Source organism: Spea bombifrons, chromosome 6 (assembly GCF_027358695.1).
Source record: "Spea bombifrons isolate aSpeBom1 chromosome 6, aSpeBom1.2.pri, whole genome shotgun sequence".
Taxonomy (NCBI): domain Eukaryota; kingdom Metazoa; phylum Chordata; class Amphibia; order Anura; family Pelobatidae; genus Spea; species Spea bombifrons.
In genome coordinates this window covers 21,125,730-21,197,818 of record NC_071092.1, presented here as the reverse complement: position 1 = coordinate 21,197,818, position 72,089 = coordinate 21,125,730, and the positions used below count along the sequence as shown (strand labels likewise).

The 72,089-nt window shown below is 40.8% G+C and overlaps 1 protein-coding gene and 1 pseudogene across 1 annotated transcript; both read right to left on the bottom strand.

The window, feature by feature from the left end:
- Positions 1–29,105: 29,105 nt before the first annotated feature.
- RASD2 (RASD family member 2) lies at positions 29,106–42,265 on the bottom strand. The gene is made up of 3 exons (XM_053469097.1): positions 41,726–42,265; positions 33,835–34,114; positions 29,106–30,126 (listed from the first exon to the last, which is right to left on the bottom strand). Exons 2-3 carry the CDS (start codon positions 34,103–34,105, stop codon positions 29,597–29,599), a joined length of 801 nt encoding a protein of 266 aa, XP_053325072.1. The 5' UTR covers positions 34,106–34,114; positions 41,726–42,265; the 3' UTR covers positions 29,106–29,596.
- Positions 30,494–30,872, bottom strand: LOC128500083 (60S acidic ribosomal protein P2-like; annotated as a pseudogene).
- Positions 42,266–72,089: the final 29,824 nt, after the last annotated feature.

Sequence of the window (72,089 nt, the reverse complement as noted above, 5' to 3'; positions counted from 1 at the left end):
AGAGGGTTAAAAGGCATATCATGGGGCACAGTGGCATATAGGGGGTATAAGGCACTTCTGGGGCAGATGTGCATAACTGGGGGGCAGGTTGAAAAATAGAAGGAAATAAAACCAAAATATTTTTCTCAAGCATACCTTTTATTAAAAAAAGTGTTTAAATGAATTAACATTTACTGGTAAAACTTTTTTCCTATAGGGTCGTCTTATATTCAGGCTTTTTCTTTTTTTCCTAAATTAATATTAAGATTTGGGTGGTCGTCTTATAATCAGGGTCGTCTTATAATCGAGCAAATACGGTATATATATATATATATATATATATATATATATATATATATATGTAAGCATGAATGTGTACTTGTGTGTCTGTGTGTGAGAGCACGGATGTGTACTTTTGTCTGTGAGCATGGATGTATAATAGTGTTAGTGTGTATGTGTGAGCATGGGTGGGTGATTTTGTGTATGCGAGCATGGATGTGTACTTGTGTGTGTCTGTGTGTGAGCATGGATGTGTAAGTGGGGTGAGATGGAGTGTGTGTTAGTGAGGATGAGTAAGTGTGTGTAATTTGTGTGTTTACATGTTTTATGTTGGAAGGAGGGGTGCAAGGGGCAAAGAAGGCACAGACTAGCTGTTAAAGTTGGGGAGCCTGCGGTGAATTTTCACATCAGGGCTCAGTGGTTTCTGTGTTAGTGAGCCAGGGGCGTACCTAGAGTATTTGGCACACTGGGTGGATCCCGTATGTGGCACCCCACCCCCATTTTAAAATGTAAAGACATTTGGCAAGAATCTGAAAAAAAGTAAATGATTAACTTACCAATAAATTAAATAAATTTAAATAAACTGCCTTTTATTGGTTGGTGGCAGAAGAGCCCCTCTGCAGACGACCAATAGAGTCTCTTTTTTACAGACATTTAAAATCCTGGCGCCAAAGCTGCTGCGTACTGTTACCACTTTAACCCCATATTAACCTCTGCTAAAAAAAAGTCAAAAAACAAAGAAAAAAAATGAACTTGAATAACAAACACTACTATTCACCCGAAAAGAACACGGGAACAGGCAAATATTATGGAATACAAATGTTTTTTTTTCCACAAAGATGAACACGAGGACAAACACAAAGACGAACACTTGGCCTGCACCCAAGTCTAGTATTTACTAGGATTCATATAGCTGGTATAGATCACAGGGCACCCACTCCAAAGGCCAGCCCTGGCACCCAGATTGCACAAATAGGATTTACCCCAGTACCCAGATTGCAGCCACAGGACTTGTCCCAGCACCCAATTTGTATCCACAGGATTACCCAGTAACCAGATGGCAGACAAAGGATTTGCCCCAGCACCCAGATTTCATTAACAGGACTTGCCCCAGCACCCAGATTGCACTCATGGGGCTTGCCCCAGCACCCAGATTGCACAAAAGGGACTTGCCCTAGCACCCAGATTGCACCCAGAGGACTTGCATACGGGATCTGCCCAGCGTGCCAAATACTCTAGGCACGCCCCTGGCTCACTAACACAATTACCCAACCCAAAACACACAGAAGTAAATTTAAGAGATGAATATAATTCAGGGGTAAAACAAGGGAAACAAGTTCCCATGGCCCAGACCCCATTGGAGCTGCAGCTAAAAATTGCCCAGAAGAAATCATACCATGTTGATAGTTCCTTTATCAGAATATATTAAATAAATAAATAAATAAAAATGGAAAGAAAAAAAAAATAGAAAAATGTATTAATATACAACAGGCCAATAGCGGAGTCAGAGATCCCGCTCACGCACATGATAAACATGATAAAACCTTCCTTGCAGGTCACAGCCACTACCTGGACTGATACAAAAAAGGTATTGTGAAAAAATGTCAGGAACCATGGCCCCCTATGGGGCTGTGCCAGAGGCTGATAAGCTAAATCCGCCCTCACTGCAACAATACCAGGGGCTGGAATCACAGTAATTGCTAAATGGTGGTGAATCTCCTCATTCAACCAGGGGACCGCATTGCTCAAATGTTATCATGTCCATAAGTGGGGGGAAAGTAATAAAATGACAAACCCCAAACTGCCACCAAATGTTATATGAGGAATAACTCATTATAGTCTCAGATACCCTGGATATTACAATCAGGTGTATGTGTTGTGGATTTACTTGTGCAAAGCTATCACCTACTTTGCAATCTACTTGCTTGATCTCTGGGGGTCACTGACGTTATGCGAAGGCAATTACCGTATTTGCTCGATTATAAGACGACCCTGATTATAAGACGACCCCCCAAAATCTGAATATTAACTTAGGAAAAAAAGAAAAAGCCTGAATATAAGACGACCCCAAAGGAAAAAAGTTTTACCAGTACATGTTAATTCATGTAAACTATTTTTTTTAATAAAAGCTATGATTGAGAAAAAGATTTTTTTTGTTTTTATTTCTTGTATTTTCCAACCTGTCCCCCAGTTACGCACATCTGCCCCCGGCTTGCCACTCCAATATGGCACTGTGGCCCATGATATGCCTTTTAACCCTCTATATGCCACTGTGCCCCATGGTATGCCTTTTGACCCCCTATGTGCCACTCTGCCTCCAGAAATGCCTTATACCCCTATATCCCATTCTGGCATTTAGGGGGTTAAAATGCATATTATGGGGCAGAGTGGCATATAGGGAGGTATAAGGCATTTCAGGAGGCAGAGTGGCATTAAGGGAGTTAAAAGGCATTGTATAGAGCACTCTGCCTCCAGAAATGCCTTATACCCCTATATGCCACTCTGGCATTTAGGGGGTTAAAAGGCATATTATGGGGCAGAGTGGCATATAGGGAGGTATAAGGCATTTCAGGAGGCATAGTGCTCTATTAAATGCCCTCTTAACGCCACTCCAGAAATGCCCTATGCCCCCATTTAACACACACACACCCTATACCCCCATTTAACTAACACACACACACACACACCCTCTCCCTCCCTCTCACCCTCTCACCCTCTCTCCCTCTCTCCCTCCCTCTCTCCCTCCCTCCCTCCCTCCCTCCCTCTCTCCCTCCCTCCCCCTCTCTCCCTCCCTCCCTCCCCCCTCTCTCCCTCCCTCCCCCCTCTCTCCCTCCCTCCCTCCCTCCCTCTCTCTCTCCCTCTCTCCCTCTCTCTCTCTCTCTCTCTCTCTCGCTCTCCCTCTCTCTCACCCCCCTTCCCCCCCCTCTCTTACCGGTGCTTCCAGCCGGGGCAGCGGGTTGACGTCGCCTTCTGCTGCAGCCGGAAGGAGGTGTGGCTAGCAGCGGGGGTTTGTATGCGTCCGTCGCGTATACTTTCCCCGCCTGTCAGAGATCAGAGTTCCCCGCACCGGTGCGGGGAACTCTAATCTTTGACAGTCGGTGAAGGTCTATGCGACGGACGCAGACAACCCCCGCTGCTAGCTACACCTCCTTCCGGCTGCAGCGGACGTTGTCTACGCGGATCGCGTAGACGTCAACCCGCTGCCCCGGCAACACAGCAGGAAGCACCGGTAAGTGTGTGTATGGGGGGGGGGTCGGGTGAGACAGGAGGATCCAGGTCCCCTGCAGCGGTGCGGAGGATCTGGGTCTTAGTCTCCTAATCAGACCTCTATTTGAGGTCTGATTAGAAGACGACCCCGATTAGAAGACGAGGGGTATTTTTCAGAGCATTTGCTCTGAAAAAAACCTCGTCTTATAATCGAGCAAATACAGTATACCCAGAATACCTGAGCTTATCGATAAGTATCACTGCGGTATGCATCAATGGTGTTGTATTATGTTTTGTATTGTCCTTGGAGTGGGTCACTGTGGTACAAGACTGCCAGGGAGCCTTCAAGATAAGTCCCGCTTGAGATAAGAATTGTTTTAAGTGACAAGGCATGGATGTGGTTCCGTTCCTGGACAGGGTATAACGGTAGCAAATAAGGTAAATTAATATGCTGAAATAATGGATGGTGTGGTTAACAACAACCTAACCACTCTGTGATTAATAAATGAGGCAATTAGTCAAATTCGTAAAGTGCTCCTGCAAAATCGTATGGCCCTTGATTATTTGCGGCCATACAAGGAGACACTTGTTAAGTAATAGGAGAAGACGAAATCTGCACCTGGATAGGTAACAATCATGATTCTATTCAAGAACATATTGATAAGCTTCAAAACAAAGCACGTAATATCTCTTATGAGTACTGGAATCATTTCAGTTAGTTGGGATCCGTGGGACCCTGGCTGAATGATTTGATGTCCAGTTTTATAAAGCCAATATGTTATAGGAATATTGATACTACTGTGTGTGATAGGATGGAAACTAATAGCATGCTGTGTTTCTTCTAGAACTAGGTGTGGCGGAAGTGGGGCTCAATAAAACACCGACGTCCTGCTCAACAGCTCATGGAAGCTCACTGCCCCGTCCATCAAGGAACAGATAGAGATGCTCTGCATTGACTTAAAGAGAATGGATTTTGATCCCGCTATCTGTGACGACAAGAGACACACTTAGTGAAGTATCTGAGAGTCACAGAGCTTTTCTTCATTAGGTGGGATGTTAATAGTGTAAGTGTTCCCAGACACAGGAGTCAAGGTTCGTGTGTAATACATTTAAATTTTTTTTACTCCTGGGCCCGGTCACGACAGGATTAATCAGGTAATCAGTATATAACTTGTAACTTAGGCATCGGACGTCAACAAGTACAGACCACTGTGCGAAATAGATAAGGAAACCCACAAGCACATAAGAACAACATGGCAAATGACCTCTCTTTAAAGTGCCCGGCCAGCATCATAGAATAGAGGGCCAGCCTGCGTCATGGAGCAGAAGCGCCAGAGACAGAGAGGCACCGAGCAGTTGCTGAAAACTCTTTCATGAGCGATTGCTTGGCTCCTCTCTGTCTCCTCCATTCCCTGCCACCTGGTTGTCGTGCACCCCATGCACCCGCCTTAGCGCGCCCCTAACCCCCACCATCACATTGTGAGCTCCTGCTTCCCAGTCCAAGGGAACACAGGCAGTGGGGATTTGCAACCCTCCAAACACTCGGACAGCTACAGAGTTATTGGTCTGTTCAACAGCGGACACCAGAGTCATCATGGCCCTGGTGTCCCATAATCTTTCCGGCTGGACCAGAGTGATCATGGCCCTGGTGTCCCATAATCCTTGGGCTGGACCCTACACCAATGGAACCTGCACCACCACCATCAATGGTTGGGTCTTGGACCTTAACCCTACTCAAGAATTTCACCCAACATCCAGTTAGTTTTGTAACCACTATTTATCAATTAATAATTGTTTTGTGTTCTCAACAATCTATAGAGTTTTTCGAGCAGCATAAATGTGCAAAGATATGCTGTAGTCCCTGTATATCAATAATGAACTAATATATACAGTTTTTCCAATTCATTCCACTTCAAAATTTTATGCACTACACCAGGGGCGTCCAACATGCGGCCCGCGGGCCAAATGCGGCCCGCGGAACCTCGAGGTGCGGCCCGCGTGAGATCGGCAGCCAGGATCACAAGAGCCCTGCTTACTTGTGGGAGGGTCTATTCTCTGCTCCAGTTCTGCTTCCTCTGTGGGGAGAATGAGGGAGGCCGCGCCCCCTGCTGAAATCTGTGAGCGGCATCGAGAGCTGTAGAGCAGGTAAGGGGGTGGGGTAGGTTGTGTGAATGAGTGTCTGATTGAGGGAATGAATCTATGAATGAGTGTGTGTGTGATAGCATGGATGTGTAAGTGCTGGAACCTAGGCATGATGGGACTGTGATTGCTGTTAGCAATCACACTCCTATCATGCCAAGTCAGCCAGTACATGCTGAAACCTGGCTAGCTGCCCCCTTGTGTATTGATGCTGCCAGCAGTATGGGGTCTGCACTTACAGCCACCCTGTACCAGCACGTATTGGTTGACTTGGGATGATAGGAGTGTGATTTCTAACCGCTAACAGCAATCTGCCAACAGCAATCACAGTCCCATCATGCCTAGGTTCCAGCATTTACTGGTTGCCTGGGTATAAAAAGAGTGTTTGCTGTTAGCAATCACACTCCTATCATGCCAAGTCATATTGTTGATTTTTTTTTTTTTGTCCAATTGTGGTGTATTACGTTTACTAAGTGTGGTTACACACTAAAATTGGACAAAAAATACAATGCCCAGCCAACCAGTACATGCTGGAATCTGGGTATGCCTGAGATTGCTGTTAACAATCATAATATATAATTTTTTTGTACAATTTTGGTGTGTGACTTTTATTAAAAGTGTGTGTGGGGGGGTCACTTTCAGTTTCGGCTAAGTGAACCCTGAATTTTTGGTTTTGGTCCAGAATTTTCATTTTAGTGCATCCCTAAAATAAATAGAACTATTTCATTTTAACTTATCCAGAATCCCGCATTTGTACGCCCAGAAATCCCAGAAATCAGTGAGAGGAAAAGTAAAGGTTTTATGTCATTTACTTTATTTTAATCTGCATATCTTATTAAAGGCCATATTTTCTCTCAGTGAAAAATCAGTGCGGCCCTCGCACGTATACAATTCTGATGAAGTGGCCCACTGCAGAAAAAACTTGGACACCCCTGCACTACACTATTAAATTGACACTTGCAGTATGGCAGATTAGCATCAATCTCAGCCTCAACACTGTAACTGACTGCCTCACACTCCGACTCTCATCAGTCTGTAACTGTTACTGACAAGTTAAAATTGCATCAGCACACTTCTATATCTAATGCTTATCCTTTCCTCTTGTAAGTGCTGAAAGGAAGTGCTGAGTGAAAAAAGTAAAGAAAAACTCAACAATCACAGTTCATAACTATCAATGAGATAGTCTGTGCTGACTTTTGGACTTCTTCTACCTATCAGTTACTTAGATCTAATCTCCTACACACATCCCTACCTATTTTATCTCGTCAAAGAGCACCAAAACATCTTGTAATGGCAGGAAAACATGGCAAATTAATGAATTTTGTGGAACCTTTTAACCATTTGTTTACGTTTGTTTCATTGGGGTCCCTCCTCATTGTACGAACGCACAAAATTGGCAAATTTTGATAAAAATAAAGTTCATATAAATTTGAATGTACAATTCTATTATGCACCTGCCTGAAAATATTATATTGTGCAACAAAACCTCTGTTTTAAAAATGAAAACAGCATAACAACTTGGAAAATGTAATTTTAAGTTGATGCTAGCTACTGAATCAGTCTCTTTGTACTGTGCAACCACCATGCAATACCAGGGGAGAAAGTTGTTTATTTAATCACTATGGAAACTAATCAATAATAGGATCAAAGTTCTCTACACAGATAAAACTGCTTCTGTGACCAATGAAGCTTTCTATGATGAAAATCCATAACCATGGAGACTGAGGTATTATAGATCTGTCATCAAATATCATCCACAAAAAATTGTTTTAGTCTAACAAAAAAATCCATTATACAATGCAGTCAGTCACTATGGGAACAGAAGAAAAAAATTAGATGCACACAGCGTTTAGCAATTTATCGTAATATACTTTGAAGTTGCCCCTTTGTAACCACTAACTTGTTTCATCTCTATAATGGGCTAGATCACTTACTTTCACTTGGATGGGAGGGTCTTAGCAATTTATGAAGAGACTGTGTCATTAACTTTTTTTAATTATACATTTAATATATTTCTAAAGAGTGATGTAATTCAGAGGTCTACAAATTTGTTGGGATCTAGGAGCCTGCAAAAAAGGGATTTTTTCCCCACAACAATACTAATTAACACACACCCTAACATATTTACTTGGAGTATTGTGTACTCCATGGATTACAGGATAAACCTTACCAGGACAGGTTAAAGGCTCTTAACCTATATTGCCTGGAAGAAAGATGTGACAGGGGGATATGATAAAAATATTTAAATACTTAAAGGGAATCAACAAGATAAAGGAAGAGTGTTTATTTAACCCCTTAAGGACCCCTTTTTGTACCCTGTGGGACCGAGGCTGTTTTAACACTTTTGTGGTGCTTGTGTTGAGCTGTAATTTTCTCCTCACCCATTTAGTGTACCCACGCAAGTTATGTATTGTCTTTTTCAGGACAAGACGGGCTTTCTTCAGATACCATTATTTTGATCATATCATCTTATTTACTATTAAAAAAACAAAACAAAAATCATGGTGACAAATTGCAAAAAAACACATTTTATGACATTTATTTGAAAAATCTTTTACTCACCTAAAAAAGCAAGTAAAAAAACTAGCTAAATAGATTCTACTACTTGTCCTGAGTTTAGAAATACCCAATGTTTTCATGTGTTTCAAGTACAAGCAGCGTTTTATGATTTCCAAACCTTTTTTAACAAATCTGGTCAGTCTGCCTCCATCTCCTCTTTGGAACATCTTTGAAGCCGGTTATCTCAATTTAACCCATTCAAACCTTATTATTTTAACCCTTTCCATGCACCAATTATACAACCACACTTTCTCAAACTTTGTAATAGTAATTTTTTTTTTTCACACAAATTGTAATTTAGTTATAAATATACAGGTCCTGGTATATGTCACTGTCAAACAACCCCCCAATATGTGTTCAGCAACATCTCCTGAGTACAGTGATACCCCACATGCATGGGTTTGCCAGATTGTTTGGCTGGCAAAAGGCTACTTTTGGGGCATGCGTAATTCAGGTTTTCAACACAGACTTTTAGCATCTGGTCATTCTGCCTCCATCTCCTCTTTGGAATATCTTTGAAGCCGGTTAACTCAATTTAACCCATTCAAACCATATATTTTTGAAAACTAGACACCCCAGGGTATTCCAAATGCTGTTATTTTAACCCTTTCCATGCACCAATTATACAACCACACTTTGTCAAACTTTGAAATAGTAATTTTTTTTATTTTAATTTTATATTATTTTTTCACACAAATTGTACTTTAGTTATAGATATACAGGTTCTGGTATATGTCACTGTCAAACAACACCCCAATGTGTGTGCACATCTCCTGAGTGCAGTGATACCCCACATGCATGGGTTTGTCGTGTTGTTTGAGATTTAAAATGCCACATTTTGGAAGTGCGCTTTTTTTCTCCATTTTGGTCAGTCTGTACCTATGCCCTATCTTTGAGCTCGGCCACTCCAATTTACACCATCAAGACATTTTTTTTTATATTAGACACCCCTTGGGTATTTTAAGTGCTTTTATTTTAACTCTTTCTATGTTGAGATTTTTGAGAAATTTTAGCACTTGCTCAAAATAATAAACTTTATTTTTTTATTTTATTTTTTTTATTTTATTTTTTTTATATTTTTTTTTACACATTTTGCTGGTACTGGATGGTTCCTCTGGTGACATCACTGCATAATTATTTTTAAATGTTAGCACATTTTTTTTTTATTATTTTTTCCATTTTTTTTATTATTATTATTATTATTATTATTATTATTTGAATATTTTACTAATCACATTGTGATTAGAAAGCTGGGCTCCATTGAATTGCATGGTTGAATGCAGTACCTGTATTCAACCTGCAAGTGGAGCCAGAGTTCTCTAGAGGGTCTGGAGACCATCTAGCGAACTTTTTCATCTTTATTATTTTTTTTTCAGGACGGTCGCCATCTTGCCGATGGTGAAGATCACCAGCAGCTGCGGCTGTGACCGCTCTCCGGAGCGGTCCCAGTCCATCCTGGGGTAAGTATTTGGTGTCGCTGGATGCCTCCTGACATAAGCTTAGGAGGTGATCGTTGATCGCCTCCTAAACACTTTTAAAAGGGCGTCCGCCGCCATACAATGTATGGCGGATGTTGACACCCCGGGGAGGGGCCAGACATGGCCCCCGATGCCGATCTCGGCGTTACTGAATGCCTCGACACCGAGGCATTACAGCAACGCCGTTCAAGCGACGAAAGTGATCGTTGATCACTTTTTAAGCTTATTTAATTTAGTGACGGTTCAGGGCCGTCAAAGGTCGTTAAGTGACCGTTTTTCCGTGACGGTCCTGAACCGGCAAAGGTTGCGAAGGGGTTAAAAGGAGAAATACTACCACAACAAAGGGACATAGTCATAAGCTGGAGGGGCAAAGGTTTAATGGTAACATCAGAAAATATTACTTTACGGAAAGGGTAGTGGTAGATGTTAATACAGTAAAGGCATTTAAGCAAGCATGGGATAGGCATAAGGCCAAGCTAGATATAGGATAAGGGCAGGTACTAAGGAAAGTACTCAGAGGTTGGGCAGACTGGATGGGCCTACTGGTTCTTATCTGCCGTCACTTTCTATGTTTCTATATACACACATACTAATAAATACCCTTAACAGACACATTCATATATACTTACAAACACACAGTAACATACACACTGGCAGCACTGACTTTTGGGCTGTTACATTAGCCATTTCAATGGTGCTGGTGAGGTGTAGGATCTAACGGCTTAGCGCTTTCCCTAGGTGCCAGGAAGTGATCTCTTGTCACCACAGTGACAAGCTTCTGGGGTTTTTCAAACTCTGATGTAAATACATTTATGTACCACTTTACAAAAAGAGATGAGTGCTATGCCAAAGCTAGGCAATGTAGAAGTTTTTGCCATTGCATGTTTATTTTTATTTGTGCACATATTACAAAATAAAAAACAAAATTTAGATTAAAAAAAATAATCTAATTAGCCTACAAGCCTTTTAAAATGTGCAACATCCGACTGTTGGCAGAAAAACCCAAATGTGAAACTGTATACTGCCTAAGTCCCTTCAACCTTAGAGAATAAAAGGTTCTGAGTTAGACGTGCAAAATACAGTATCCAAGCATCTCAAATAGAGAGATAGCCACGTGTTTCATTGTAAAGAAATATATGCATGTTGTCATAAATTTGATCTTCGGTTTGTCCAACATTTTTCCACCCTTAAGGTTTACTAAGTTAGATTGGCTGCGCTTGAAATATTGATTTGTTAGCTAAGGCAAGAAACTCCATGATCGTGTTAATATCTGTTAAGGATGATATTATAGAAGCAGGTGTCATTTGATTATACACATAATCCCAGGAACCATTTATTAAGGAACTTTCCAGCCACTTATACATACACACTCTACATATTGTACACAATGGGGTCCACAGCATCTATGTAAAATGAAAATGTACTTAAAGTGAAAAGGACTACCTTTTTGACTTATCAATGCATGTATTACATGGCAATCATCGGATAATTACCACCTCAAAACACTAAAAGCTCAAGAGACACAAAGATGCTCGAAAGACGAACTGACGTGCTGCCATCATGCTGTTACGTATCTGGTTTTGTGAAGCAAGTGTATGTAAACAGGGGAATGGTTGTCCTGCAACTATGTCCTTATTCGCGAGTGTCCTTAAAGTGAATGTCCTTAAAGCATGGTATGCCTGTATCTATAAGTTAGTGTAAAGTAGGAAAATATATTTTTTGTTGTCTGTTAACTAAACAAAGGAACATCTTTTGTAAAATTATAGTTTCTGTTACTTACCTGTATGCGGGGTGCCCCCTCAGCCAACGCTACAGCAACCACGTTGGAGAAGAGGGAGACCTTCCTCCACTTAGCAACCGTTCCAACAGCAGCAGCGCAGAGAAGAGGGAGACCCCCCTCCACCTCTCAGCCGCCACAGCATATGAGGAGGGGGAGACCCTCCTCCACTCTGCCTCCCTGCGGCAATCAGGTCCTGCAACTGAAGATTCTACATGGGCGCGCCTTCTAGTGGTCAGCTCCAACATATAGTCTGGCACACATATGTAAATACAAATTACACACACTTACTTATATTCAGTAATACACACATACACATTTATTTTAACACACACTCTATCTCACCCTATTTACACATCCATGCGCACACATACACACAATTACACATAAATGCTCACACACACACAATTACACATCCATGCTCACATATTTACAAACACATATAAATACATTCCACCCCCCGCCTGCCCTGCTTACTTCTCCCCTCTCCAGCAGCTTTGTCTAAGGCTGCTTGCATACTGTGCGTGCAGCCCTGGTTTCACCCCGGGGTCACGTCATATAACTTGACCTTGATATGTTCCTGTCTCCCCGTGCCGGTTCAAAATAGTTTACAAAGGGCTCTTCCGACCTGGACCAGTGCAACCTAGGTTGGAAGGGCCATTTCTAAACAATTTTAAACCAGGACTAGGAGACAGGAACAAGAGGTCGCATGGGCCCCCTAGAGTTACAGGCCCACCACTGCTGCCAGGCTTGTGTGTAGAATGCTTTGGCCTATACCAAACACACAACTGCAATATTGGTAAATAGTATTAGGTTTTTGATAACTATCAAAAAATAGTTATCATTATTGTTACACAGTTCTAGTTTGTCATCTGCCACTTTTCAGTTCTTCAAAGAAAAGGGCACATTCTAAGATTATTTTAAAAAAAGTAAAAAGTTTAATTACTTTGTTTATATTTCAAAAATATATACTATTCGAAAGCTGCATTCAGATACCTAGGCTGCAGAAAAAACTACTTCTTGGTTAGAAAGTGTGTGACAAAGCAGCATATACAAATGCTGTAAAAAAAATCCTCAAAAATACCCAAAAAGGGCATCAAATAAAATATCCTTGATTTCTACTTCTCAGAAAGATATGATTTGATGGCGTAAATTAAATTTGCTGGCTTCAAACATTTCCTAAATAAAACATGGGTACAGGATGACCAGATGTCAAAATTCCAAATTAAATTTGGAGGAAGGTATATTATCACATACTTTTCAGAAGGACCATTAAACCAATTTATTGACACTACAACATGCAATAAGTAAATAAGTAGAAACATTTAGAAAATGAAAAAACAGATGGAGTAAAATAAATAATATATTAGTATCCTCCACCACAGTAGGGATTACCTAAATTGCACCAAAAGTCAATACAATCTTTTTTTCTCCCATAAATTCAACCATGTGTAACCAAGGCCAGACTGGGGACTTACATTTGGATACTTAAGGCAGGCATGCTATGCGCTTCGATTTGCATAGCTGCAGCGGCATATTACTAGGCCCTAACTGTACATTTAAGAACAGGAACTGCAGCATGAGTAGTTTTATGTACTTGTATTTAACATTGTATGTATATTTTATAATTATCTGAGCACTAACATAGGTATTTACTAGGGCTTTACAGTTTAGAGTACTGTATAATAAAAGAGGAGGTGCAATCAGTGCAGCCATATAAGTAACGTTTAAGCCCTTAATGACAAAGCCCGTACATGTACGGGCTCACAATGCATGCTTTTCAATGGGTTTAGGGACCACCCATTGTCCTTAAGGGGTTAACATAAGTAACAGACATTTGTGGGCACACGGTGTACTCGGATATATCAAATTTAAATCCATACACTATCCAGAAATTGTCTTAAATTAGGGACACTTTTAAAAAGAAAATATATTTTGGTTGTGTATGACTTTGAGGAACTATATACAATATAGAATATCACCTTTGAATGAATGTAGTCAAAGAAATGTTGAATGAGGCAGAGACAATATTGGAGTAGATACGGTTTGGTTTTTTTGGATTGTTTTTAATGGATAAATGGGAATAATCATGGTCATTTGGCTACTTTATGTATTTTTTTTATTTTGTCAGATGAAACAGATGAAAGGTTAAATGTTAAGTTTACAAATATCCAGATTTCACCACACATACACACCTATTAGGAATGTAGCAGGCAGAACTATGAACAATGGAAAAACTTCCTAGGCTGAATTTTCCTGAGACTGAAGAAACAAAAATGTTAATCATCCAATCTTTGCATAACATACAGAAGGAACATGCAGTTTTGCAAAACATTGCCATTTGTTGCATGTCTCCTTGATCTCCATTGAAGGCAACACCCAGGACCACCATCAGAAATCTTGGGGCCCTGTACTTGCTAAACCCATGCCCCTCCTATATGCCCAACCATGTCCACCCCACTGCCAAAACCATTCCGCCATACGATCTTCTCATAAGCACATCTTATGAGAACAGGGGCAAGCCTACGGTTAGTGGCGTCTAGGTGCAGTATTTATTCAAGGCCCCTATAAGTAACACACCTTCATACATACTAACATGTAAACTAATTTTAACACCTAGTCACTCTACCACTAAACACATTCTTTATCATGCTTTTCATTTTCCCCTTCTAGGCACCACTAACCTTAGGCTCACCCCTGCCACTCCAACACCAAATGCTGATACACAAACTCACAAAAACACATACATGTTAACACAAAATACTAATACAAACTCACTCATGCTAACACCATACAAGTACCACTATTTACCACCATTCCATAACAGACACACACATACTAAAATTATATACCCACAAACATTAACACCTAACATTAACATACACACATGCTAAATTCATACACTTATGCACAGGCATGCTTACCCCAAAGAACAATACACACATTTTAACACTACAAGTGGATATACACACTCATAGAAACGCTGTACAGTAAAAGACACCACATCATACACACACACGCTAACACACTCACAAACATGCACACACTATCCAACAACAAAGACTTACACTCATCCATTGGCTCTAACAGGTAAGGCAGCTAAGGACATGACACACTTACCGTGTGTGTATTTGTAGATACCACAATATAATCCTTAAAAATAATTTAAAACAAAGTTACATATTCAATGTGGCAGAGATTGTTTTGTCTAGAACCCACAAATACACAACATGCAATATAGTACGGCACTGGCTTCAAACAAATAATTTGCTGCAGCAGTAGGCCTATACCATGGTTGATTTATTTATTTGTTTAAGTTATAGTGGATGAGGGTGATGGTATGTTTAAACCCCTTCCTTTGATGGGGTTTCCAGGTGTAATACACATATTCATATTATGTATTTATAATATGTGTTTATGATATCATGTTATAAAATATAAATGTTACATTTGGACTGTGACAATGTCTTCATTGGAGAGACATCGTGGCCACTTTATATTATTCCAATAGTGGAAGTAAATCTTTATTTCATCAATTAAAGCGTGTCTATGTCTTTCTTTGTATAGGTATTAGGATAAGCCGCAATAGACTGTCCCACAGCCATGCTTACACTACCAAACACTCGCAACAGGCAAAAGACACAAGCGGAGCTACTGTAACCAAATGCATATGCAACCACTCAAAAGCAAACAGATTTGTTTTAGTGCAACCATTTGCAAGCTCTGCACGAAGATGGTGTTTGAGCAGAGAGTTACATACTCACAAGGTATTTTGGAACATACACAAATCAACAATCTACACTCAAATACTAACAAAGATAATATTGTTTAATAAACAACAATACATAAAACATTCTCTAACTAAAACATCAATAATTATTAGTTGGACATTTATCAATGCAGTGCAGAGATTAACATAGTATTACAACCAATTGTTGCTCAGGATATTTCCTAAAAAATATTTGTGTAAAGCAATACTTACCAGTTCATGGCAGGGACGGATTAAGAGCATCATGGGCCTGGTGCTGAGTATTTTGGTGGACCTTTTTATGGAAATAAATAAAATTGACAGAAAAGACTCTTAACTTAAAGAGTCTTAACTCCTCGACATCAATGTATACTGGATAAAGATGACATCAGTGCTAGGCAGGTAGTTTAGAATAGAATCTTATGTGATACGATTGGGAGTACATCCGTACAGTAAAAAGTTATGATACATGGGAAGCCTGAAGCCACAATTTAGAGCGACAAATCTTTTTTAATAAGACACGCAGATTGAAATAGAGTAAATAGCAAAAAAAAACTTTTCCTCTCACTGATTTCTGGCCCTAGAAAGTTTTGTCCTCTGAAGTGACTACATATTTAGGAGGGTGTTTTATTTCTGGATAAGTAAAAATTAAATAGTTTCATTTATTCCTACAGTAAGTAAAGTTCCAGGAAACAGATTCCAGGACAGGCTCTGCCACACCGACACCCAAACACACACACCAGGACATTATTCTCTGCCACACCGACACCCAAACATACACACCAGGACATTATTCTCTGCCACACTGACTCCTGAACACACACACCAGAACAGGCTCTGCTACACTGACACCCATGTCTGGATGGGTTAAGCTACAACAATAAAACAAATGTATTTGTCGTTGACTCCCTTTGGTGTTTTTGCCCCCTTGTCAGTCGCCTCCAGCCTGTTTATAAATCACATAAAAGTATTGATTTATGTGATGGCCCCAGCTGCCCCTTGTGTATTGATAGCCCCCATATGTAATTGTGCCCTCCAGCCAGCTCCCCATTGTGTATTTATCCCACAGACAGCCCCTCCTTTACTATTGATTTATGTTACATAGTTACATTGTTATATAGGCTGAAAAAAGACATGCGTACATCAAGTTCAGCCTTTCCTATATCTGTCAATTTGTTGCTGTTGATCCAAAAGAAGGCAAAAACCCCCAGTTTGGCTCTTTGCAATTTTGCACTAACCAGGGAAAAAATTCCTTCTTGACCCCAAAATGGCAGTCAGATTTATCCTTGGATCAATAAGCTGTTTCCCATAATTAAGGATTATATCCCTGAATATTATGTTTTTCCAAGTATCCATCCAGTTGCTGTTTAAATGTCTGTACAGACTCCGATAAAACTACCTCTGCAGGAAGAGAATTCCACATCCTTATTGTCCTTACTGTAAAAAACCCTTTCCTCTGCTTTAGACTAAATCTCCTTTCTTCCAGTCTAAACGCATGACCACGTGTCCTATGCATAGTCCTGTTTATGAACAGATTTCCACACAATGGTTTTTATTGGCCCCGAATATATTTATATAATGCTATCATATCCCCTCTGAGGCGCCGTTTTTCTAAACTAAACAGATTTAAATTTGTTAACCTTTCTTCATGTAGTGCTCCATTCCTTTTATTAATTTTGTAGCCCGCCTCTGCACCCTTTCTAGTGCTATGATATCCTTCTTTAGAATAGGTGCCCAAAATTGCACAGCATATTCAAGGTGCAGCCTTACCATTGATTTATACATGAGGCAAAATTATATTTTTATCCCGCAAATTGATGCCCCTTTTTATACACGACAATACCTTACTGGCCTTAGCAACTGCTGACTGACATTACACATTGTTGCCTAGTTTGCTATCTATAACAACTCCCAAATCCTTCTCATTTGTTGTGACCCCTAATTCACTACCGTTTAGGGTGTAGGTTGCTTGTGCATTCCCTACCCTGAAGTGCATAACTTTACATTTATCTACATTGAATTTCATCTGTCATTTGTGTGCCCAGTCCCCCAGTTTATCTAGATCCCTCTGCAGCACTGTAATATCCTGCTCACACTGTATTACTTTACCTAGTTTAGTGTCATCTGCAAACACAGAAACATGACTTTCTACGCCTATTGCCAGGTCATTTATAAATATGTTGAATAAAATTAGTCCCAGAACAGAACCCTGAGGGACACCACTTACCACTTTTGACCAGCTTGAAAATGTACCATTTATAACAACTCTCTGTTCTCTATCTCTAAGCCAATGTTCTACCCAAGAACAAGAATTTGCATCTAGACCAATTTCCTTCAGTTTGAATACTAACCTATTGTGTGGAACCTTGTCAAATGCCTTGGCAAAATCCAAGTAGATTACATCCACTGGAACACCCTGATCTACACTTCTGCTTACTTCTTCGTAGAATGCAAGTAAATTAGTTTGACAGGCCCTATGTTTCATAAAACCATGCTGATTTTTGCTAATAATACTGTTCTTCCCAATTAATTCTTGAATATTATCCCTAAACAGCCCTTCAAATACTTTCCCAACCACAGAAGTTAAGCTCACAGGTCTATAATTTCCGAGCACGGAGTTTGAACCCTTTTTGCATATAGGGACGATATCTGCCTTCCTCCAATCCTCTGGTACAATTCCTGAAAGAAAAGAATCCCGAAAGATTAGAAACAGAGGTTCACTTATTTCCTGACTCAGCTCCTTAAGTACTCGTGGGTGAATACCGCCAAGCCCTGGAGCTTTGTTAACATTAATTTTCTTTAGTTGCTGCAGCACCTTGTCCTGAGCCATCCAATCACAGTTTGACTGTAATTTTTTTTCAGTAGTCCTATGTGTATCCATTGCCATAGGATCCTCCTTAATATATACTGAGGAAAAATAGTTATTTAAAGTTTCTATTTTTCCTGGTCCTCCTTAACCAACACTCCCATCTCTGTTTTTAATGAACCTACGTTTTCATTTTTTGTTTTTTTAGAATTTATGTACTTAAAGAATTTTTTTTTTATGTGATACCCAGTGGCATAACTAGAAATTGCCCAGGCCCCACAACTTCTGTTCTGTGCCATCATTGCCCCCCGTACAACTGCTCTGTGCCTTCTTTGCCCCTTCCCCCCTTCCGACATACAACATATTTAAACACACTTACACAAATTACGTTCATACTCACTAAGACACACTCCATGTACACTCCACGTACACATGCATGCTCACACACACAAGTACACATGCATGCTCACACACACATACAAGAACACATCCATGCTCAAACACACATAAAAAGTGCACATCCATGCTCAAACACACATAAAAAGTGCACATCCGTAGTCAAACACACATAAGTACACATCTATGTTCACACACACACAAGTCCACATCCATGCTCACACACAAACAAGTTTACATGCATGTTCACACACACACACAAGTCCACATCCATGCTGACACACACGCAAGTCCACATGCATGCTCACACACACACACAAGTCCACATCCATGCTGACACACACACAAGTCCACATCCATGCTGACACACACACAAGTCCACATGCATGCTCACACACACACACACACACACACACACACACAAGTCCACATCTATGCCCACACACAAGTCCACATCCATGCTCAAACACACACACGTGCAAATCCATGCTGTAACAAACACAAGTCCACATCCATGTTCAAACACACACAAGTCCACATCCATGTTCACACACACAAGTCCACATCCATGCTCAAACACACACATGTGCACATCCATGCTCTAACACATACAAGTCCACAGAGTTAAAAAATGCATGTCTAACACATATCTAACGCATATATATACTATATATATATATATATATATATATATATATATATATATATATATATATATATATAGTAGAAGTATTATTAAACACTCATCTACAGACACCAGACAAGTCAGAAATCTCATGGTGCTGCCACAACCACAAGGGATTCTGGGTAGGCGCATGCAAATAAGGCTAACAATTATCACCTTTGCCTCTATATCCACTTTATACATGGATCCCTTGAAAGTAATTGCCCACTGTACAAGACAGCCTTTAGACAAAACTCGGGAAGAGGTGCAATAGCCAGATCACCACTCATGGACTCATGGCTTGTCTTCTGGCTTGTCTGGTGTCTGTAGATGATTGTTTAATAATACTTCTACTACCGCTTAAATTTAAGTGGAAGGGTTTCCATCACCTTTATCCACCATAACTTATGTAATGGTAAATACACACACGTACACACACGTACACACACGTGTTGCCATTTTAATTATTAGGATAGGATAACTATATAATAATTATATATATAAAGATGGAGGAAAAACATGGATTTCTGTCTTTATTGAAACATATTAACTGCTTCACTTCCTGTTCAGGAGGAAGGAGGAATTAACAACAAACACTTTATTTATACTTCTCTTAACCATACAATGTATAACATAGGCTACAGCACTGTGAGAGCACTTTCAGATTATATCTCAACAACGGGAGAGACTCTTATCTTGTGTGAGCCAGCCCCCTTGAGTGTCACCCCTTCAAAGGGGCGGGACAAAGAGCCTAACTGAGGCATTCAGCGGCACGTCGTCTACAAGCTGGCTGCTTTAACATTAGATGGTGGGCCATGCCCTGGCTGGGTCTATTTTCAGATAAGGGCCTGGAGCTACAGCTCCATTAGCTCCTACATTAATCCGGCCCTGGTTCCTGGGCACTTTTTCTGAGACAATGTAGGATGCAGACATAGAGAAGTGTATAGATATACTCTTTAGAACAGTTCTAGCCAAACTTTTAACAAGCCTGTTTTCCCCATTTGTGGGTTGATCTAGCCCCCTGCTGTTGGCATGAGAGACTGACTTTCTCTGCTATGAGAACAAGGTTCTCCTTGCTACAATGCAGGGAGACCCTGTTGCCCATGTTTTATCGTATTGTTGTAACAGTGAACTTTTCAGTTATAGGAGCAAAAAATAGACATAAAATGTTCAGCATTAAACTATGTCCATACCATTAAGTTTTTCAGGTCTGTGGCGTTGTCCTCAGAAGGAAAAGCTTTCACCACTTTGTTGAAGTTTGAGTCATTTTTGTAAAATTCCCTGCCCATTAACTCGAGAACTGTTTTGTCTTGATTAGTATAAGCAAATTTAATGTCATCTGGTACATTGTACTTCCAAGGTCATCACCATACCTGGGAACTCAGGGTTTTTTTTACCCTATCTCAGGGTAAAGGGGTCAGATTCTCAGGGTCACACATCCTGGAGTCTTTCCTATTCTACGCTGCTGTGATTATACGGTATATAAGACCAGTTGGTGCTTTTGCTACCAGTGTGTTATGGCTGATCTCCCTGCTTGAATGCAATTAAGTGTGCCTTTAAATAATGACAAGTCAAGGATTTTATGAGGACCGATATATATATTTGGTAAACACATTTGGTGGGTAACACCATAGAAGGTTCACAATGGGCTATTAAAGGGTTAAAGAACAACTGTAGTGAAAAAATGTTTCTTTAAATGCCTTAAACACTAATAACAACATTAGTGCTGAAAAAATGTAATGCAAATATATGGGAAATACCTTTTTTTCATTTCAGTCTCAGGGTCATTTGGAAAGTTCCCAGGTGTGGTAATCACAAATGAGGGAAGCATCTATGATAACTGGCAGACATGACCAAAAATCCGGTTTAACATCAGATGGTGAGCGGTACAGTGTACCACCTTTTATGATCCGTTAAGAAAAAGAACATCTGTTTTACCAAATAAGGCACCGGCCAGTGATTCTATAAAGACATAGTGCTTACTGCCTACCCCAAGGGATCCATACCATCAGCACGATGTTTTGAATTATTCAGTGCTGAAACACTGTTGATACAAATTTATGTTGCAGGACAATTGCTACAAAGTTTTTTTTTGCTTTTTTTTTTTAGTTGGATACAATTTTTTATAGGTTTTTCTTATATGGGACTTTATAGTTATTAAGCCTGAACCGTGTACCAATATTGATTAGGAGTGTTATATTATTATATGTTTTATTATATATATTTTTTGGTATTTCTTTTTTTCTGTTTAATTAAGCAACTGAGTCTAGCCACAAGGGCCCTGTGGTTTCTTAGACTGACAGTTATGATTTTATTAAAAGTGGTTTTTATACTGTCACATATATTTCTAGATTTTTCTTATTTCCCTAAACTGCCATTTCCAAATGTCATTGTGGTTTACTGAGGACTGATACAATTGTTTTAGTATTTTTCCATATGTTGATTCCACTTTGAGGTATAGGTGGTGTTTCAGTTAACCTCATTATCTTGATCGTGAGCTGCACTGTGTTGTGTGGAATAAGAAAACAGTCTGTCTCCCAGCCATGGTGGACTCAAGAGCCAGTGGGAACTTCATGGATGCTGAAACTATCCAGTCTCTGACCATCCCTACATCCTCTAACAAGAGCCAGATAACTATCCAGCTTGTTGACGGAAGTTCTCTCAAGACCGGCCCCATAGTCAGAGAGACCATTCCTCTGACTGTCAAAATAGAGAATGGCCACACCGAGATCATTCAATTTGATGTAGACGCCTTCCCCGGTGTCTCCCATCATTTTAGGACTTCCATGGCTCAAGGTACATAACCCTTTCATCAATTGGGAGACTGGCGTGCTTTACTTCCACTCATTGCATTAACCACTGCCTGAAGACTTTTCTTATCTGCCTTACACAGACCACTTCTGCTCCAGAAATTCCAATTCCATACAGACAATTCAAAGGTGTGTTTGAGAAGAAAAGTGCTGAGAAGTTACCCCCTTCCAGAGACTATGACAGCATCACCGTAAAGAATCGCTACCCGTTACCGCTCATCCCGGAGCTGTTGGAACACGTACACTCCACCAAGATATTTACTAAACTTGATTTACGTGGAGCTTAAAACTTGATACGAATGAGAAAGGGCGGCAAATGTAAAACGGTGTTCCGGTGTCGAATACCGGTATTTAGTTATGCCATTCGGTCTGTGCAACGCCTCAGCCACATTTCAGCGCTTCATTAATGACATCTTCCACGAAATCCTGGATCATTTAATCATCGTGTACCTGGATGACTGTGACGGAACCCTCCATCACTGGGTCCCTGGTGTCAGGGTCCAGCGACCCGACTCTGCAACTTACCTGGATGCCCACTACCTGCGGGCATCGGATCCAGCGAGCCTTCCTCTGCCTCCTCCGTCCGCCCGGCTTCTGCTAGGCGCGCGCGTACCCCGTTCTAACTTTATTGTTCCCCGAACACTGTTCGCGGGAACTCGCTGCAGTAGCTTCCCACTCGGGGGCGGAGCTTCCCCCGAGCGGTAAGTTTAAAACCGAGCACTGAGCTTTGCTCGGTGCTCAGTTATTGTGCTTACCTGCTACATCCTGAGTGCGTCTTCCCTGTGATATTACCGTGTACCTACCTGGCTTTCCTCTGACTTCGCTCCTGCCTGACCCTTATCTGCTAAACGGCTCGTGTATTATTCTGTGCATTTACCTGGCTCTCCTTTGACTTTGATTCTGCCTGACCCTTCTGTACCTCGTTGCCCGCTCGTGTACCGTACCGTGGCTTATCCTGACTCTGCCTGGGCCTTACCTACTTAGTGCCTCTTGAGCTCCGTTTCCCTATTTGTGATCCTTTCCGGATTGTTCCTGATATATATCCTGACACCTGGGGAGGCCTGAGAGCCAGCCTCCTCCCTACCGAGTATTGGCCCAGGCCTTGTAGAGACTTCTGTGTATGGATACATGGGGTCAGTTTCTACTGATTTTACTCAGTCTCAAAACTGTAATGTCAGCTGGACATCCTGTTGTAGGAAGAAGGCTGAATGTCTGTATTGTTGATTATATAGGTGTGAAGTGTTATTGTGGGAGTTAGCCCTTGTCTTAAGACCCCTGGTAGGTATGACTAGGTGTCATTGCTGCATACCTAATGTCAATTACACAACAGGTAGCTGTTGATCCTGTGAGATCCTGTTATCTCTGTGTCCTAGCCATTGTCTGTCTCAAGCCAATTATATGTCTATCATCATTCCACATATACGCCCCCAATTAATGTAATTATTTATGTCTCATGTCATTCTGTCCTTCCCCCGGATATTGTGTTGCAGGATTTAATCTAATTACTTCCTTCCTGTGATGTTTGTCTTGCCCCTTTTCTTACTTGTATATATAGCTCTGTATTTGGTTTAAATAAAAGAGTCCTGTTTTCACCTCAACATGAGTGCTGCCTAATGCTTGGGGTGGGCTGCTATGATCCTTTATTGTGCTTTTCAGGACAATAGCCACGCAGTGTAGCTAAGCTCTGGCAAGTCACAGTGCCAACGCAGCTCCGGTGCAGCGATGTCCCCCCTTCTATCTACAACGCTGGTTCTGCCTGGCGCTGAAGGGGTTTATTGTTGGTGTCCTGGCAGGAGGGGTACTGGTCGTTCCCGTCACATTGGTGGCAAGCAGTGGGATGCTTCCTTCCAAACGGGACATCCAAACCACCAGCAGGATTGGTCACCATTTGGGCAGAGAAGGAGCAACGCCAGGATCCTCAGTTATGGAAGTGGAGTTCAGATGGTGTATGCAGGAGGGCTAATTGTTGGTGTCCCGGCAGGAGGAAGCAACGATTGGCGGGAGTACCCAGTCAGGGTACAGGGAGTCCCGTCACAATGACCTTCTGGTGTTCTCCCCATCATTAGATGTACATCGAGAACATGTGTGCCCTAAAATATCCAGGGATGGTTAGGTAATTTAGTTAAATTTCCGTATCTGGATATTTGCAAAAGCTATAAATAACATGCATATGTATTATAGGATGTATATTATTATTTCTTTCTCCTTTATTTTAGATTTTAGTATTGTGCAAACAATTAACTATTTAAACTGGACTTTGCAATAAAAAAGACGGCATTCAGAAATAATGGACACTACCTTGGAACATATTTTGGAACGCAAAGGGTTACTACCTGGAAACAAGAAAATTTGTGTTCATCTAATTGAAACAAAGGAGGCGTGAAGACTTTAGACCAATAGAAGAACAGATTGGATGATTTAAGGAGAGGGCGGGCAAGGGTTTTTAGTTTATATTTTGTTAGCTTATGTTTCTTGATGTATTATAACTAGTCCCTGATGAAGTCAACATATGACGAAACGCGTTGGACTTAGTTTCTTAAAACATTAAGCATTTTTAATGGGCTATTTTAAATAAAGAGCTTTTGGAAGATACCCTGCCTGCCTATCATCCGTTTGTATCCAGCAGATGACCGGTTTTTAAAACTTTGAGGTGGTTTTAAAAAGTTCCAGCAAATCTTCAGGATTCCTAAGATACAGGCTATCTTTAAGGCGCAGTTCCTACTACAATCTTGTGAGTGTGGCACAACTAGTGGGGGCTGTTTTAAACCTTTTAAACATTATTGCACCATTTGTGGTTTTTATTCTTTTTACAGAGTATTTTTAAAGCTGTATCCCCAGAATTTGTTCTGTTTTATCCTATCCTGAGACTGCCTGTTCCGCAGAAACCATACACGTTGGAAGTTGATGCCTCAGATAACGCGGTAGGTGTTGTTCTGTCTCAGAGACAAGACTCCGATGACCAACTGCACCCCGTAGCTTATTTCTCCAGGACCCTCACGCCGGCTGAAAGAAAATACTGCATAGGCAAACGCGAATTCCTGGCACTAAAACTTGCGGTGGAGGAATGGCAACACTTGCTTGAAGGCGCTCTTAACCTTATCGCCATCTTACCGAACACAAGAATCTAGAATATTTGCATTCGGCCAAGCGCCTTCAACCCCGGTTGGCAAGGCAGTCCCTGTCATTTACGCGGTTCCCACTCCACATCACTTACCGTCCCGGATCATGTAATACTAAAGCAGGTTTGTTCTCCAGGATTTATGAACCTTTATCTATGTCATTTTCTGATTGGGACACGATTCTCTGCCCCAGTAATTTTCTAGGCATGACACAATCCTTATTGCACTCCGTAGGTAAGCATTCAAGTAAGACTACTCTCCCCGATATTCCAGGGTTACAGTATCAACAAGGCTACTATTACCATAACCACCATATTTATGTTCCTCCAGAGGACAGTCTTCGGATACTACAAACGTTCCACGACACCCCTGCTGCAGGTCATGGTGGTAAAGGACAAACTCTCGACGTGATTCAACGGTCCTTCTGGTGCCCAAATTAAGACCTGTGCCCGGTCCAAGGAGACCCACAAATAGCCCACCGGCCTCCTGCATCCCCTTCCAATTCCTTCAAGACAATGGACAGATATCTCCATGGATTTCATCACGACCTTCCTCCTGCTAACCGCCAAGCCACTTTAATGGTGGTAGACGCCTTCACCAAGATGGCACACTTTCTTCCCATCGATCACCTCCCTTTAGCCACTGAGACAGCTACCCTTTTCATAAAAGAGATCTTTCGCCTCCATGGCCTGCCGGAGAATATTGAATCAGACTGGGGATCTCAGTTCACCTGTCACTTTTGAAAGGCATTTTGCAAACAACTCCACATACAGCGGTCCTTGTCCACAGCATTCCACCCCCCAGAGTAACGGCCAGACTGAACGCACCAACCAAACCTTGGAACAGTACTTGCTTTTACCACTTACCTGCAAGATGATTGGGACCGCTAATTACCTTTGGCAGAGTTTGCTTATAACAACCACATCCATCGTTCCATCGACATGTCCCCCTTTTATGTTAATTACGGATACCATCCCTCATATGCTTCTGGGCTCTCCTATTCCCAGCTCTGTTTGAACATATTTGTGACTGCCCCCGGGTTAATCTGTGCCATCTGTAATAGTTATTGTTTGTGATATCTGCATTTCCCAGTATATGTTGTAATTATTGTGTGTGCTTTTGTTCCCCTTGTGTGCTACTCTGTCCGTGTGCCACATGTCCTGCCCCCCCCTTACAAAGACTACAATAGAGATCCCCTACTGGGCTGAGTGCAAATACTGAGTCTTATGCAAAGGAGGGCAGGATGAAGAACCGTTTGTGTCTATTGGATGTAATTCCCTTGTGTGTCTATTGGATGTAATTCAACCCCTTGTACTGTCTATTGGATGTAATTCAATCCTCGGTGCTGCCCTTATCAGGGCGGTAGAGAGCTGTATTGCTATACTTTGGTATACTACAGTGCCGCTGAGGTTCCTGAAAAGCTGTGTCCTCTGCTATGATCACTTATTGTCCTTTTCAGGACAATAGCCCCACACGGCTAGCCACAGTGGGAAGGCAGCCACTTCTCTCTGTACGCTGGTGCTGAAGGGGTTAATCGCTGGTGTCTTGGTAGCCATGGGGCGGAGGAAGCAATGTTCGGCGGGCATACCCAGTCGGGGTACAGGTCGGTCCCGTCACAATATTGAAAACCTTACCAAGACATATAAATTACTATGTGAAACGCTGACAAGGACTCAATGACGATACAAATTCTTTGCTGATCAACGTCGTACCGCTGCTCCGGTCTATCACCCAGGTCATAAGGTATGGCTGTCCACTAGGCATCTCCGACTCGCGTGCCCTACGAAGAAATTGGGACCAAAATACATAGGTTTCCCCATCTCCCGTCTCATATCCACTTTGACTGTGGAATTTGAACTACCTAGCACCGAGTTCCTTTCTTCCCATGTTTCAAGTCTCCCTCCGGAAGCTATGGACTGCGAACCCTTTTCCTGACATCCCAGTCTTCCTGCTCCAGTCCTCATCAACGACGTTAAGGATTATGAAGTGGAAGAGATCCTGGACTCCAGAAGACACCACAAGCAATTGCAATACCTAATCCGTTGGAGAGGCTATGACCCCAATGAGGACTCCTGGGAACAGCTAACGAGGTCCACGCTCCTGATCTCATCTCTGCCTTCCATCATCGCCATCCTGACTCTCCTGGTCCCTCGAGAGTCCAGAGGCCTCTCCTCGGGAGGGGGAACTGTCGGGATCCCCAGCCGAGACCACCACGGAGTGACGGAGTGCCCCTTGACGGACTTACACGTGTGCCCCTGCACAGAGTAGGAGAAAAGACACGAGACCGTGCAAAATGTTACACTATAAAAACACACCAAGCACTACACTCATTGCTTGGTTATACCAGCTCCCCTATGGTTGCGTCCTGCTGCCCTCCTATCCCTTTTACCCGTATCCTGTTTATTACTCCCTGTTTCCCATATTTTGACTCCTGGACCGTCTCCTGACTTTGAGTGTTTGCCGCCTGCCCTGACCCGTGCCTGTTAACCGTTTACTAGATTGCCGCTGCATGTCGTGACCTGTGCCTGTATAGCGTTTGGAAGAGTGTCACCACCTGCCCTGACCCGTTTCTGCATTATCAGCCTACGTATTGTTCCTGCTTTGGGTATCCATTACCTAAACCTTCTATGCTGACACCATATGTATAGTGTTAGTGTGTATATATATATATATATATATATATCTACACACACTATATGGGACACCTGATCATTACACCAGCAGGGACTTTTATTTTATGACATTGTATTCTAAAAACATAGACATTTATATATATAGTTGCCCCCCCCCTTGCAGCTATAACAGGTTCCACTCTTCTAGGAACGCTCTCAACAAGATTTTTGAATGTTTCTGTGGGACTTTTTGTCCATTCATCAAGTAAAGCATTTCTGAGGTCAGGCATTGTTGTTCGACGCGAAGGCTTGTCTCACAATCTCAGTTCCAGTTCATCCCAAAGGTGTTGGATGGAGGTAAGGCCAGTCAAGTTCTTCCACAAAAAATCATCCAACCGTGTCTTTATTGAATTTTTTTTGCACTTTTGTACTGGGGGACAGCCATGCTGATATAGGAAAGGGCCCTCCATAAACTGTTCCCAGAAAGTTGGAAGCATAGCATTGTGCAAAATATATTGGTATTCTGAAGAGGACATACTAAGACAGTAAACTACACCAGAAATGCTAAGCCATTAAACCAAACTGCACATTCATAATGGGTCATTGTCTAAATATTTGCTTGAAAAAAATAAATAAATGTATACTGTAAAATAAACTAGCATTTCATCAGTTCATCAGTTATTGTGAAATTTATTAACTGTACAAAATGATAATGTGAGGAAAACAACATTATAATGTTGAATATAACTGTTCCCGAGAGCTCCAGATACACTGTGCATCAGAGGGGTGTTGGTTACATGTACAGGAATACAAAACATAGTAGTGTAAAAGAAATAATGCTTGGCGCTAATGTGCAAAACCTTTACCTACACATGGAATTAAACCTTTCTATTTTATTAGGTGAGATGAGATGGATTGGCACACAGCATGAGGATGATCTAGGTCTTCTGCATTTCGTGCCCTGCCCTATAATTTTTTCAAAATACAACATTGTGAGGGAGGACATAACATAGTAGTTAATTAGTTTGTGCAATATGTAGATCATATATCTAACTATACACATTGATTTTGTAATAACCTATTGTGCAGATCTATTTGATATATATTTTTACTATACTTTTATGGTAGTAACCAATTAATGGATAAAATAGTTCTACTTTTTTGTTCTTTGATTCACATTCCATACAGATCTTTAGTTGTGATGGGGTGTGATGGGTTAATAGTTAAACTGATAATTTAGCAGAGTTAACACTGTGGTTCTTACGGGAAGAGGTGGACATACAAAAATCCCTGAGGGCAAAAATAACCCAGAAGATTATGTGTAGTACTTTCACTGAAGGTGTAACATGATGTATTGCCAAATCTTGTTAGTTTACTACTGCATCCAAAAGTTTTGATTTCTACTTAACACCCCACCAGTGCATACAAGTTACAATAGGTGGATAAAGCTCTTGAGAGAGCTAAAGAAAATTATCTTTCATACTTACTAACTACACCAGAGTTGCCAAGCTGTTACTCCAAATTGAAGATACTTTATATGTTTTTTAGTAAGCCATATTTATTTACATGCTTTCCTTGTAAATTCCAAAATAACAGTATCTAATTCAGTAGTCTGTGTGCAGGGCCATTAATGTCGCTTCACTTAAACAATTCCAGGATTTAATTTGTACAAGACTGCATGGTCCACATAAATGTAATAAAATATATTAATTGTTCTGTACATACTCAAGATCTCCATTTACAGATCAATGAATTGAGAACAAGAAAAAATTATGTTCATACTCAGCAAACATTATGTGATGAAATTATTTACATTTTAGTTCCTATGACCTATAACTCTAAATCAGAATTTATGTCCATTAGGTAGAGCCAAAAACAGGTACACAACTTTAAGCTTCAGCAATTGTCTATGAGTTGCCTTTTGTCCATAAAGAAATATGTATACTTTCTTTAAGGTTCTTCATTTACAGTGGGTTTCTCCCATGCCTAAAGGCACTTCAGTTTGCACTCGGATATAGGACAGTTACTGAACAGAGCATTTTTCCCTCTCCCGCCCTTGTCCTTCTCCCAGAACTTTAGCTTTTATGTACTTGAGATCACTGTTTACACTGGGGCGTCTAGCAGAAGGAGAGACCATGCCATAGGCACCCATCTCTTTCAGCCTTCTCAACCTGAACGACTTTGGTTGGAAAGCGTCTCCATACTGCATGGAGATTTTACGGTGAAGAGCTGGACTCATCTCATTGGGAAGTTTAGCCATGCTGAAAAGGACTTGAAACATCTTGTCAACATTTGAGTTCTTCTTTGCAGAGATTTCAAAGTAAGCACAATTTTCATCCCCTGACACCAGACGTTCTGCCTCTTCTGTGCGTACCTTGCGGTGGTGGTCGCCATAATCACTCTTGTTGCCACAGATCATCATGGGAAATTCTCCGGTCTCTTTTGTCTTGTTCTTTACACAAGACTTTACTTCTAGGATTTGCTTTCGTAGCCTCTTCACTTCATCAAATGACTCTCGATTATCTAAGCTAAATACAAGTATAAACACATCACCTGTGAAAGAAAAAGCAAAAATACATATCAAATATTTTAATGTCAGTCTTATATATTTATATGCACATTAAAAAGCAACTAAAGGTAACAGCAATGGTCACACCTTCCTGGCAGAGTTATGGGTCTTTTCCCTTTTTGGGATGTATGTTTCAGTTGTTATTTGTAGTAATGGTTCTTTGTTTTGTAACCACAAATGTTCCCAACAATGACAGCGTGGAATGTTAATCTAACAGAGGCTATGCTCTGAAAGTCTTGTGGAGGCGAGTCCAGCTGGTGGCTCATGGCACCTACTGGACTAGCACTCTTGATCATTGGGGTAAGAACAGCCTGCTGCGCTCACCATTTAGTATCTGGTGGCTTGTTAAGGTTATTATTCATGAACTTTGATTTTTTTATTTTAGGAAAATAGGCATTTAATCAAAGAGTCCAAATCCCATGTCGTCATCAGACTCTTCAGATTCATTCTTCTTTTCTTCTTCTTTCTTGTCGGCAGCTGGACCAGATGCAGGAGCTACAGCCACAGCACCCCCAGATGTCACTGATGAAAGTTTGGAGAGGCCAGAATTTACAACATCTTCAAGGTCTTTTCCACTAAGCTCACTGATCACCTTGTTAATACATTCTTCGTCTGCCTCAATTCCAACACTGGAAAGAATTTATTTAAAATCCTTGGCTGAGGGGCTGCTGTTACCACCAAGGGTGGCAAGCACGTAAGCAGCCACGTAACTCATTTTTTAAATCTCTAACAGACACGAAACGATATGCACGCTACTGTACTCCGGAACCGAGAGAGCTAAGGGTATTATTCAGTGGTATGGGAACTTTAATAAAGCCAACACCCTTAAACCCACCAGATTTTGTAATTTCAAAATAAATGGGTTTTAACTCCCATTTTCCCTCACAAAAAAAAATAATTCACAACTCACATACTCTTTGAGTGCAGGTTGATTTAAGTTGAAAGCAAGCAAATCATAGATTTATTAACCTGTGACTTAAGGAAGTGAGGTACCACTCAACAGTTAAATTAAGAGAAAAAAATCAATTTAAATGTAAAAAAATAAATTAACCATGGAGGGCAACAATCACCTGACCTTTTCCTCCGCCACATGTTCAGTGGGAAACCTTGGGTATAGTAACATTTTCAGATTCCTCAGAGAAAGAGAAGTGCAGAAAGTCTTCTCTTTCTCTAGGAATCTGTCTGCATTACTTTGGCCTCCTAGAGCACTTCAACAACAAGGCGGAGCCTGGACAATAATGGGGACAGCCTCCACCATCACTCCAACCAGGGGAGAGGTTGCACCCCTTGTTCTCCAGGAGGCCAGGGTAACACTGTGGATCACCAGGAGAAGTGGATCACAGAACAAAAAAGAAGAAGCAGACAGCACAAACAATAAGTTGACAGAGAAAGCAGGGAGACATTGAGAGTATGAGAGCGTGTTACAGAATGTGACATTTATTGTGACAGAGCGTGTGACATACGTATTCACGCATGCATATATACACACGTAAATATATATACACACATAGTACCTACCACATTCTCCACTTCCATCCTGTCCAAAAGTGATCCAAAGAATGATCTGGACCTGACTGGATTGCTGCTTTGTGGGATATGTGAGTGGTATGGACATTCAGAAACACATTTATAGCTTTCATTCAACCTAAGAGCTGCTTTTGAGTTGCAAGAGTGTGTTGGAACATCTCCGGGAGATGGAAGGGGTTGTAAAATAATAAAATAAATAAAAAGTTGTACCTACCTCTCTACCTCTACATCCCCATGGGGGAAGGGGAAATTATGCAGATTCAAGGGGTCAGCATGGGCACCCTGACTGGTCTGCGGCTACACAGCCCCATACGCAACAAAGTGTGATGCACTGTGCGCTCTGACACATTTCTATCAGAACCAGCATTAAACTTGTTCAGCAATTTGAGCTACAGTAGCTCATCTGTTAGATTAGACCCCCTACGTGCATCAATGAGCCTTGGCTGCCCATTACCCTGTTGCAAATTCCTTCCTTGGAACACGTTTGACCACTGCATACCCTGGGAGAAATTCTGAAATGCTGGCATTGATTTTGAAAATATGACTGATCATGCAAAAAAACATCCTTTTGTTTAAGGCTAGTGATCATATGAAGGCATTTATTATCATATAGTTGCTTGGCTCCTTTTAAAATCATAATGATAACAGCTAACGCCAAAATGGCCCTGATCAAAAGTTTACATACCCTTGAATGTTTGGTCTTGTTACAGACACACAAGGTGACACACACAGGTTAAAATGGCATTTAAAGGTCAATTTCCCACACCTGTATTTATTGGTGTCTGTGTATGAATAGTCAATGAGTTTGTTAGCCCTCACATGGACGCACTGAGCAGACTAGATACTGAGCCATGGGGAGCAGAAAAGAACTGTGAAAAGACCTGCGTAACAAGGCAATGTAACTTTATAAAGATGAAAAAGGATATAAAAAGAAGTGGAACATTTAGGGATCTCTTGATACCAAGCCAAGGTCAGGTAGATCAAGAAAGATTTCAGCCACAACTGCCAATAGAATTGTTTGGGATACAAAGAAAAACCCACAGGTAACCTCAGGACAAATTCAGGCTGCTCTGGAAAAAACGGTTACAATAAGCCCGACTACTCCTTGACACGCCTCACAGCTTCTGACACACTGTAATTTGGAGTGACAAGACCATCTTGGGGTGTGTGTGCTCTAAAGGCACAGGTAGTCTTGTGAAAATTGATGGTAAGATGAATGCAGCATGTTATCAGAAAATACTCGCAGACAATTTGCATTCTTCTGCACGAAAGCTGTGCATGGGAAGCTCTTGGACTTTCCAGTACAGCAATGACCCTAAGCACAAGCCAACCCAAGTTGACAGCAGAAAAAAAGTAAAGGTTCTAGAGTGGCCATCACAGTCTCCTGACCTTCATATCATCAAGCCACTCTGGGGAGATCTCAAACATGCAGTTCATGCAAGACGACCAAAGACTTTGCATGACCTGGAGGGATTGTGCCATGATAAATGGGCAGCTTTAACCACCTACAAGAATATGGAGCCTCATAGACAATTATTACAAAAGACTGCACGCTGTCATTGATGCTAAAGGAGGCAATACACAGTATTAAGAACTAAGGGTATGCAGACTTTTGAGCAGGGGTCATTTCATTTTTTTCTCTGTTACCATGATTTGTTTTATGATTGTGTCATTCTGTTATAACCTACAGTTGAATAAGAATCCCATAAGAAATAAAATAAATTTGTTTTGCCTGCTCACTCATGTTTTCTTTAAAAATGGTACATATATTATCAATTCTCCAAGGGTATGCAAACTTTTGATCACAAATGTAGCAATCTGTTCCTGTTGCACAGTGCAGGCAAATGACACAGAAAATGTAAGCAACACATGGGGCGCCTTTGCAACCAAAATCCTGTTGTCCCACTGTTAATCCACCCATCGATAAGCTTAGTGAAAATAACAATAAGATACAATAGAACCCAACTAACCAGTGCAGTCTGCTGCAAAAGTTATTTTTGAGGTTATGTTACATATTCTGTATTTATAGTACATTGTTTTTAAAGATGAGAGATGTAGGTTTGATTTTGCAGGTAAACTGTTTTGTCACTTTAATCAAGGTAAAGCTGGCAAAACAGTCTATAAAAAGTCTTCTGCACATTGTTCAGTACATATTGTAGCCTTACCTGTTAGTATTGAGAGCCTTCTTGTGGCTGGGAAAGGATGGTTCCCAGATGTATCAAGGATGTCAAGCTGGTACATGTCCCCCCTTATGTTGTACAGCTTGCGGTGAAAATCCTCAATGGTCGGCGTATATTGGTCTTCAAATCTCCCATTCAGAAATCGGGAAACAATGGAGCTTTTTCCCACCCTGGAGGCTCCAAGAACCACCATACGGTAAGAGTTCTTAGCTGGGACACTAAGTGTACAGTTCACACTAGAAATAGTCTTCATCATGACTTCTTGCTAAAAAATATATAAGTCAGACAACATAAATATTTTTCATCCATTAATGATCACATAAGCGCTTAATATTTCAGTTCATTAGATAAAAAATTGAAAGTTAGGGGAGGTGTTGAGGGGCAGTTATGGTTAATGGGGTGTTTAGGGTTAATTTAGGGGCAGTTAATGTATGGGAGTGATGAGGATGAATTTTATGATAATACTTTTTTTTTCAAATTTCGGGCCCCAAAATGAGGTGCGTCTTATACATGGGGGAATACATTATATATATATATATATATATATATATATATATATATATATAGTATATACACATTTATACATATATATACAAATTACCTCATTTTAATATTTTTAGACACAGAGTTTTCTGATATTTACCTAGGATATTAAAATCCAAAAAATATAATAACTGTGTAGGGTAAATTTCTATTCGCTAACTTGACATAAATAGTTATCTTTGTTACAGAGAAGACTGTTTAGGAACATATTTGCCAATCAGTCTTCTAGGATCTATGTTGGATGCAATGCATCTTCCAAACACTGGAGCATATATACATTTTTCAATGCACTGCCATAGGTCAAGGGGTGGGGGGCAGGGCAAGGACACCCCTAAGGGGCTTTAAGTTTATTTAGCCATTCCACTGTGTATATTTTTCAATTTCCACTTAAAGAAACAAAGAAAAGGTCTGCTTAAATCAGCTTACAATCTAGAAGGAGCTATGGTATATTAAACAAAAGGCAAATAGGCCACGCAAATAGGCCCCAGAGAAATATTGTAAGCATGTATGAGAAGTAGAAATCAGACCAGAGGACAGGCGATGGTCATCAGATGGGCGGAAAGACCTGGCAGGAGTGTATTTGGAGATGAGTGAAAAGATGTAAGTAGAGGAACTGCTCTGAACTAGGGCTGCAACTAACGATTATAAATGTAAATTTTTTATTTATTTAAAATAACTGGATGTTTAAAACAAACGGCAGAATAAAAAAAAACTTTGATAAAAATGCATTTCTCGTTTTTATTTTCTAACCTGCCCCCCCCCGATATACACATCTGAGCCCAGGCTTGCAACACTACCTCCCAGATGTCACATACCCCCAGATACGTCACATACCCCCAGATATGCCACACTGTCTCCCACAAATGCCACACTGCCTCCCAGATATACCACTCTGCCCTAGCCTTATATACACTATATGCCTTATACCCCCTGATATGCCACTGTGCCCCCTGATATGCTTTATACCCCAGGATGCCTTATGCCCCCAGATACCCCATAGTGCCCTCAAAGATTCACAGACTTGTTTGCAGCACACTGACAGAATACTTTTATAAATAAGTACTGGGTTAATCTTCACTGCCCCCAGGATTTTGATTCCTCTTAGTTTGCCCCCCTTTACCTCTAACTGCACCTTAAGTTAACCTTATTAAATTAATTAAATTAACCCTCAGTCCTCAGCATTAAATTAATCCTAAATACCCCATCAACCATAACTGCCCCTAAATTAACCCTAAACACCCCATCAACCATAATGCCCCTAAATTAACCCTAAACACCCCATCAACCATAACTGCCCCTAACTTAACCCTGAAGACCCCATTAACCATAACTGCTCCTAAATTAACCATAAATACCCCATCAACCATAACTGACCCTAAATTAACCCTAAACACCCCCATCAACCATAAATGCCCCTAAATTAACTCTAAACACCCCATCAACCATAACCGCCCCTAAATTAACCCTAAACACCCCATCAACCATAACGCCCCTAAGTTAACCCTAAACACCCCATTAACCATAACTGCCCCTAAACTAACCCTAAATACCCCATCAACCATAACTGCCCCTAAATTAACCCTAAACACCCCATCAACCAGAACGCCCCTAAGTTAAGCCTGAAGACTCCATTAACCATAACTGCTCCTAAATTAACCCTAAATACCCCATTAACCATAACACCCCATCAACCATAACTGACCCTAAATTAACCCTAAACACCCCATCAACCATAACTGCCCCTAAACTAACCCTAAACACCCCATCAACCATAACTGCCCCTAAACTAACCCTAAACACCCCATCAACCATAACGCCCCAAAATTAACCCTAAACACCCCATCAACCATAACTGCCCCTAAACTAACCCTAAACAACCCATCAACCATAATTGCCCCTAAACTAACCCTAAACACCCCATCAACCATAACGGCCCAAAATTAACCCTAAACACCCCATTAATCATAACTGCCCCTAAATTAACCCCCACCTCCCCTAACTTTCAGCAACCCAAATATTAATTTTATACTCACAGTTAGATGAATTGCTGAGCCATGTGTATGCTATAGGAAATGGAAGGGGCCAATCGTCAGTGTGACTGCAGGAAGGGACCGGGAGAAAGAAGGGGCAGGGCCAATCATCAGAGTGACTGCAGGGAGGGACTGGGGGGAAGGGGCGGGGCCAATCATCAGAGTGACTGCAGGGAGGGACTGTAAGTAGTTACTGCTGTGAGTTAGAGCCCTGCGCGGGACTACTTTTTTAATCCCGCTCCCGCGGATTTTAATCCCGCTCCCGCAATGTGGGTGTTCCGCTCCCGCCCGCTCCCGCCACATTTGTGGCCAATCCCGCCCGCTCCCGCCACATTTGTGGCCAATCATGCCCGCCTCCTTACCTGATTTCCCGCGCAGTCCCGCGCGGCTGCCCTCGAGTTGTTCCCTCACGGCGTCTCTTCTCTTGCTCCGCCCAGGAACAAGGCGGAGTCACAGGAAGTGACGTCACATCACGTGACTCCGTTTTGTTCCTGGGCGGAGCAAGCTAGGAAACACTGTGAGGGAGCAGCAAGAAGGCAGCCTTGCGGGACTGCGCGGGATTACCGGGACCCGCAGGTACAGTGCCTGACCGCCCGCTCCCGCCCGCAGCCCCAGCAAGACCGCCCGCGCCCGCCTCCCAGTGCAGTCCTCTACTGTGAGTCACACTGAATGAAACTGATTATAAAACGCATTTGCTCTGAAAAACCTTCATTTTATAATCAATAAAAATCAATTCAATTAATCGATATCGAAATTCATTGGCAATGATTTTCATTATTGATTATTATGGATTTTATCGATTAGTTGTTGCAGCCCTACTCTGAACAGATTTGAAAGTGAGGTGAGAGGTGGTAGCAGAGAAATGGGTAAGTCTGGCAGCAGCATTCATGATGGATAGTAAGAGGGCAAGATGCATTTATGTGGGAGACCAGATAAAAAGGACATGAACAAGAGTCTTTTTTGGATCTTGAATTATGAAGGGGCAAATGCAAGCAATGTTTTTAAGGTGTAGGTGGCAGTGTTTTTAAGCAAACTGGATATGCAGAGTGAATGAGAGGTCAAACTCAAGGTTGATACCTGGGCAGCGAGCGTGTGGGGACTAAGTGATGATTAGACCATTGATATTGAAACTGTGTGTGGGGAGGGTGTTAGCATTTCGGGAAGGGAACTTCTGCTTTGTAGAAATTACATTTTAGAAATCGTGCATACATCCAGTTAGAAACAGAGGTCATTTAATAGGAGTTTTTGGATGACAGATAGATCTGCAACGCTTATCTACACTAGCCTGGCACTTGCATGCCCTTCCAAACAAGTTGCATTTTAGTGAATATGCTGATTGTTAGCATGTAACTTCAGCTAAGCCTGGTCAATCATATTTAAAATTTAGCTTTTCGTTTAATCTAATTTAGTAAATAAATGCACCTTGTTAATGCAAAACACTGTGAAAGAACAATTCTTCTTTAAAAGATAGACTAAATGGTTACATTTTGACTCTTTACAAAAACAAATGTATACCCATTAATTGGTACTCTAACAAAATGGATATATTATTATTATGACTATGTTATATTTATATAGCACCAACAGATTACACAGCATTATTACAATGAGGGAGAATATAAAATCAACAAAATTAACAATGAACATACCTTTATTCAATTTGTGACTTTCGGTGTATAACAAATTTTGTTTGATTACAAGACAAGGCTTTTTTCTGAGCGAATGCTCAAAGTCGTGTTATAATCATACCTGGATCCTCCTCGCTGCTGCCTCCACCATAGAAGTCCCAGAGGAAGTACCGTCCAACAGCACCGGCTGCTAGAGAGGAGGATCTCCCGCAGCACTGCAGGAAACTCTGGCAGCCGGTGAACATCTGCGCGATGCAGCTCTATGATGGAGCTTCCGCTGCTCAGTCATAGAAGCCCTGGCGGATGTCCCGGTGTGCGCATCATGCAGACGTCCACCGGCTGCCCCCACTTGACACCAGGGAGTCTAAAGAATGGGGGACAAGTCGAGGAATGCATCAGTAAGTTGGGGGTTATAAGGCATTCCACGGGGGCAGATTGGCTTCCTAGTGGGCTGCAGCTCATTTGGCTGATCTTGATCGTAACAGGCCAGCACAGACCGTCATAGCATCCCTTATGCTGCATGACTTTCTAAGATGGAGCATAGAGATATGATGTCATATTCATGTGCAGTATGAGGAAGAACATTTTTACTAGTAAATACTAGTAAATTACTAGTAAATATTAATGTTTTGTTTTGTTTTTATTTCCTTTTATTTGCCACTCTACCCAGTTATGCACATCTGCCCCCCAGATATGCCTTATACCCCTTATATGCCACTCTGCCTCCCTGGCATGCCTTTTAACCCCCTATTTGCCACTCTCTGTCCAGATATGCCTTATGCACCCCTATATGCCACTCTGCCTCCAGAAAATCATTATACTCCAAGCCAATCTTACCCCCCCCAACTTACCAGTGCATCCCTAGACTTGTCCCCCGTGCTTCAGACTCCCTGGTGTCTAGTGGGGCAGCCGGTGCAGGTCTGTGTGATGCACGCAGATAATCTCCGCTGCTGCTGGCCGGTACTTCCGCCGGGGCTTCTATGACTAAGCACCAGAAGGTCATGTCACGGCGGTACAGGCAGCAGTTGAGTGCATCTGGCAAACATTCACTGGCTGCGGGATGGACACAGACAACCTCCGCTGCTGCCGGCACTTCCACTGGGGTTTCTATGGTGGAGCACTGGAAAGGTCACGTGATGCCGGCTCTCTGTCATAGAAGCCCCAGAGGAAGTGCCAGCAGCAGCGGGGGGTTGTCTGAGAGAAGGATCCAGGTTCCCTGCAGCGCTGCGGGGGATCTGGGTCTTAGTCTTGTAGTCAGACCTCTATTTCAGGTCTGATTATAAGACGACCTCGAATATAAGACAAGGGATATTTTTCAGAGCATTTTATAATTGGGCAAATATGGTATCAAAGGTATTGATTACACTGGACCATAATAATATAACCAAATCATAAAACCATTAGATAATTCAATAGCAACCATATAATTATTATATTACACTTCAAGATACGGACTTCTACATTAAAAACGGAAAGTATCTCCGCCATTCCAGCCAGAACTCCTAGATTTAATTTGATCCACAGGAGGTAACATTATCCCCCATCACCTTATACCTATAAAGCTGTCACAATAATATTTGGAATTAAAACAAAAAGCAAAAAAACATAACTTTATATCAACAATTAGAAGGTGAGTAGGAGTCATATGCAATTCCAGGATGCATTCTGCTGTCCTGATTTTTTAGGTACTAACATTTGGTGATGAAAGGGTTTATATATCCTTGTATCCCACCAATATTCCCCAGCTATAAACCTATCCAAGTATCAAAAAGGATACTTCACTCACTACCTGTCAACATCCTGCCCCTGTGGTAACCCGTGCGCCTACGGATTGAAGTTAATCTGTTGCTGTTCAGTAAAGATATAAAGCAGTATGTGTACTTTTTAATGTATAAACCAAGATTGCACATCAAAACAAATAGAGTAAACAGGTACGCTTAAAGACAAAATGTTTCAGTATCAAATTTTCTTTGTCTCTGAATGATTAAAATACAGAAGAAAAAATTATGCAGATATAAATACAAGTACCCTAACCAGACTCCAAATAACTATCCTAAAGTGACACTGTACAAGAAATCTTAAAAACACTTTGGTCTGACATGTGTTTCGAGTGTACATATCTATATCCTGGCCATTTTCAAGTTAACTGACATACAGTTTAAGTTGCCATCTAGTCTCTCATGCTTGTTTTTGCAATGACCCAAACCTCATCTCAGATTCAGGATAACCATATGCCTGTCCCATGCATTTCACTTTCTTACTGTCTTAAACTCTGCCACTTCTGATGGAAGGCTGTTCTACTTATCTACCACCCTCTCGTTAAAGTAAAGCTTTCTTAGATTACATCTAAGACTAGGACCCTCTAGTTTTTGATTATGACCTCTAAATCTAACATTTCTTGTTCTAACATTTCAGAACTTCCCTATTCTACTTTGCTAAATACCTACAAGTATTCAAATATTACATCACACCTCCTTTCTCTTTCCTCTCCTCCTGGCTATATATATATATATATATATATATATATATATATATATATATATATATATTTATTGAGATTCCTTAGTGTTTATTCTGCAAACCAGTTGAGTAGTGCCGCCTACCCAGCCCTCTCTAGAGTCTTTCTGGAGATGGAGTCTGCAAACCTGTACACAGTACGATAGGTGAGGTCTTTCCACAGATCTATAAGATGACATAACTGCCTCCCTATTTTTTGATACTAATGTTTTATATCTAAAATCATAAGTGGTAAAGAATATATTGATGAGGTACATGGGAACCAAAGCAACCATTCTTGCGTCGTGTTTTACAGCAAACGTCCCATTTTAGTGAAGGTGGCACTGAAAGCTTCCACAGAACAGAATATCTGTATCTGTTCCATAGTTCTTGCTACCCTCTATGTATGTCGCAGTTGTTATGATAAAAAGTTATATATTTAAGTCGTTTGTTTTGAGTGTTTTATACATACTGGTTATGTCCTATATAGCACCACCGCATATCCCTAGAGGTGTTACAATTTTTCAGTACACAATGCCAGTGTTTGAAGTGCTCTCTAGTTACGTCTGTTTGCATTTTTCTACATTCCAGGTCTTTGTGTGATACAAGCGCAGCTACCAATCCCGTTCGGTATGTTGTTGCATGTTATGGTAACATTGTGTAATAATGTCAGACTGCTATATAAGGTGTTTTATCACAAACAGAAATCATCACGGTGCCTCCTTCCAATATACAGCTACTCGCAGTTACACGGTTATGAATTTCATTATATTATGCAGTTCGCTGCCCATTATTTATTTCATTGCGTTCTGTATGTAGTCTGTATTAATAAAACAATAGCATTTAGTTCATACGGTATAACTGCTTTATAGTTTATGCTGTTGCGCTGTTATGTGTGTTACCATAACGTGTCGTGCAGTGCGTGTAGCTGCAGGGTTGTGCAGTTGCTTGTGTCATGCGGTTTGTTCGCAATCACCTACGTGGTATTTGTGTTACCATTTTCTGATATTATTGTATGTGCCGTACACGTAATATTGTTACCGCGTCCCTCATTGCCATGCCCCGTCTATATAAATAGCCGAACGATGTGTTACGTTAACTATCGTATGTGCCTCCGGTACGCTGGTTAATTGGCGCTTTCACTCTGACTTTAGCTTCTCGCATTCATACGAACCTTACCTTTTTAGATGAGCTGTATGAGATGCTTCGGTTTTCCGCAGTCCCCGTGTTAATTCACCTCGACCAGACACACATCAGACAGTCTGTTTTGTTAAAATTTCGGAAAGCGCCAGTTGCCAAGAATAGTACCTGTTTTGCAGAATACGATCAAATACTGTCCTCAGAGAGCAACTCCAAACTTCCAGATCGTGTCACGATCTCTTAAATAGCATCGAACTCTCTATTTGCCATTCCACTGGATTATGGTCTCAGTCGTTCAGTGTTGCCAATCAATGTTTAAAACGATTCATAATGAAACGAACGGCAAAGGTTCAGTTGCATACGGCGTTCTCCACTAACCACAGTAACTCAATATTAGGTATATTCCAAGCACTTCCAATTACTTTAAAACGCATCGTTTAATTATTTTCTGATCGTCAACGTTTTTAAAGCAATAAGCAGCACAATGTGGGATAAAGTCTGCCGCGATTTTCTTTACCTCCTCTTGGCAGCCAAGCCACTGGGTCAGAGTCAGTGCAGCCAGCTGCAGGCACCATATACAGTTTTGTTTTCTGTGTTGATTCACAGCTTTAAGGGCAGGATTTTTCCCAAGGTCCATAGCCCACCTCCCTGCCTGTGAACAATCCAATCAGAAGGCAGAAATACACAGCCCATTTCTGCATAGAGATTCAACTGAGGTTTAGTGTAGAACGCACTTGCTTATAGACAAATGCCTGTTTCCTGTGGAGCTTACTTTTCATGTAACGGTTCTAGAATTCTGAAATCTACAGGTTATTTATATAGTATTTTAACACTGTTATAATAACAGAAACAAAAAAACGAATCAAGTTCCTGTCCTAAAGACGTTTCCTATTCCCTCACCCCATTTACAAAGGCTGTCTGAGAAAAAAAAACACTAAACCTTAATCCTACAATTTTAAAGCAGGTATGTCACTGTTCTAAACTATATTATAACACCTATCATTATATATGACACTGACAATACTGCAGTACAACCCCTATCCCTATATACTAAGCCAAACATTAACATAAGGCATTTCTGGAGGCAGGGTGCTCTGTGAAATGCCTTTTAACCCCCTTAATGCCACTCTGCCTCCAGAAATGCCTTTTTAACCCTCTATACGCCACTCTGCCTCCTGAAATGCCTCAAACCTCCCTATATGCCACTCTTCCCCATAATATGCCTTTTAACCCTCTAAGTGCACGAGTGGCATATAGGGTTAAAAGGCATATCATGGGGCACAGTGGCATTTAGAGGGTTAAAAGGCATATCATGGGGCACAGTGGCATATAGGGGGTATAAGACATTTCTGGGGCAGATGTGCATAACTGGGGGGCAGGTTGGAAAATAGAAGGAAATAAAACCAAAATATTTTTCTCAATCATAGCTTTTATTAAAAAAATAGTTTAAATGAATTAACATTTACTGGTAAAACTTTTTTCCTATAGGGTCGTCTTATATTCAGGCTTTTTCTTTTTTTCCTAAATTAATATTAAGATTTGGGGGGTTGTCTTATAATCAGGGTCGTCTTATAATTGAGCAAATACGGTACTTTATTAAAAGTAACATACCAAAATTAGACAAAAAAATCAATAAAAGGAAATATATATATATATATATATATATATATATTTGTTAACAGCAATCACACTCCTATCATGCCCAGGTTCTAGCGTGTACTGGCTGACTTAGCATGATAAGCATGATATATATATACATATATATATATATATATATATATATATATATATATATATATATATATATTAATACTGTTATTGAATTCTTCTGTCCAATTTTAGTGTGTTATTTACTTTTAATGAAAGTGTTGTTAACACTCCAAAATTGGACAAAAAATATAATTGATAACAGCAATCACACTCCTATCATGCCCAGGTTCCAGCATGTACTGGCTGTCTGGGCATGATAGGAGTGTGATTGCTGTTATCAATTATATTGATACAGTCTCCCTATGCCATACTACCCCCCACACTTACACATCCATGCTATCTGAAACCCTCATTCACAAACATTCAGCATAAACTATAGCATAACACCCATCACTCTCACACACTTACTAATCCACTCTCCTTGAATATTTTCCTACCGTTCCTCTGTCACTTTTCCTCCTCCTCTTCGTTCTTCTTCTTCTGTGTCCTGTCCTTCCGGTGCAGTGAACGCGGTAGACGGTGGGCGCGGCTTCAGTTTTGTGCGCCGGGATTTGACATCAAATCCTGACGCACAGCCACAGTTGGAGGCGTGCCATCATCTCTGGAGGCATGTCGGCGTGGTGGCACCCCTGAGATGAGCGTCACCCGGGGCGGATGGCCCCCCGCGCTAGGTACGCTACTGGCACGACGGCCACTTTTAATCCCGCTTACAGCCGCTTAGTTTTGAACTTTGCGGCTTCTGTGAATGTTCGTCTGCCGGACGGACGACCTGAATTCAGGCCCCCCGGCCCAGCCCGCCCCTGCATATAAATATATATATACATCCTATTTGCTAGACACCCCAAAATTTGAATATTAATTTAGGAAAAAAAGAAAAAGCCTGAATATAAGACTACCCTATAAGAAAAGTTTTAATAGTAAATATTAATTCACGTTCATTATTTTTTCATATTTAATAAAAACTATGATGGAAAAAATTGTTTTATTTCCTTTTATTTGCCAACCTGCCCCGAGTTATGCACATCTGCCCCCCAGATATGCCTTATACCCCCCCTATATGCCACTCTGCCCCCAGATATGCCTTATGCCCCCTATATGGCACTCTGCCTCCCAGATATGCCTTTTAACCCCCCTATATGCCATAGACGCTCCAGAGGAAGTGCTGGTAGTAGCGGAGGTTGTCTGCACGCATTGCACAGACGTCCACCGGTTGCCAGAGAGGAGGATCCGGGTCCCCCTGCAGCGCTGCGGGGGATCTGGAACTTAGTCTTGTAGTCAGACCTCTATTTGAGGTCTGATTAGAAAGCGACCTTGAATATAATACATTGGTTATCTCGTCAAACAAATACGGTATATATATATATATATATATATATGTATATGTCCCAGCCTAAGTAATTGTAAAATCAATGAACGTCTTCAGGGCTGGAATGGGGATGATGAGGCAACCATCAGCTTAAAGGACAGTACCACTGTAGTTAGTGTAGGCACAAGGGGTGACATGAAAGGCATAACTGGGGCAGAAAGGCAGTAGGGTTATAGATCTTTTCTACTCCATGCAGAGATTATGGGTGAGCAGCACGTATCAGCTCACTTTTTTTACCCGCCACCAGCGAGCACGGCAACCCTCATCGGATTCCCCCAAGCTGGAGGAAGAACTGAGGGATGGAGAAGCGTTCACGGATGGGAGCGGAGCTTGTACGACGTACCACCAATGAAAAATCAAGAGAACAACATCAAGAAAAGCTAATTTCTTTCTTTTTTTTTTTTAAGTTGTTTTTTTTTCCCCTCTCCCCTATCTCCCTCTCTAATAAATTTTTTCTTTGCCTTATAAAACAAGAAGGGAAAAAAACGTTTAACCTGTTTATTTGACGTTGATTTATACAGAAAGAAAATATTTAAAAAGGGAATTTTGTTTTTTTAGTGGCAAACTACTACTTGTATTGCTTCCAAGGCTCCTACATAAAATAAAGTTGGATTAGTGGTAAAATAGAGTATTACCCTTGAATACGTAAAGTAACATAATATTTCAAGTTCGAATATTTCAAAATGTCTTCAAGAAAATTACAGGAGAAATCTCAAAACAAAAAAGAAAGAAGAGAAATTAAACAAGCAAAGGGAATGCCCGCTTTTTTCTCCCCAACAAATAAAATAAGTAAAGATAAGACAATGGATGAATCAGCTTTTATACTTTCACAATTGGAAGATTCCGCAGAAAGCAGTAAAAACCAGGAGAAAACATTATTAACAACTGGCTTGCTAAAAAGCTGTCTCCAATCTCATGCTGAAAATCTGTCAAATCAAATGAATTGTAATAAAGAGGAGAAAAAAAATAGGAGATCTGGCCCATAAGTAAAAAAAAAACCATAGAAGATAAAATGGGTACTATAGAACTCCAGAACCATTTGTTAAAAGACAACAATCTAAGATGGAAAAAAAATCGGAACAAATAGAATTGAAATTAAGTGACCTAGAGGATCAGTCAAGACGCTGTAATTTGTTAGGATTGAGCAGAGGATAGTCCAAAGCAGTGTCAGTAAACAAGCAATATGTCAAGGGCAGGCGGTGATCAGAATAAACGGTAGTCCAGGCAAGGGTCAGGTAACAGGCAAACAGGGTAGTCCAATAGGGAGGCCAAGGGTCAGGTAACGAAGAATCCAATAGAGGGTATGTAGCAGAACGAGCAGAGGAGAACAGGAAGCTGAAGTCCACAGACATACAGGAACCAAAGTTCTAGAACACTGGAGTAAAGTGTTCACAGTTGGAGGGGTTTTTATAGTGCTGCAGGTATCTACTCCTCCCCTGTGCTGACCAAGCCGCTTACTGGATTGGTTACCAGGCAGGGATAAATCCATAGCACCTGTTTCATTAGTTTTGTATGTGGCCTTCATTGGTGGATGCTTAATGGGGATTACAGGTGTTACCTCCCTTCTACAGGTGTACTATGGTTCATACCATACTAGAAGCCAAAGAGAAAAATGTAATCACATTACAACTATCTTGAGACAAAAGAATATTAAATATTCATGGGGTTTTCTAACAGCTATTAAGGTGTTTTATAATGGGCAAATAGAGATTATGGACACAGGAAAAAGCACAAACATGGTTAAAGGATAAGAAATTAGGATTAAGACCCTGGGACGGAGGACAGAAGACTATTTGTTTGTTTTTGTTTGGTTTTTTTTCCTCTAATCACAATTTAAAAATATTTCCACTAAGGAAATTGGACTCTTATGAAGTATAAATATTGTCTTTTAAACACGTAAAAGTGCTTCAGTCAACAACGATGTATCTGTTGAGCAATATGTAGTAGTTCCTTTTTTATGGTAATTTAAGTACTATACACTTAAAATATAGAGATTATAGATGAAACTAAGAGAAAATGAAGAAGAAAGATAATGATGTCTATAAAATCATAGATGATTATAGATTATATTTAAGTAGAGGATATTTACAATTATTAATTGAATTTAATGACCTGAACACAGTTTAAGTTATTGATACACAATGATTTGACTTCTTTATGTCTAGAACATTGGGAGAATGTAATTTTGAATGGTTAAGTTAAGAATGACATTTCATCGAAATTAAGTTTCATCGAAAACACTAAGCTTTTATTGTGTGCAAAAGGAAACGGAAAACACGATTGTGACGGATCGACCTGTGCCCCAGACTGGACACATCCGCCCGCCAGCTCCTTCCCTCTCCCAGTCAGCGGACGCGCTGTGGCCGTCCGAAGAAAGCAGTCACAGACCAGCGCTTCCCTCAATCATGAGACAGGACTTCATGCTTTGAGGTTAAAACAGAACTCTCCTTTTATTACAAACACACAGAATTTATATACAATCTCAATGCAATGAGCACCGAACCCAACCCCCAATCCCATCAGCCACATCCCATCACAAATCCCATCAGTCACATCCCATCACAAATCCCATCAGTATACAGGGGATGTATCAGGTGAGGGGATTAAGGGATACTATGGGTTTCCCCCACCTGTGTTATCCCCCCTGTAGTGTGGGTGCCGTCTGGGCAGGCAGGGATGTGCTGGCTGATTAAGAGCCCCAGCCAGATTATAGAATTGTCTCTTTGAAGGTTGGAGCTGCAGCCACATTCAAACAGGTTATAAATAAATATAATAATAATAACAGTGAAGATCAGACATGATTCTTCACAATGATATCTAACTATCCCATAATTAAATTAAAGATTATACAGATGTTATTGAAACAAAGATAAGTCATTTTTTATAAGTAGAGATGTTTAAATTTTATTAGAATAGAGGTGTGTTTTTTTTTTAATTTTAAAATTTATTTATGTTTTTTGTTTCTTAAATAACTTGCGCACTATACATTTAAAATAAAGGGAATTTAGACACAACTAGGAGAACATGGAGAAGAAAGACAATTGAAGTTTATAAAATACTGGTTTATAGATAATAGGTTTTAAGATGAGGATACTTACAATTATTATTTAAATTTAACAACCTGAATAGGGTTTTGATACAGGAGGATTGCACTTATATAGGTCTAGAACACAAGGGAGAATCACATTTCGTATGATTAAAACACTTCAGTCAAGTTTTTTTCCCTAAATAATTTTCGCACTATACATTTAAAATAAAGGGAATTTAGACAACACTAAGAGAAAATTGAGAAGATAGACAATTGAAGTTTATAAAATACTGGTTTATAGATAATAGGTTTTAAGATGAGGATACCTACAATTATTATTTAAATTTAACAACCTGAATAGGGTTTTGATACACGATGATTACACTTATATAGGTCTAGAGCACTTTAGTCAAGTTTTTTTTTCTCTCCTCTTAGGCAGCTCTAGTAACTAATGAAATCGATTTCACATAGAGTTCCTGAAACTAAAGAGATAAGAAATAGGAGAATAGATAAGACAAATAATAAAGTCAGACAAAACAAGGAAAAAAGAAAGAAAAGAGAAGGATAAGAAAAAGAGAGAGAAAAGAATAATCACCCAGCCCACATATACTCCACCATCAGACCTTTAAAGGACTGAGATAGTGTCGGCGTAATGACATTACATAAGGGTACCGGTGGGTCTTACCAGTACCCAACCAAAATTGGGCACAAGACCAATTTAGGGAAAGGGGAGGTGTTTATCTTTTTGTATGTTTTGTATATGTACTGTCACGTTCTGCCCAGGCTGTGGAGCTGCATATCTGTCTTGCCTTAGTTTCCCTGTTTTGCTTCGATCCATTCCTGGATTTCCTTTTGCTTTGTTCTGATCTGCCATTCCTTGCTTCTGCTTCAGCTTTTTGCTTCAGCTCGGTTTCCTTTATAAGGTGTGCCCCACCCATGTGTTCTTTTGTCTCAGTCTTCAGTCTAAGGTATGTCTCAGTGCTATGTGTTTGGTTTACATGTTTGGTTTGTTTCGTACCACTGTCAGGAGGGATTAGCGTTAGGACCCACCGTCATTGGAGTACTTTGGCGTAGTGGTGGGCTAAGCATACTATGGCCATATCATGTGACGGAATCTCCAATTATTATCAATCAGTCTTAGGCTAGTTCCTGTATTCATGTTTGTCTGTCTTTTATGTACCTTTGCCCTTCTTCCTTGAATCATCTGAGGATTCCGGTTCCTCTCTCCTCTCCCCATGTCCCAGTTAATATGTCCTATCCTTGCTTAAAGGAGAAGCGTCCGAGGGTTCCGGCTCCTCACTCCTTCCCCTGTGTTCCTTGCCTTGTTCCCTGTCCTTTGTTGTGCCCTGTATCATCTATATCTTGTCTAGTAATGTTTATTCCTTGTCTGGTTCACTGTAGTGTCCCTGTAACATGTATGTCTTGTCTGGTTATGTTTCGTGCCTGGTCTCCCTGTCCCTTGCTTGTTATGTTTCTGCTATACCCTTTGCTTAGCTTTCATACTCCCTGCCTGCAGCATCCTGCACGTATTCTAGTGATATGTTTCATGCCTGCTCCAGGGTGCCTACAGGATTTCGCTTTGTTCTGGACTACATCCGCTGCCATATCAGGGCGCTGGTGTTTGGCTGCACAACCCTAGGTGCTCATCACCTGGGCGAGTGTGGTCACCCTGCAACCAGGCCCTGTCCAACTCCACTACTGCATTGTGACTCCTGCACACAATCTTTGGGCGCGCTGGATCCTTTCAGTCATCTGTTTGGACCCAGTCCGTGACATGTAATATATGTTTTGTAAACAGCCAACGGACCATGAGGGAGTTTATAAGAAACCAAAACTAATATAATATGATTAGGATTGCATCTATAAATATACAGGGCCTAAATATACCACAAAAAGATGTTTTTATGATTTAAAAAAAAAAAAAAGAACAGATCCATATAGCACTAGTCCAGGAGACCCACTAGAAAAGGGAAAATGAATCTAGATGGCTAGGAAAATATAGTACAATAGGAAGTCAAGCATCTCTGCAGGGAAAGAAGAAACAAGGAGTCGCTATCTTGTTTGCTAAACATCTAACAGTAGAAATTAAACATCAAGTTTTTGACCCAGAGGGTCATTTTTTAATTGTGGTTTGCAATATTAATGATCAAGTTTATACATTAGTCAATTTGTATTTACCAAATTCATATCCAACCAACCTTTTTGAAAAAGTAAAGCAAGGTAGATTAGTGATTGTGGGAGATTTCAATTGTATTCTAGACAAAGAGATAGATAAAACTTATGGAATTAGGAACCAACCAGACAAAAGAGTGATCAAACAAGCTAGAACTCTAAATGTGTTATTAAAAAAATTACAATTGTTTTGATTTATGGAGACTATATAACCCTATGGTGAAAGATTATACATTTTTTTTCAAGGGTTCATTCAACACACTCAAGAAAAGATATGATACTGGGGGACCCAACAATAGCAGAAAAGTTAAAACAGTCAGAAATTAAACCATTTGTCTGGTCAGACCATGATATGGTAATAATAGACATTACAGAAGGAAAAATAAGTTGATCCAGTACTACATGGAGGATAGATGAATCTATCCTCCAAAATAGTAATATTGATTATTTACAAAAAATGACAAAAAACATTTTTGAAGAAAATTCTGGTGAAGAACTAGACGCGACCACAATTTGGTGTGCATATAAATCAGTTATAAGAGGCCATTGTATTAAGCTCAATAGTTTCAGAAGGAGGCACCTAGGCCTTCATTTATCAGATTTATATATTAAACTATATAAGCTGTCGGAAGAAAGTAAAAACAATCCCAATTTTAACAAACAAGAAGAATTAAACATGATAAGGGAAAACATAAAATCTAAAATTATAGATAGAATTAATAAAAATCTGGAAACTCTTAAAATAAATTATTACTTTAAATTGAATTAAGCTGATAAATTCCTATCGAATACATTTTCTAAAAAAGAGCTGATAATAAGATAGATAAAATAAAAGTAGACAATAAAATGTATAGAGCCCCAAAAGAAAATCATATTTCAAATCAAAACTGGACATTCCATTAATTTCCCAAGAACAGAACAATTATCTAAATAAAAAAATCATAGGAAAAGAAGTCGAAGGTGCAATCGACAAGCTTATTAAGAATAAGACTCCGGGACCTGACGGCCTAAGTAACTCCTTCTATAGAGTAATGAAATCCAATATAGCGATTCACTTGGCACTCACCTTTAATAAAGCTTTTGAAACAGGAACTTTCCCCCCAGAGATGGGAACCATTGAAATAAAAAATTATAGACCAATATCTCTTATAGATGCTCATCTTAAGTTGTTTGCATCAATTCTGGCAAAAAGATTAAAACCTCTCTTACCTGAAATCATACATGGAGATCAGATCGGTTTTATACCAAAATGTATGGCAAGTCATAATATCAGAAGACTCATAAATGTTTTAGACTCTCCCCTCAGTACTAATAAGCCCCCTAACCCTTTTGTTAGATGCTGAAAAAGCATTCAATATGGTTAGCTGGGTGTGTATGAAGCACACACTAGAGGCCTATGGTATTAAAGGTTGGATCCAAGAAGCTATTATGTTTCTATATGGATCACCTTCAACAAGAACTGTGGGGCCGAATATCTGTGCAGACTGGTTTCAGGTGAATAACGGCACAAGACAGGGTTGCCCCCTGTCCCCAATCATCTATGTGCTAACAATAGAAATTCTAGCTCTAAAAAATAAGAATAAACAACAACATTAAGGGTTATCCAACTAAACAAGGAGAACTTAAGATATCATTATATGCTGATGATATCCTGAAAAAAAAATGACAGACCCAATTAATTCATTACCTTATTTAATAAGTGTAATAGAGGAATACAGTGCAATGTCTTATTATAAGCTAAACATATCAAAAACAATAGCTCAATTTAACAATATGACAAAAAATTATATAAATAAAATACAAATAAAATACAATTTTAAAAATTCAAATAGTGGTTTCCAATATCTTGGAATAAGAATAATAAAGAACATAGAGAGACTTATGGAAGTGAATTTTATGTCCATATTAAAACAAACAAATACAGATTTTTTTAAAAACTAGAAATCTCCTGGTGGGGCAGAATAAATATAATAAAATCTTATGTATTACCAAAACTGACAAATCTCTTCGATATGCTCCCTCTTAAAATTCCGCAAAACTGGTTGACGATGTTACAGTCCTCTTTTTTGAACTTTGTATAGAGAGGGAAAAGGCCCCGAATAAAATTAAAAACGATGGCTGGTAAAACAAATAAAGGAGGGCTTGGGTTGCCAATAATTCAAACATACTATGAAGCTAACATAATCTCTTTTTTACGAAACGATGAAATGAAAAAGGAAGGTTGGTGGATGCTTTAGGCAGAAACCACACAATTAAAAGACCTAAAAAAGAGTTATTAGGAATTCAGAAACAGAAAAAATAAACAACAATTTTATTCTAAAACAATGAATTCCAATATGGAACAAAATAAAAAACAAACTAGGAATCAGACATAACATTTTAGCATTTCAACCCATAGAAATAATGGAATATGAAATAGAAAATGTATCCTTAAGAACATGGAAAAATAAAAATATAACCACTTTAGAAGATTGTATCTAAACAATGAATTAATGTTGTTCTCTCAGCATAAAGAAACATATGATTTAACTGCGGCAGAAATTTTTAGATATCTTAGAATTAAAAACGTCCTCAATTCTTATATTATTATGAATGGAGGAAATATGTACAATTTATTAAAATACATTTTTCAACAACCAATGGGTAAAAAAAATCATCACAACATGCAATGAGTTAATAAACCTTACGATGAAAAAGGTGAGACCAACAGCCATTCAAATGTGTGAAAATAAACCTAAATATATCAATAGACAAGCTAGAGTGGTATAAAGCTTTTAACAAGTGTTGGAGATGCAAAGACAAGATAGGAACTTATTTACATATATGGTGGAATTGTAGTAAGGTCATTCCTCTGTGGAAGATGGTGATTGAGTTATTAAAAAAGTAGAGAATTTGTCACTAAACCAGGATCCAGTAACATGTATTTTACATTTAAAATTGCAAAATATGAATACATTTCAAAGTCTCATTGCCGCAAAGATCATAATAGCAAGACAATGGAAACGTGATCTAGGATTTATATGTCCTCTATTAAAACATCAACTTCTCTTCCAATAAAAAATGGAAAGTGGTATAACCAAAAGCAATGAAATATACCATTCAAAGGGTAAAATGTGGGAAAATTGGATTGTTAAATTAAAAGCGATTAATTATATAAGCAATTGATTATTGGATACCTATTACGTCTGGAGCTTATATTTGCTCCTATGCAGTGATATGTGTTTATTTTTTTTGTCTTAGTGTTATTTCTTCTTTGTATTCTTGTAATTGTTATGCTTTTAGATAATATACTTACCTTTTCATTGTAATTGTTTGTAAATAGATAACAAAAAAAGATTTCCAGGCACTTTCACTGCAGCGTCAAGGCAAGCCAGCACCTGAGGAAGGAGCAGAAGAAGGCAGGTCAACCTCGCCACCGTCACCTGCTGGAACTCCACCCTGGATGTAATGGAGTGGATCCTACAGCAACAGCGGGATTTTCACTCTATGTCCTCTGTGTAGAACATTGGAGTGTCCAGCCCATTGGGCAGAAGGGAATGGGCATTAATGGTGCAGGAGGTGGCGATCCTGAAGACATTCAGGGATGTCACTGAGAACTGGGAACCAGAAATTCCCAGCAGCAGTGGCAGCAACGTGTCCAATTCTCAATACTCTTGCGGCCATGCAGAGCAGTAGCACTAGATCCACTGAAGCATAAGCCATTTGGAAGTCGTCCCTTGTTACTGGGTGGCCAATCTCCCCAAGTCAGACTAGCGCTTATGAAATGGTCAAAGGAACTGCCACTACCTCCTTGTACTGTCCCTCTAAGTTATCGGGACCAGAAAGCTGTTGTCTGGCCATGCCTTTACTTAGTGGTTCAGTAGTTGCTTTCATGCCCACTCACCAGTGCTCAAAGCCATAGGGTTTTCTCTGTAACAAGCAACATGCTCAACCCCGAGAGAAGGCTGCTCTTCCCTCACCTGGTGGAGCAGATGGCTTTCTTAAAAGTTATTCTTCCCAAATTAGTTTACCCAGCACTCAGTCTTCAAAATTAGGTTCTAGTGCTGCTGCTCTATCTTTTTTCTTACTCTGGGGGATCAAATATTTGATTTTCAGTAATATTGGGGCAATTCGGTCCTGCACTAAGGGGCTTCATGTGCCTATCATCTGCCAGTGACCGCCTGCCCAGACCTAGTTCCCTATTGCTGCTCCTACTCCTCTCTCACCTTTCTTACCATGAGGGACCTTTTTTAACTTCTATAATATTGGGGAAGTTTAATCTTGTCCCAAGGGGCTGCATCTGCCTTTCATCTGCCAGTGCCTGCTTGACCAGGCACAGTGCCTACTGTTTCTCTCTAACCGTTCCTTACTCTGAAAGATGGGGCTGGATATGGGCCAGTGACTAACTATTCCCATTGCCCTACTACTACTGTTGTTGCTGTTGTCATATCACCTTCATTAATCTGATCATTTAATCAACATGTTCCATTTTTTTGGAGACATTCAGTCCCATACCGTGCTGCTGGATGCACGTATAAATGTTGCCAGCCCCTTAAATAAGGTGCGCCAATTCAATGTCTCACCCTTTCTATGGCTTATTTGTGGCACCTAATTGATGTCTGTTCTGCATATTGGAATAACATAGAGTTACACTTCATTTTTCCACTACAAATAAGCAAATTGAGTATAAGTGTAACGTTGGTAACGGAGAAGGAACCCCGTATGCAGAGAATGGTGTTCAATATCAGGTTTATTCAGCAATAGGACAGGAGAGGTATGGCAGTAATGCAGAGAGTCACTAGATGATAAGGCTAAAGCAGACCTTGGAGAAATGATGAGCGCTGTTTAGGTAACGAGGCCTTCAGAGGAACAGGTACGCCAGGTAAAGATGCAGAGTAACAAGAATAGTAGGACTGCAATGGAGGTTTTAGTAGAACACTGCTCACAGCAGTGAGCTCAGCAAACACGATAACCGAGCACTGAATGTAAGTCAGTACTCGGTTTTAAACCTGCCACGTTCAACCGCCCTGCCCTCCAGCTAGGGACGTCACATATTGTGCATCCTTCCGTCAGGCAGGAGATAAGAGGGGAGCGTGGTGAGCGCGCTTGTCCTCTGTCCTCCTCCTGGCGAATGAAGAGGACCTGCACAGGAGAAGGAGCCTTCGTGAGCACCCGCTGCACGTGGGTGCTCTGAAGAATGGTGGTTGTGGACCGGAGGCGACCTATGGTAAGTGCCGAGTACCTGCTAGGTGCGGGTACTCGGGTGACGAGCTCCGTTGAGGGACGTAACAAAAAGTCTAAATATCCTATTCGGTAACCCACTAGCGACATAGAGCAAGATAGTTAAAAACAATTCTGTTTCTACCATTAGTTATAAGCTGTTGCAGCCAGTCTTGACAGCACTACATTATAACCTAGCGAACATTAACGGCAACCCGTTGACGACAATTGACATGCCAGGCATGTCAAGGAAAAACATTGTGGCACATCATCACTTTAACCAGTGTAGAAAGCAGTCTATGATTGGTTCATTCTCCCAAACAGTGCTGCTGTGTAACCTAGACTTACAGGGGCTCCTTCTACGTCAACATGTGACATATTAAATATGGCACCAGCCTCCTATTTACAGGAAGCTGAAATGCCTTGATATTGGAAACCCATCCCAGGACCCACTGTGACCACATTTCAAAAGCTCCATAGCGAGAGACTTTGCCTCTCAAAAGATGGCGACACCAATTAAAAATAAGCACGCTCTCCAGACCCTCCTGAGAACCCTGCAGGTTGAATATACGTACTACATTCAACCATGCAAGTCAATGAAGCCCAGTTTTCTAATAACAATGTGATTAGTAAAATAAATTAAAAAATAAGAAAAAATATAAAAATAGTTTTAAAAAAATAAAAAATGTGGTAACATGTAAAAATAATGCGCACTGTTGTCACCATCAGGGAAACAATACAGTTCCAGAAATATTTTTAAAAAATTTCCAAAAGTCCATATATATATATTATATATATATATATATATATATATATATATATATATATATATATATATATTATAAGCAAGTCGTTAAAGTAGTGCTATAACTTTACAAAAATCCTTGCATGGAAAGAGTTGAAATACTGGCATTTTAAATGCTCATGGGGTGTCTAGTTTTTTTTAAAAAAGTATAATTTTATGGGGTAAATTTAATTAGGCAGGTTTAAAAATATCCCAAATAAGACATGGCCAGAGACTGACAAGATGTCAAAATTCCAAACCATGCACACTTCTCAGATGTGTTTTTTTTTACCCCCGAACAACCCAACAAACCCATGCATGGGTTGTAACACCATATTCAGAATAGGTTGCTGAACACATATTGAGGTGAAAGTGACATATGCCATGAACATGCAAAAAAATCACTACAACAAAGTTTGACAAAGGCTGGTAGTAAAATTAGTGCATGGAAAGAGTTAAAATATAAGCATTTGAAATACCTTGGGGTATCTAGTTTTCATATACATATGTTGTTTGATGGGGGTAAATTGAACTAACCAGCTTCAAAGATTTCCCAAATAGGACATGGTTTTGCAATAGCAATATATTACTATGCGTTATAACTTGACAAAGAACACTGGGTATTTCTAAACTTAGGACAGATATTATAATCTATTTAGCAGTTAGGTTTTTTTCATTAACATTTTTAGATGGATGAAAGGTTTTTCAAATAAAAGTCATAAAAAGTTCTTCTTTCCTAAAATTTTCACCATATTTTATACTTTTTTATATAGTAAATTATATGACACAACCAAAACAATGCCATCTAAAAAAAAGCCTTCTTCACCTGAAAAAACCCCCCCAATATATAATTTGTGTGGGTACAATAAATGAAGAACCAAATGACAGTTAAACATGAGCACTGCAGGAAGTTAAAACAGCCGCTGCTACAGCAACCGCCGTGGAGAAGAGGGAGACCTTCCTCAACCTCGCAACCGCTCCAGCAGCAGCCAGTGTGGAGAAGAGGGAGACCCTCCTCCACCTCTCAGCCGCCGCAGCAGCAGTCGCATCAGAGCAGGGGGAGACCCTCCTCCACTCCGCAGCTACCTCCACTGGAACAGCCATGTAGGAGAGGGAGACATCTTTAACTGCGGCAGACAGGTCCTGCAACTGAAGATTCTGCACACGCGTCCTCTAGTGGTCAACTCTACAGGGAACTACAGGGCTTTAAAATGAGAGATTATGCCACACACAAGATGGCCACAGATCCTGACACCAGAAGTGACTCAATTCCATGCCTCTTCTTTCCGGTTCCTATTTAAACCTCCCAGCTTCCTATGATTCTTGTCCTCTGATGGTCGCCTTTGCTTATAGTGCTGGTACTCAGTGCGCATTATACTTGGCAGTCCTTTTGTGTTTGACCTTGCCTTGTTTCCTCGTTAACGTTGATTTTCCGGTATCCTGACCTTGGTGTGTTATCCGTTGATCCTTTCTCATCATATCCTGACCTTGGCTTGCTTTGACCACGTTACCGCTGCCTTTGGTTTCTACCTGACTCCGTTGTCTTCAACCTTGCTGTGGGTGACTGGGCCAGCATGAGACCCACTTTGGTGGGACAACAGGGGTGTTTTGATATAAATCATCGCTTTGACTAGTTTGCTCAAGCTCTCCAGACCTTACTGCAGCGTACAGATCCTGGCCAGCAGACCTCTCCTCCTACAGCGGCGCCTCCTTCAGCTCCTGCTCCCGTAGGTCACACTCCTATGAATCTACCTCCTCCACAGTTATGGGGTTTCTAAGCCAATATGAGATCTACTTTGAGTTATCTCCATATATGTTCCCCACTGATCAAGCTATGATGAGGTATGTCATTGCACGCCTCACAGACAAGGCTTTGGCGTGGCCTCTCCACTCTGTGAAAAAAAAATGCTCCATGGGTTTGCTCTTACTCTGAAATTGTGATGGCTTTGCGCTCAGTCTTTGACGTTCCCGGTACGATGGCCGCACATTGATGGTGAACTGGATTCATGAGGCGTTGATCGATGCTTTTATGAATGGGTTAACATAGGCCTTGCCTCACAGTTTGTTCCCCCACCAATGGCCCCTTCCGCCCCTAAGGAACCCATGCAGTTGGGAGCCACTAGACTCGCTGACCAGGAGAGGTCTATTTGGAGGGACTTTGTATGTACTGCAGAGCGGCTGGGCATTTAGTAAGATCCTGTCCCAAGAGACTGGGAAATGTCCGCACTTAGGGTGGCTCAGGGAACCTGCCTAAGGTGTTTGAGGATTGTCCCCTGATACTCTCATCACTCATATGATTGTTCCTGTTTGTCTGTCCTAGTCTACAGGGTACATTTTCACGGAGGCTTTCTTGGATTCTGGAACTGTGGGTAACTTTGTTGACTCTGTGTTCTGCAAGCAGCACCTTATTCCCACGTTCCCTAGGAGTACTCCAGTACACCTTGAGGACATTGATGGCAGGCTTCTCCATCCTGCTTAGGTCACCCTTACTACAGCTCTACTAACTCTGTCTGTGGGTCTGGTACATCCTGGAGAATTGCAGTTCCTCCGTATCTGTTCCCCTTCAACTCCTATAATACTGGGATTTCCTTGGCTACAGGAAAAGGCAGGTTCTTTGTGTTTTAGCTTGTCTTCGACAACATGGACTTTATGCCAAGCTGGAGAAGTGTGCATTTGAGGTTCGCAAGATGACTTTTTGGGCTACATCATAACCTCTAAGGGATTTTGAGATGGATCCAACCAAGGTACAAGCCATCAAGGATTGGCCACAGCCTGTGGATAAAACAAACGCTTTATCCACAATTACTCCAAGATCGTTGCACCTTTAACGACCTTAACCAAGAAGGGGGCCAATGTCTCAGAGTGGTCTATTTCCGCCTTCTCCCTCCTTAAGGACAAATCTTATGCCATTGACAGAATTTGCTTGAAACAACGTTCTTCAAAAGTCTACTGGGGCGTCACCTTTCTTCTGCCTCTATGGTCTTCACCCACAGTCCCTCCCTGGGACAGTACCTACCTAGCCAGTTCCGGCCCTGGAAAAGAGACTTGCGTTGTTGCGCTCCACTTGGGCTTCGGTCCTTTCTGCACTCGAACAAGCTGCTCGTTGTCAGGAACAACAGGCCAATACGAGATGATCTCCTAATCCGATTTACCAACGGGGGGATAAACCAGATACCTGAAGCTCAGGGTACTTTCTATGAGGTTGGTTCATTGGTCCATTTCCAATTGTCCGCCGGGTTACCGTTGCATTCCTTGTGTCTTCCATTCTTCGCTGCTTAAGCTCCTGGTCTGCAATCGTTTTACATCCCGGAGAGTGACAGTAGCAGATGTTCCTCTAAGGAATATGGAGGAACGAATTTCCCAGTCTATCCCCAGACTCCCAAAGGCAGCAGGGCAGTCTGCAGTATCTAATGCATTGGAGGGGTCTCGGTCTGGAGGAACGTTCCTGGGTGCCAGCTTCATGCCTCTGCGTGTCTTCCATGCTAAATGGCCGTCTCGTCCTGGTGGTGGTCGCACAGAGCTGCCACAACAGCAACCACCGCGGAGAAGAAGGAGACCTTCCTCCACCTCGCAACCATTCCAGCATCAGCCAGTGCAGAGAAGAGGGAGACCCTCTTCCACTTCACGACCGCCACAGCAAAAGCGTCAAGAAGGGGGAGACCCCCCTCCACCTCTCAGCCGCTGCAGCAGCGGTCGCATCAGAGGAGGAAGAGACCTTCCTCCACAGCCACCTCCTTCAGAACAGCCGCAACTGAAGATTCCATGTGCATGCTCAACTCCGTGTTTGTTATAAACGGATATGTATTTTATGAATCTTACAGCGATTATTGAATATTTACTTTATGAATATATATATATATATATATATATATAAAGTACTTTCAAAAGATGGTCAGCACTCCAGGTCTTTAAATTAACAATTTCTCTTCATTCAAAGTCAAGTCGACGTTTCAGTCATTGCTGACTTTCCTCAGGACATATGTTTCCTCAGGACTGCTGGTTACTAGCACCAGGCTTGGGAAATTTGGAATGGTGTGCAATGGACTTTGTGAGTAAATATATATATATATACACTGTGTGACGAACCCTGTCTGATCTTCACTGTTATTATTATTATTATATTTATGTGTACCCGGTTTGAATGTGGCTGCAGCTCCAGCCTTCAAAGAGACGATCCTATAATCTGGCTGGGGCTCTTAATCAGCCAGCACAGCCCTTTCTGCCCAGACGGCACCCGCACTACAGGGGGGATAACACAGGTGGGAGAAACCCATTGTATCCCTTAATCCCCTCACCTGATACATCCCCTGTATACTGATGGGATTTGTGAGGGGATGTGGCTGATGGGATTTGTGATGGGATGTGGCTGATGGGATTGGGGGTTGGGTTCGGTGCGCAGGGAATGGAGATTGTATATAAGTTCTGTGTGTTTGTAATAAAGAGAGTTCTGTTTTTAACCTCAAAGCATGAAGTTCTGTCTCATGATTGAGGGAAGTGCTGGTCTGTGACTGCTTACTTCGGACAGCCACAGCGTGTCCGCTTACTGGGAGAGGGAAGGAGCTGACAGGCGGATGTGTCCAGTCTGGGGCACAGGACGATCCGTCACACACTGTTATACTATCAATATGGCATCTTCCATACAGAGGAAGAAAGTAAAGTCTGCTCCCATGAGCCATCTTACAAGTACTAGTCCCCTAGAAATGGTCTGCATGAACTTTCTGTGTATTGAAAATGACTCTGCTGGTATTGGTAATATGCTGGTTGTCACTGATCATTTCACCCACAATGCACAAGCGTTTCCCACCAAACAGCCAAAAGTTTTTTTTGCATTATGGACTGCCCAACAGTATATGAACTCTGATCAAGAAATGGATTTTGAGAGCCAACTCATCAAGGAGTTCTTGAGCATACTTCAAGTTAATAAGTCAAAGACTTCTCCCTACCAATTAGAAGGCAACACTCAGATTGACAGATTTAACAGGACTTTCTGGATATGTTGGGTAGTCTACAGAAAGTAGAGAAAAAGGCTTGGACCCAAAATGTAGAAGCTTTTGTGCATGCCTACAGCTACAGCAGGGATAAATCTACAGGGTTTTTACCGTACTTCTTAATGTTTGGTAGAAAAGCACATTTGCCTATAGACCAGAGACTATGAGTTTTTTTTTAGATAGGTCACGTCCTGCCTCCCATTAATATCAATATGTGAAGTCACTAAAGCAGAACCCTAAGACAGCCTATTACATGGTTAACCAGGCTGCCGATAAGCTAAATGAACAAAACAGAAGGTGATAGGATGCCAAAGTGAAACATAGATATAGTTCTCCTCCAAAATCTAGAAGTGCTGGGGAAACATAAGCTTGCAGATCGGTGGAAAGACATTCTGCTTGTGGTATCCAAGTTACCAGGACTTCTTGTCTACGGGATCAAAGGGCCAGAGGGTTGGATCAAGGCTGGGCCTCTAGTATGCAACATCATGTAGTGTGCAGACTGTAGATATGTCCTCCTCCATCGGTGGGCTGTCCGCTGACGTCAGAGGGGGGTCCTGCTGTCGTCAGAACAAGAGAAGATTTCAGACAAGGTCTCAATTGAAACCCTATGGTGCACCTATAAATCTGTTATAAGTGTTTTTTTTATTAAAGAGGTTACTCGATTAAACTGGATGCAGAGCAAATAAAACAGGGCCCCTTTCTGAACTATCTATATATTGAACTTAACAGTCTTACTCGAATAAATAAAGAGAAGCAAATGTATCCTTAACCAAACTGAAACAATTTGGTACCGTAAAGGCAATAAAGCCATGAAAATGTTTACGAATAGGCCGAGAAATAGACTAGCTAAGTCCAGAATCAATGAACTTCTATATAAAGGACAAATCAATAAAAGTCCAAAAGATTCACTTAACCAGTGGTAAGGACAGTTGGTTCCAAATTCAACCTTAATAAATCTCAAGCGCTATTAATGAATGTAGGAGAATAGATCAGTTACACTGATAAAAGAATACCAATTTTATTGGGTTGTTGATAATTTAACATATCTGGTACTAAGTTGGTCAAACCCAAAAAATAATGACATCCAAAGAAAGCCATTCTTGTCCTGAAGAAAACAATATATAACCTGTGTGAGTTCAGTGAACAGGAAAGAAACAAATTACAGCAAAATACGAGCACCGCAGAACAGCCATCATAAATGGTACAAAAAACAAAATCAGCCATTGTCACGAAGGGGTTAAAAAGCTAAAGACCCACCCCTTTTATCAGGCATTCAGCTTATCTGACCATCAAGAACTCTCAATTGTTATGTCTGTTTACATATTTGTAGATTGCGTTTAGTCTCACAAGGAGAAAAGTGCTATAAGAATCAAACATGTATTATTATTAGTTGTCCCTTAACTTACCCTTAAGGGTCCACCAAACTGAAAACTACCCTGAGACTCAAAGATTAAACTAAGTAGAACCATGAACAAGCCTCTGCCTTTGGGTCCCAACAAGGTTCCCAAGGTCTTCCACCACTGAATCAGATATTAGATTATATTGGATACAATATTAGATGATAAGCTCATTACTTGGAGTAATATCTCAGATCTCCCCATTGCCTTATGGAGGTTTGCATCTGTTTCATTACATATCTATGGTGTTTTATGTTAGGGACACCTGACCTCTTATCCTACATTCCCTCCATTCTGACACCCCTTTTTCTACCTGTTCTACTCACTAATATGTAGAATCGTCGTCCTTAAAGTAGAGAGCTGTCTCTAACTGTCACCATGACATTAATCTATTTCTTCTATCTTCCGAAATATAGAGCAGACAGACCAATGATAATGCAGGCAGCCCAGATAAAAAGGCCCAATGGGAATTCAGCCGTGTTGGTTTCTGTCACATTTTGTTCCAGCTCAGGTCAAATTACCCTATGTTTCAGTTCAAATTTGGGCTTTAGTTAAGTATCAATATACAGTCATGTCATCTGTTCATTAGCAGGTCTAAAAATTAGGTAAATAGATTAACAACACATGACATATTACACAAGGTCATGATTTATTTAACAAAAATAAAGCCAAAATGGGGAAGCCATGTGTGAAAAACTAAGTACACCTTATGATTCAATAGCTTGTAGAGCTACAACAGCAATAATGTGAAGTAATCATTTCTGTATGACTTTATCAGTCATTCACATCATTCGGGAGGAATTTTCACCCACCCTTCTTTACAATGTTGCTTCAGTTCATTGAGGTTTGCAGGCATTTGTTTATGCACAGCTCCCTCAAGGTCCCACCACAGCATTTCAATTGGGTTGAGGTCTGCACCTTGACTGGGCCATTGCAATACCTTGATTCTTCTCTTTTTTTAGCCTTTCTGTTATAGATTTGCTGATGTGCTTGTAATCATGGTCCCGTTGCATGTCCAGTTTCGACCAAGCTTTAGCTGTCGGACAGAAGGCCTCACATTTTACTCACATTTGAATACTTCGTTATACAGAGGGGTTGATGGTTGGCTCAGTGAGGTTCCCAGGTCCTGGGGCTGCAAAATAAACCCAAATCATCACCCCTCCACCACAGTGCTTGACAATTGGTATGGTGAGTTTGTGCTGATATGCTGTGTTTTGGTAATCGCTGTGCATTATGGCCAAAAATCTCCACTGTGGTGTCATCTGTCCAAAGGACATTGTTCAGATGCAACTTTACAAACCTAAGCCATGCTGCCATGTTCTTTATAAAGAGGAGAGTCTTTTCCCTGGCAACGCTTTCAAACCAACCATACTTCAGACTTTCTAATTGTACGGCATGAACTTTAACGTTTAACGTGCTAACTGAAGCCTGTAGAGTCTCAAATGTAACTCTTGGTTTTTTTTGTAATATCTCTGAGCAGTGCATGGTCATGAGCAGTGCATTGGGGTGAATTTGTTGGGAAGCCAACTCCTGGGAAGATTGGCAACAGTCTTGAATGTCATTGCGGCTTTATTTTTGTTAAATAAATTATGACACAGTGTAATATGTCATATGTTGATGTTCACATGAAGCTGTATTTACCTAAATTTTAGACCTTCTAAGGAACAGATGATTGTTATGTCCTGATATGTAAAATCATAGAAATCTACTTTCTATTTTACAGGACTGTATGTTATAGGGTTTGCTGACTCCTTAGTATTGGCTTTTTACAAAGCTCTGTTGTATGATAATAATTTTGCTTCACTGCAGTTAAGAGAAATGATGCTAAGAAAAATATCATTGTGCAGCAAAATTCCATTTCATGTATTCTCATGGACTTTAGTTTATTTTTCGTTGTCTAACCACCACTTCCTTCCCAGAGTATAACGCAGGAAAAGGATTTGTATCTGATATGCCTGTTATATCTTTCTTGTGTAAGCCATCTAATGCTTTGATTGAAAAAGGAAATTCTACAAAGTAAACATTTTAGCTTAACCAGTAATGGAACTCATCAAATGAAAATATTTTTCTTTCACTCTTTCTGTGGCAGGAGGTTTTGCAGTGCTACTAGTTAAGGCAGAAGCACATACAGTATCCGTCAAGAAAGATAATCATACATGTGACTGTGGGGCCTTCTATAAACCTTCCTCCAGAATAAAAACCAAGATTTAATACATTTTACTTTTGCCATGGTGGCCAACCACATAACACAACGTTGAGACTCCAACATATCTCATTAACAATAAATATTACCATTACAACAATAATGAAATTGATAACAATGTATTCATGTCAATTATTAATAATATTAGCCATGTTTTGCCAAAGGTGCAAAATTTGACCTGAACTCAAACAAGTTGTAACTCACATAGCATAGCATTAAACTAACACCATATAAACCAGCCAGCCCTAGTATAGGTGTACTGCTACAACAGTTTATACATTGAAGCCATTGGTGTCCCACTATGCCCAGGAATTGTCTTGCACATTTGCCCGAAGGCTTGTGCACAATGTGCTAAGCCTTACCTAAGATGACCTGCTCTTACTCTATACTAGGGCAAAAACAGACATAAACATGCCACCCATTATAAGAGCAGGCAGGACAATAGCAAATATCAAGAAGGGTACCAAATCCAGGCATTTTCGGGGCCTTGCCTATTCTGCCACGCTGCGCAGTCCTCTCCAAGTTAACACGTAACACTACCATTCCATCATCCCTAAATCATGCCACTCTTCTACATATTTCACCCCTTCCAGGGCTCTTCTCTTTGATCGCTCATATTGAGAATGGGCACAACACATACCTAGTCCACATTCAGAGTACATGACCATGTTATCCAGAGACTATAAATACCTCATAAGACATCAAATACAATATCTGCCAGATAGTAGTTTCCCTCAAACTTTACGGACTCTGTGCTCAGAGCCGGCCTTAGGCGTTGTGGCGCCCTGTGCGGACTACTCCTCTGGCGCCCCCCCTCACTACCCCCCCTCTCTGCCCCTTCAAACTACCCGCCCTCTCTGCCCCTTCAAACTACCCCCCCCTCTGCCCCTTCAAACTACCCCCCCCTGCCCCTTCAAACTACCCCCCCCTCTGCCCCTTCAAACTACCCCCCCCTGCCCCTTCAAACTACCCCCCCCCCCCCCACTTACCTTGTTGCCGTAGTCCTGCGGTAAGAGCGGGAGGCATCCGTCTTCTCGCTCTGCCGGCATTTCATGTTGAGCGCCGGTATTGTCCGGCGCTCAACATGAGATGCTGGCACCGCGACGGAGTCACGGAGAGTAAGGGGCGCCGGGCGGTTGCCGAGAACTTCACGAGCAACCGCTCGGCGCCCCTGACCGGGACTTAGATTAAAGCATCGGGTTTTTTTTAAACTTTATTTAACATCAATGATGTTAAATAAAGTTAAAAAAAAAACAAAAAAAAAAAACGATGCTTTAATCTAGGTCGCACAGGTCGCACACCCCTAAGGCCGGCCCTGTCTGTGCTCCATAGTCCTAGACTTCCAGTATACAATGTCAGAGGCTACATCGAAATGTGAGAGGCTACAGAATTAATGAATAGATGAAAGGCACCACAAACCCAGTGCATGGGCTCACAATGCATTAATGTCATTAATGGGTTTTATGACAACCCATTGTCCTTAAAGGGTTAAAAGACCTTGCTAGGTATTGTAACATAGTTATTTAGAGGTAATGGTTTCATGGACATCGGGTAGTATTTAGCTTGGGTATCTGTCCTGTTGCCCAATATAGTATTAGACTATTATTAGACTATTAGTTTCAGCTCCTAGCTATAGATCCAGATTGGGATTGTAGTATTGGTAGGGACCTGTACGCTATTTTTACATACTTAAATATAGGTTACTTTTTATTATACTACCATATATATATATATATATATATACTGAATGTATGATAGTCAGTGTGTGCTCGTAAATGTGCGTGGGTCATCTGTACATTCATGAATGCAGTATGTAACTGTTTATATGTATGTATTTGTCAAAGCTTCTATTATGCACACATCTTATTTAGTGAATCAGTATGCAGGTTTTAAATGAATATCAGTTGCTTTCATTTTACATACCCTATTCTAGTTTATATTATTGGCATCACATGAATGTGATGAATAACATCTCCAATATAAAGCCATTATATCTGTATCATTTGGAAAATACATGGCTCACATAAAGTAGGGTGACCAGGCGTTCCCGGATGCAAGGCCTGATTAACGTTCACATCTGCAGGGGCCCTGCTGCTTACCTGTGAGTTGCTCACACACACTGTGTGAGCAACATCTCTTGTACCGCCCCGGGGAAGCAGGAACTCTGCAGAGTCACGTCAATTTACATCACATCACATGACCTTGCTCTGTTCCTGCTTCCCCTGGGCAGTACAAGAGAAGTTGCTTGCAGTTTGCAAGTGTCACAGAGAGCTCTGCAGTTCAGGTAAGGGGGTGGGGGAGGGTGTATGAACGAGTACGCATAATTGAGGGAATGAATGAGTATCTGTGAATGAGGGAATGAGTATTTGTGAATGAGTGACTGAATAAGTATCTAAGAACCAATGAGTATCTGTGAATAAGTGAATTAATGAGTATCTGTGAATAAGTGAATGCAAGTTTGTGAATGAGTAAATGAATATGTGTGTGATAGCATGGATGTGTAAGTTGGGGGCAAGGCACAGGGAGGCTGTTTGAGGGTAGGATGCCACATGGATGATGTTTGAGGCTAGGATGCCACAGGGAGGCTGTTTGGGGGCAAAGATGTCAAGTCATAGGCTTCCAGTTTGGGCGTTAGGCAGGTCCTGTGTATGCAATCTGAGTGCCGGGGCTGACATGATACTAAAGGGGGAAGGCACTATGCAAGGGTGTGGGGACATTAATTAATAAGGGAGTACTAGCTGAGGGCATCACATAAATCAATACTGAAGGGGGGATTGGTGGTGGAATAAATATACAATGTGGGGCTAGCTTGTAGCAAAACACATGAGTGTGGGGTCATTAGGGCGACCATATCGGCTATTTTTTCCAGGACATAAATAACTTTTACATATTGCTGACCAGCCCAGATAAAATGCTGCCCTGTATAGACTCATGGAAGGGAACCAATGAGTCAAATGTACATCCCCCATACTGAAGGGCAGCATTTTATCTGGGCTGGCGGCATCAATACACAAGGGGTGCAGGCTGGGGGCATAAATACACATAGTGCTGGCTGAAGGTGATACACAAGGGGTGTGTGGAAAATACTTTTTTTATTGTTGTAGCTTATCCTGTCCGGATGTTGGTGTCAGTGTGGCAGAGCCTGTCCTGGTGTGTGTATGTTTGGGTGTCGGTGTGGCAGAGCCTGTCCTGGTGTGTTTGGGTGTCTGTGGCAGAGCCTGTGTGCATTTGGTCATCTGTTTCCTGGCACGTTACTTACTGTAGAAACAAATTGAACTATTTAATTTTTACTTATCAAGGGATAAAACAGCCTCCTGAATTTTTAGTCACTTCAGAGGACAAAACATTCTAGGCAAAGAAATCAGTGAGAGGAAAAGTAAAGATATTGTTTTTTTTACACGATTTCAATCTGCATATTTAATTAAAAAGGATAATTGCACGAAATTGTGACTTGGCGGCCCATAGATGATAACTTTTTTTAACACTTAAAGTTTATTGGGTTTACAAAACCAAAAAATACAGAAAATACAGATAAAAAAACAGAGCATGCGGAACAAAATTCCAATAGCACACAGTGCATGTCGGCAGACGTAAATAAAAACAAATAAAAATGTAGACACATGAACACGAGAAAATCCCAGACGACACAAAGGAAGGACAAGGATACAGACAAGGTAAGGACGAGACGAAGGGATACAGGGGAAGGGGATGAAGGTAAGAATGAGAAAGCAAGGTCCGAACCATGCCAGATGTAGTGAGCCTATGAGGCTGTAGTGGCCTTTATAAACATGAAAAAAGCACACAACACAGTGCAGCTCACGATCAAGAGAACGAGGTTAACTGAAACACCACCTATACCTCAAGTGGAATCAACATATGGAAAAATACTAAAACAATTGTATCAATCCTCAGTAAACCACAATGACATTTGGAAATAGCAGTTTAGGGAAATAAGAAAAATCTAGAAATATATGTGACAGTATAAAAAACACTTTTAATAAAATCACAACTGTCAGTCTAAAAAACCACAGGGCCCTTGTGGCTAGACTCTTGATTACCACAAAAATAATAGACAGAAAAAAATACCAAAAAATATATAGTAAAACATATAATAATATAACACTCCTGATCAATATTGGTACACGGTTCAGGCTTAATGAGTATAAAGTCCCATATAGGAAAAACCTATAAAAAATTGTATCCAACTAAAAAAGACTTTGTAGCAATTGTCCTGCAACATGAATTTGTATCAACAGTGTTTCAGCACTGAATACTTCAAAACATCGTGCTGATAGTAAAATATCTGTAGAAAAATGTCCTCAAACATTCAGTATGGCTTCCTTGATCCCTTGGGGTAGGCAGTAAGCACTATGTCTTTATAGAATCACTGGACGGTGCCTTATTTGGTAAAACAGATTTTTTACGCTAGCAGATCTTTTCCAGTGCAACACTCCAACTGGGAGATATGGCTCTGGATGGAAGGTAGCCTCTCACACAGGCGAGCGCACTGGCAATCACTGGCGTCTGACGTAACAGTCAGATGATATCCGTCAGTTGTAAACTGTTCCAGCCAAAATCGCAAACACAGACCAACTCAGTGATGGTATTCGCTGGGTGTTCGCATGGATTCCACAGTCAATCAGCATACAGGCAAAAGGTGCAAATAGTGCTTCCCAAACTTCCACAATTGCCACTGGCTTAGCGGCCAGTATCTGAACAGTGTCCAATATAGTAGTATGTTTAAACACAAGCCAAACGCATTTCGGGGTATAGTAGCTATTAGAGCAGTTCCCTTCCTCAGTAGCTGTTTAGAGGTAACTGACCTCTCTTTTATACTGACCATATAAGTCACATGACAACAATAGAACAAAGGTGGAAATGATTAAAAGAGAAAAAGAAAAAACATGGAAAGAGTACTCAAGATTCCATATTTAATTGTTATTTGGTCATTCGTTCTCTTTATCTACATGAAACTAAAGAGTAAAAAAAAGTAAAAAAATAAATAAATAAAAAAATAAAAATAAAAAATAAAAATAAGTGAAAAATATAAAAGATCAATAAAAATAAGAAAATAAAAAATAAGAACACAAAATAAAAACAATAAAAATAAAAAATAATAAAGTAAAAAATAATAAATGAAAAATACATTTAAAAAAAATGGAAAAAAAATAAAAATGAAAATAAGATACAAAAAACCTTTCATGAAAATACCAGTAGGTGATAGGATCACTCCCGGGGGCCACTCTACCAATTGTTCCAGAGTGGGTCACGGGTAGGATCTTTCTACATAAAACCAAAAAGTTCTATACTTGAATTCAAGCCATGTGGTTCCAAACTTTGGAATTCATAGATGTCACGTCTACCACAAGCCAGAGCACTCACCGCAGAAGTTCTTCTCCTGGAGGAGTGCGCAGAGACGCAAACCCCAGGTATTCGATGATCCCAACAGTGAGGAGGCCCGGAGTAGGTAGATATGGAGAGGTAGATAGTCTCTGTGTACAGCTGGAGAGATCTCCACCAAAGTAACGTAGGAGGAGGGCAAAACTAACGCAGAGTCAGACGAGCCAGGGGTCATACACAGGACGGGTAGTCAGCCAGAAGGTGGGTCAGATCCAAAGCAGGTAGTCAGACGATCCAGGTCATACACAGGACGGGTAGTCAGCCAGAAGGTGGGTCAGAATCAAAGCGGGTAGTCAGACGATCCAGGTCATACACGAGACAAACACAGCCAAATCGTAGAGCAAAGGGTAGTCAGGACAAGCCAAAGGGTCAGATAATCCAGAAATTCCGATAATACGTACAGTAGCAAAAACCAGCAAAAGACCACACCAGGGTACCGGTAACAGGGCTTCTGGGTTTTTAAATTTGGCGCCAGTAGACACCACGCCCCCAACACTGACGTCACACGCGCCCCCTGCCTGCCAAAACGCGGCAGCTTCAGCTAAACCTAGCTGCAGTTACGCGCGTGTCCAGCAGAGGGAGCACGACCGCAACGGCGAGCACCCAGCCGGCGCTTCCTCCTGACCTCACCACGAGGTAAGTGAAGCGGCGAGCCGGGAGCCGAGCGGACGGACGCAGGACGACGGGGGACAGCGGATCCACGGGAGCAGGTGACAATAGATCTTTTTGGTTTCTGCCCTCGACATCTGAATAAGGTAACTGCCCCTTCGCCAGTTTCTTTCGATTTTTTGTAGACCTATAAAACTCAGTTCTAATGGATTTTTATTGTGGAAGTGGCCAAAATGGATAATGGATGTTTTAAATTTCCTTTTTTGATATTATAGACATGTTCTGCCAATCATGTCTTCAACGATCTCTTTGTACGCCCTACACATTGTTTATGATAACTACATTGTAATATATATATAACTCCTTTAGTGTTAGAAGTGATTAATTCTCCAATTTCCCACTTAAAATCATTGACTGTAGACGTAACCATAACCGTTTTTTTTTCTCTCCCTGAATAGACAGGCAATTTGAACAAGACCCACATCGAAAAAATCCTTTGTGGAGAGCCATGACTGGCTTTCTTTGTTCGGTGGGGGCCTTTTAATAGATGGAGCCACCATAATGCCTAGATTTGGTGCTTTAGTGTAAATTATTCGTGGGCGAGGTGGTATAGATCCTCCTATAACTTTGTCCTGTTTTAATAAATACCAGTGTCTTTTTATTATCTGTTCCACCTTTTTATAATCTCTGTTGAAGGGCAAAATTAATTTTACTTCTTGTGCTACTTTCGTGTTTTTCTCACAATCACGAACCTCAAAAAAAGATGTCCTATCAGCATTTTTCTAATAGATCTGGAGGGTAATCTTTTTCCAAAAATTGAGAGGTCAACAGTGATGCCTCATCTTCAAAATTGTCTGCCAAAGTACAATTCTGTTTAATCCTTCTGAACTGCCCTGTAGGTGCATTAATCAGCCATCTGGGTAAATGACAGCTGTCAAAACAAATATATAGGGGAGGGCACACAAGATATCACAGTCAAACTGGGGGGGCATTCATAATTTCCAAAAGTAATGTGCTATGGAATTATACTTTTGTTATTGGGCTAAAATAATACTTGATCATTCAACATGGGAAGCTTGAAGCCACAATTGAGTGCGACTAATCCTTGAAATAAATATTATAACACAATAAATAACTTTTCCACTAAATTATTTCAGGGCCTTGAACGTTTTGTCCCCTGAAGTCACTACAACTTCAGGAGGGCATTTTATCTCTGGATAAATATAAATTAAATAATTCCTACTGTAAGTTAAGTGCCAGGAACAGATGACCAAACACACACACCAACACACAGATACACACACCAGGACAGGCTCTGCGACACCGACAACCAAACATACACACACACACCAGGACAGGCTCTGCCACACAGACACCCAGACACACACACCAACACAGGCTCTGTCACACCAACACTCAGACACACACACCAGGACAGGCTTTGCGACACCGACAACCAAACATACACACACATACCAGGACAGGCTCTGCCACACAGACACCCACACACATCAGGACAGGCTCTGCCACACCCACATCCAAACACA

Excerpts from the sequence above, each read along its gene's own strand:
- RASD2 (XM_053469097.1), bottom strand. The coding sequence starts at position 34,105 with ATGATGAAGACTATTTCTAGTGTGAACTGTACACTTAGTGTCCCAGCT. Across the intron at positions 30,127-33,834 it reads AAGGCTCTCAATACTAACAG|GTGATGTGTTTATACTTGTA; the intron begins GTAAGGCTACAA and ends TTTCTTTCACAG.